Raw genomic sequence first — 72,089 nt, 5'->3', positions numbered from 1 at the left:
CTAGGGTATATACACATGCTCAAACCAAAAATCAATGTGGAACTGAAATGCTTTGAAAGATATAAAGTACAGAACCAATATAACTAACTCATCCTCCTTTTCATAGGAATTTTACTTTTTAATCTTTTACAATATATACAGTTTATATTCATGATCTTATTTTACATAAAGGTAACTTCTAAATGTTATTTTTGTCCTTGAAATTGAGAAATTTATTTCCTTGATTTCTAGGACCAATACTTCCAACAAATTTAGCAAGCACAAAACAGTTCCAATTCTCGGTAGTCAAGGCAAAATAAAAAGTATCTAAACTTGCAAATTAAGAAAGTACCAGGTCATGGTCCTATAATTTATATAAAGCATTACATCTTCAATAATAAAACATTAAAGCCTACTATTTTTCATCTTTCTTCACTAAAGAGCCTAAAATGCACAAGGTACGATGAGTGGCGTGGAAGAAAATAGCTCCCTGGCTACTAAAACAATACAAAGGTAAAGGCATTATATAATAGGAACCATTGCCCCTCTTACAACTTATTTGAGGGAAAACAAGGTAATAAAGGAATTTTATATTGAAAACTATCCTTGTTTCCTGTTTTATGCCATAAATTTAGAAGTTATAAAATGTCTGGAAGGGTTATATTGAAATTTTGCTCTAATAATTTTAACTCTTTAACCCCTCGTTTTTGGAGGGTAAGCTTTGTTACTGTAGTAAGCTTGCCACTTGTGACCTAGGTCACAGGTCCTAGGAACAGCCTTGCAGCTTTCAAAGGTAAGGCTGCATACATGTACCCTACTCAGACCTTCACTGGGTGGGAGGCACATGCACTGGACCACTTTTTTTACCCCACATTTCCTTTCCCTTTGATCATCAAATATAGGGAAGGCAAGTTATTTCCATTCCTTCCGTCCCTTTCCTTTTCTATTCTATTTTCTCTCAAACTACCAACACCAGCCTAATATAAAAACAACAAATATATAATTTGAAAATACAATCTACCTTTCAAATGCACGCCCTTTCTCAGATAAAGAATGACCAAGCACTGATCCTGGCACCAGGGGTCCACTTTGGGTTTTACCAAGTTTCACTGATTGTGATTTAATCTTGCTTGTTCCGATATCATTCTCTAAAGTAGAAGATGTTGTTGCTTCAGCCACTGATCCATTTCTCTTCTCACTCTGTGGTATGTCGTTACTACCTACTTGTACTGCAAACTCATCTTGTTGCAAGTTATTTGAATTCTTTTTGTCAATAGAAAACTGGAAATCACTTGTACCCTGTCATGACAAACAACAAAGATTTTAAAAATCATTTTTGAGATATAGAAAGTTTAGAACAGTTGACCAAACCTTGTAAGAGCTGAAGAATTTGTTTTCATCTTCTTCCCTCATCTCTGCAATATCATCATCGTCCTGCATCTGGTAAAATTGAAGACATTTGTTCAGGTCAAGAGAAAAACTAGTCAAGTAAAAACAATCTAAAAGAAATTAGCATACCAATGCAGCTTGAGCTTTTAAGTCATCAATATCGAAGTTCCATGCACTAACTCCCCGATGATATTCACTCTAGAAATTAAAATAAATAAGTGGATTAGATTTCAATGGTTATAAAAGTAACAAGGCTATTTTTCCTTGATATACGTGTTCTAGGATTTTAACTGAGAAACTTCAAAAGCCAAGCTTCCGAAATAAATGGCTATCTTTCAATCTCAATTGCAAATGCCTTTTTCAGGACTGGGACCAATTGCATAAATTCCTCTCGTTTGTAAAGACTAAAGAGGTGTAATAAACTAGAAACTGGAGATTTTCCAAGGAAACAATGCACAAGCAGGAAAAACGTAATTTTATGACAGAATTGTTTATTTATAATAAAGCTTTTTATAGAAATGTTTTTCAAAAAAGTACTTATTAACAAAGAAAATTTCGTAGCAAGGCAAATAAGCAGGAAATCTTGGTTATTGTACATAAGTGTTGAAATGGTCACCTCAGTATTTTAGTTTGCAAATTGATAAAAATAAATGTTCAATTTTGGATTTATAATGAGCAATTTAAATAGTGATGCAAGGCTACTTTTAGCTTTTGATTGAAAATTTCTCAAAAAATAACTAGTAAAGTTTAATTGAGATATAGATAAAAGATGAAAAATGAGGATAGATTGAAAGACATGGCTGATTAAGAAGATTGAGCATATATATAAAGATAAGAGAAGGACAATTTAAAAAGGTTGATAGAGAAATTCATAAGTCAACTGCCGGAGTGGCGTGAAAGATGGATATCCAAAGTAAGAAAGTGAGGAGAATGAGTGCCACTCTCCAAATTGTGTGTTCTAACTTACAGTACAAGAGTAAATCGAAAAATGTTGAAGCAAGATCAACCAGAGTTATACCATTTTAAGTATGTAATGCACTGTACCAATCAACCAAACTTGAATATGCTATCAAGGTTTCAAGCAGAAAAGGAAACCAGTATCAAGGAAAGGGGAGCGGGGTAAACTTGGATAACATCAGTCATTCTTGAAAATGCTCTTATGGCTCATTGACTATATATCTCATCACGTGACAAATAAAATTTAATATCAGCCTTACTTGAGATATAGCTTCTTGTTCTGCAGAAGGCATTTTCTTCAGTGCTAGCTGAGCTGCATCTTTAAGCTGCAAGGTTATTGCGTTGTCAAGCACAGGAAAAGAAACTGGTTAAGTGAATTTATATAACAGACATGCAGTGAAGTACACATGACGTCAAACCTGGAGGGATTTGACACGGTTCCACAGTGGTGGTAAATCAGCAAATAATTTCTTAACAGAAAGTTCCGGAGGCTTAGCTTGTCTGAAGAAGGAGTGTTTAAGCAACTTCTCCACAGATGGCCTCTTTGTTTGATCTTTAACCAGGCACATAGCAACCATTTCCTTAAAAGACTGGGCACAACTGGAAATACTTTAATTAGACTGCTACTACTCCAACTATAATAATAATGATTATTATTCTTATTATCAGTAGTGAAAGCACAAGGATGGCATTTCCATGTGTCCACGTATCTATTACGCTAAATTTGATATATTTTAACAATTCATCTAATTATACATTGACAAGAAAATTAAATTGTTCAATATTTTTTTTATTGTGTCTGTTTAGCAGAAACATAGTCACTATCATGTTTGTGTGTTCGCATTTAATAATCCTTGATGGTAAATGCATTTAATACCGAAGTATTGGTCTAGGCAGAAAGAACACCCATACCTTGGAGAACTTTCTGTCACGATCATAATCAAGCCCTGGAGGTGCATTCTGAATTGTCATCAAAAGAACCTACACAAAAAACTAACTGTGAATCCCTATTTCATCCGCACACCACAACAAATCACAAAAACCTACAACCCAAAGAACATAACCATTCTGAACACGCTGCAGCAAATAAATACCACTTTGACAAACCTTCATGGGAGGATACTTGGAGAAAGGTGCGTGACCATGAGCCAACTCCAACGCCGTGATTCCAAAAGACCAAATATCCGCTCTGTCAAACCCAACACAATTCAAACAAACAAGAAACCAAATTTCTGTCACAATTAATCCAAACCACCAAACAAAACTTAGGTAAAGTTACTAAAGTACTTCCTATGTTTCTTCAATCAGAATTAGAATTGGATTTTATTTAGTAAATACGCATGATACGGTCCACACTAAAGGTCAACATAAATTAACAAGCTAACAAGACTAAACTCCAATTCCAATCAAACAACACTAAAAATCTCCACGTTTTATCCAAAAGAAAAAGAGCACTAACTGACTTGAAATTATATCCGGTTCCAGGCTGCAGCACCTCCGGCGCCATCCTGCGAAAAAACATGAACACTAAAACATGAAAATCATATAACGGAGCGCAAAAAGAGGAACAGCAAAACCGTAACCGAAGCGAGTGAAGCACCAGCAGGGAGTTCCGACGAAGGTGTTCCTGGAGCGCTGGCGGTCGCCGGTGTCGAACATGCAAGCGGAAACTCCAAAGTCGGCGAGCTTGACCTGGCCGTTGGAATCGAGGAGAATATTCCCAGCCTTAACATCGCGGTGAATGTGTCCATGTCGGTGGAGGTACTCGAGCGCCTTGAGAGTCTCCTTGAGGATAGATCCGATGGCTGCCTCTTCGAATCCTTCGGGATACGCCGCCTTCATGAGGTGCAAGCAGGAGCCCTGCGCCATAAATCCCATGACCACCCACAGACTGCGGTCCACGACGAAGGAGCAGAAAGCCCTGACAACGTTGGGATGCTCGATGAGGCTCATGGTCTGCGCCTCCCTCCTTATGTCGTCGAGATTGCTGTTGCATCGATCCAGATCCAGACACTTGACGGCGACCTCCTCGTTGTAGGGAAGGTAGATTGCGCGGTAGACGGTGGCGCTGGCGCCGTAACCAACTTCTTCTAGAAGCTTGTAATCGGCAGGATTGGCGGAGTAGCTTCTGCTCCCCATTTGAAAGTGAATTAAGTGAAGAAAGACCTAAATTGACCCTCAGCTCTCTCAGTTGACCCACATCAATTGAATTGAAAAGAGTAGAAGAGAGTATGGAGTATGGTGGTGCGTGCGGTAATAATAAGAATATGAATAAGAATAATAAGAATAAGAAGTAGAAGATTAATAGAGTGGTGAAGAAGAGGAGTAGAGGCTTAGGAGTAGAGAGGAATGACGGTGAGGGGTGGGCACACCAACAAAACAACAACGCCCATTTCTAACGCCTGACATGTTCCTTCTTCCTCGTCCTCTCTCTCCTCTCCGCTTCCGACTCTTCCAATGGGACCCTCCACTCTTTTTTCACTTTCTACTGCCCTTAACTTTTCCCAATCATTCTTCTCTATTTTTTTTTTTTCATTTACTTTACCATACTTTTTTAATTATATTTTTCATGCCATTGCATTTGAGTCTGACTAAACTTGTATTTATGATCGTGGAAATATGCATGCAATAAATTTTTAAAAAAAATCATAGATTTTTTTAGAAAGATATATTTTTTTATTCAATTTATCTAAAGTTGAAATGGTGAAGTCAGAAAAAAAAAATGTATATTGACATTGTTAAATAAAAGCATATTATATCGTTTACCCGGACAAATTGACTTTTATCGTATTCATTGTAAAAGTTAATATACGTTATCTTTTGTCGTTCATATCGATGCAAGTGGATAATTTTTTTTTTCTTTTATGGTTGATAATTTGTTTTAAAATTAAGTAAAATATAATAAATTATATATTCACGGTTAAAAAAAATTATTTTTTCATTAAGAAAGAAAATGTGTATTGCTTTCAATTTTATTCGTTAGGTTATTTTAGAAAATAATATATGAACTAAGGAATATGAATAGTTGTGTTATTTATGTTAAAATATCTTCATTGCTTTTTTTTGTATAGTACCTATATTATTATATAAAAAGATTTACTTTTTTTATGTTCACATTTTTTTAATTTTACTTTTAGTTAATTTTTATACATAACTACTGTTTTGTTTTAATGTTTTTTTAAATTAAATAAATAAAAATTAGTTATAATTATTTGTAATTATAATTTTATTATTTTTTGTTATTATAGAAGTTGAACACATGCGCACTATTGTAAATAAAATATTTAAGAAAAAAATGTTATTATTTCTTTTGAGTTTTAGTACAAAATTGAAAATGTAAGCAAATAAAAGAAAAAAGATTGTCAATTAATATTCTTGAGATATTAATTAACTTTCTTGTGTATTAAGTTGACTGTGATAAATTATATTTTAAACTTTTAAATTTGAAATTTAAAATGAGTGAAAAAAAAACACAAAGGAAATAATACATTATATACATAATTTTTTTAAAGAAAATAAATGAAAAAAATATAACATTTAATCATGAAACACAATGTATCTTACTCTATGTGACTAATGAAAAAATTGATAGGTCTAATTTTTTTTCATATTATTTTGTTAATCAACTTTATAAATTAAGAATATGATAATTTCCAACATTTTAGAGTGTATAAAATAATGTTTAAAATATGTCCATATTGTTTGTTATAATGTGCAGAGTTTATTTTCGGTTTAATTAGTCGAATGGTTTTCAATTTCGTTTAGACGTGTCAGTTTGGTACTTGTTCTTAAAAAAAATATAAATTGCGCCACAATTTTTGAAGAAGTACCACAATTAGGTCATTTTAGAAAAAAAAAATATTAACACCATGTGCCACGTAGCAATCTCTCATTTTTTTGTCACATGTCAAATCCCTAGTGTGACATGTGGCACACTGTTAGTGTCACGTGACAAAGTATTGTCACATGTTAGTGTCATTATCAAATGTCATTGTCTTGGTATTTTTTTATTAAAAGTTATGTTATAACATATTACAATATTTTTTTATTGTTAACCCATGTTCGGTTATTTATGACTTTTATAACTAGTAATTTTAATGTAAATATCAATACTTATTTTTGTAAGTCATTTTTAATGACAAATATCAATATAATATTCATATAAATAATAAAATTCATTTTAAGAGAAAGACAATATTTTTTCTATTTTTGAAAAACAAAAGAATTGAGACTAATTTGGATCAAGAGGACATGATATGTGAAGACTAAATTGAATCAAATATACATATGTGGAGACTAAATTAAGACAATGGCACTTTAAAGTGACACTGACACGTGACAGTACCTTATCATGTGTGACACCAGAGATCTAACACGTGACAACAAACAGAAATTAAAAAATAAATAACTTAAAAAAAAATGAGACTGGCACGTAGTACACGGTTAACATCGTTAATAATTTCTTTTTTGAAAAAACTTAATTCATATATTTGTTGTGTTAAAAAGTTATAGCCATATCAGAAACGTCTAACAAGTTAAATTTTATAAATATTTATATATTAAGAGATAAACTATTTACTTTGAATTAAGTAATAGTAGTTAATCAAAGACCTTCTAAAAGAAAATTTTTATTTCCATCCGACAAAATTCAAAAATATGTTTACAAAAAAAATCACAACTTAGTTATTATTACATTAAATTGATTAATAATAAAAAAAATGTAAATATAAATACTAAAGAAACTATTTCTAATTAGGACAAAGTAATATTACATTTTGTATCAGAAAAATTAAGAAAAATAATTCTGATAAATTTAAAATTCATTGAAATAAAACAATTTATTTGGATGAGAAAATAAAATAAAAATTACAAATTTAAAGAAGTATTTCAAATAACTAAAACACTAAAATTTGAAATTTACTCTAAAAAAATTGGAATAAATTAAAATTACACAATTAGTCACCTATTTCTTTATTAGATGTGTCAAATTGACCAATAATCTATGAACTGAGTCCCAACATTGACTCAGATAAATTAGCAGTTTTACTCTTTTTACATATTATATTATATAAATATACGTATCGGAAAAAAAAGTAATTTTAATATTTAAATTTTACTAATATATTTTGTAAATTTTAATTGTAAAATGCATATTTTAAAAATAAATTTATTTCAAAAGAGAAATTTAAGTATTTTATCCAAAAATAAATAAATTGAAATGATAGATATTTTAATTACTCTATCTAGACAAAATATTTAAAAAATCAAGAGAATTTGATTAAAAATAATTCAAATATTTATGTATTCCAACTTATTGAAATTGTCGAAATCTTTAATTCAAATACACTAAATATTCGTTTGAGTTTGCATTTTGATCTTGAACGTTTAACGCGGACTTAATTAAGATGCAAACTTATGAAATTTTAATATTCATATTACAATATGAAATACTATGAGTTATATAATTACATTATGAAATAGTATTAGTGTTGAAAATTTGTAGGAATTATGAAAACATGAGATATAAAATATATGATAGATATAAGAGATGTAAGGCCCATTTAAAATCTTTTAACTTTTCTGCCCTAAAGTTAGTGGACTGCCCTTGTAAGTGGGCCTAAGGCCGGCCCAACGTATAAAATCCTTAGGTCTGCCCTAATTCCACTCTCACAGAAACGCAGCAGCCATCAACCCTTTCTCCCTCTCACAAAGAGCTCTGCTAGGGTTAGGTTTTTCGCCATCTTCAAACTAGCTCGAAGCTGTGCTCTACTCCATGTAAGTACTATGCTAGCCTTTTTCCGTCTCCATTGTTCGTTTCGTTCATTTCACAGCTAGGGTTCCAAGTAACCCATGTCGTGCTTCTGTTTCGCTGCCTTTTCAGTTCTTTGTCCGCTCCTTGAGTTGTTGAGCTCGTGCGTTCTGTCTCGAGGGCGTATTGGGTCGTTTTGCTAGCTTAATCAGGTAAGGGAAGCTAGAACTCTTTTGTCTAGTGAAATGATAGTGGTTTTGGTGGTGCTCTATGATGTTTTTGTGCTTATATGTGGTTGTAATTGTATGGCATGATTTGTGTGGTGTTTGAGCATGAACTGTGTTGATAGCAGCGAGGAACAGTGGCGAAGTCTGTTAAACTCGCCTAAGCGAGCCTACCTCGCCTAGGCGAGATTAATAGGGACTCGCAAGTGTATTTCTCCACGAAGGGTCGCCCAGGCGACCTACTGCACTTTTGGGCGAGCGAGTGTCTCGCTTAGGCGAGGAGGGTCTCGCCTAAGCGAGAACGCGCGCAAGGTTCTAATTCTGGAGGTCGAGCTCTCGCCTAGGCGAAGGGAGCTCGCTTGAGCGAGAGTCCTCCTCGCCTGGGCGAGACCCTTCTGCCTGAGCGAGATGCTGGGCGAGAAGGTTGTGGGAATTGATATTTTCTTTGGTTTCAAAAGTGGACAACATGCTTGTATGAGTATTCTTTTAAATTTATGAACTGGATGGCCTTTGTGAATGAGGTGATGTATGAGTTATGATTTGTGGGCTTTAACGTGATGTGAGCATGATGATTGTATGAGATGATTCATGAAATTGAAATGATGAGTTGGTATGAGTTCAACATGAGATATGAAAGGGTTGGCATCAATGTGACATGGTAATGGTATGAGACAGAGCTCCATATTCTGGGCTTGAGAATAACGAGTTGGTAAGGTTTGGTTGGGAATACGTAAGACGTGAACAATGAGAAATTGTATGAGATGTATATGTAAAAGTATATTGTGTGTAAGCATGCCGAATCTGTTTGATTGATTTAGAAAGCTTGGTCCGTGTCAGTGCGTAAGTCCTTGGGATCTCTAGGTGAGATTCCCAGGGTCGTGCTTCAGTGGTCGGGACGTAATCCCATGACCCCTGTTAGTGGGTGTCCATGATGGTGCCCCATCTGTATAACTAGGTAAGGATTCAAGGTAAGGTTGCATCCTGACACCCTGAGGAGCCAGTTAGTCTCACCTAGAGCGGACTGACTCCTGTGGTGAGGGTAGTAGGAGGCCTGAAATCCATTAAGGGCTAACCTTGTGGTGAGGGAGATTTGATTCATCGTAACACTTGTAACATATGGCTCAGGATCGAGCAGCTCAGGGTCGAGCAGAGGTATCCACCACAAGTGCAAGCATCCACTGAATCCAACTAAGTTATACGTATCCGGATGAGTCGAGTCGAGTCATAGTGTATTGATTGAAGAGTCTTAACATGCTTGGTTGTTATATGGATATGAGATGATGAAATATAATTGACGGTATGATGAATATGTTGATTGGTTCTAGCTTACCCTTTTCTTCTTGGTTGCCTTGTATGTCGTGTTCTATCTTTGCGATGATCATCAATTTATTGATGGGAGCAGATGCGAGGGATCATCGTGGTCATCAGGGAGGAGGCGACTCTACCGCTTAGTGTTCTTGAGATATCTTGAAGGCTATGGCCTATGTATTCGTTAGTCTTTATGTGCTAGTATCCCAGTAGACTTTTATGATACTCTTTTATCTCTTGTGGCATCGTGGTGTGCCTTATCTTGTAAGGTCTTACGTTTAAACTCTAGAACTGCACTGTTATATTATAATTATGTGACGCTTCCTTTAATTACGCTCTTTAATTAATTGGGGTGTTACAAGAGATATGTACAAGAGAAACTTATTATTTATTTTATTCGTATATGTAACAAAATATAAAATCAAATGACTTTTACGATATTTTTTTTTTATGAAAATAAAGTCATAAAATTATTGATCCGAGAATTTCCCTTTTTCAAATGTAAATTCTCAAACGAATGTTTATTCTACTAACTAATTGAATAATTCATTTATTAAATGATTTTAAAATCGTTTAAAGTAAAATAAATTGTTTAGAAAAAAAATTGAAATTTAAAAATTTTAAGGAATATTTCAAATAATTAAATACTATAATTTAAAACTCACCCAAAAAATTCGAAACTTCACAACTAGTCTCTCCGTTTTCATTCAGGTTATACAACGTATACGTACTAAAAAAATGAAATTGTTAAATATTATTTAAATATTTAAATTTGACCGATATAAATTTTTTTATTTTGATTTTTAAAATACATATTTTTAAAACGATTTTTTATCTTAAAAAGAGAAATTTAATTATTTTATTTAAAGAAAAAATTAATATAAAAAATATTTTAATTACACTATCAAAATTAAATATTTAAAAGAATTAATAATTAAAATTAATTTAAATATTATATATTCTAAAATTTTGAAATTATTGGAATCCTTCATTCAGACATAATATAAAACAAGATATAAAACAAAATATTTGATTAGTGTGAGTTAATTATCTCATTTCTATAATATATTTGTGAAGTATAATCTATATCTACTTGAAAATATTCTTATGCTAACACAATACATTATTTTGATATGTTGTATTTGGTAGATTATTCCATGTGAAGTGGAATATAATATTTTCATAATTTAATTTTAATTTTAGCGATAACTCTTATTTTTATTGTTTCTTTAGCATTTAAAATATTCTTGCGAAGTGAAAACACAGTGTAAAGACTCCATGATAAGTTTTTCCGTATACTTTTTGAACTCCAAGTAGCAAATATTGTTCCAAATCAAGAAGGAGTGTATATGCAATCGAGAGACCGATACTCAAATTAGGATATGTGTGAAATGGTAATAAATCGACTTTTATCTGCTTGGACTTGTGTCAGGTGCATAATCACCTTGGTTGACTTACTTAATGCTTTGCTAATTGTTTAAACTCAACCTTTTATAACTACAATTTATTCTTGATCGGTTACGGATCTCTAACAAATATTTTGGGATATCAAAGTTTTAATTGAATTACTCTTTTTGTTTATTTTTTCGTTAAAAAATATCAATTTGATTCTTTAATTTTTTTTTTTTAGTTTCAATTTAATCTGATTTTTATAAATTGATGCATGGTCATTTTGGTTAAATTTCTTGAAATGGAATAAGAATTTTTCATCAAAGTTGACACTAGCAAACCATCATTTATTCACTGTTTCAATTATGATGAAAAACCTTTGATCTGATTCAAAACATTTAACAAAAAATGACAAAATTGTATCATTTTTTTTAAATTATGACTAAATTCAGAATAAAAAACATTGGCATACCAATTTGATATTTTTGAATGAAAATAGGATCAAAAAGAGTAATTCCAATTTTTTTATATCAACTAGTAAAAACATAATATTTACTTTTTGTATAATAAAAAAATTAAATTATAATTATTGTTATTATTATAATTATAAAATTAAATATAATTTTTTTTATAGTTTTATAATAATTAATTTCCATTTATAATGGTTAGTTTTAAAAAAATAGTCAAATAAAAAATGGTTAAATTAAGAAAATGACCACTTAAAAGATAATATTAATAAAATAATTTATTTTATTTAAAAAAAATATTTAAAATATAAAATTGAAAAATAAATATGAACAACAAAAAGAAAATTCTTTATATATAATTTTTAAAAAAATATCAAATTAAAAAATATACTTAAAATTAGAATGATATGAGACATGTACTTATAATAGTTTCAGGTCAAGTTAATCTTGGTTATATAAGTTAAGATGATATATATATATATATATATATATATATATATATATATATATATATATATATATATATATATATATAATACATAAAATATATAATGTTATAGTAAGAACAAATTAAAATATAAATAACATTTTCGAGAATTTTAAAAATATGTAAAAAAAAAAAACTATTCTCTATTTATTTCTTTTTGTAAAAATAGTTAATTTTATCTTTAAGATTAATATTAAAGATTAACCTTAAAGACACATTTTATATTTAAGACATATCTAATTTATATATATATATATATATATATATATATATATATATATATATATATATATATATATATATATATATATATATATATATATATATATATATAACTCTTACCATTTTAGATGTTAAAATGTCTTTATATATCAACATTCATTTAAGTTTGCATTTTGATATTGAGAATTTGATACGGATTTATGGAATTTTAAGAGTCATATTAAAATATGAAATATTATGAGTGTTGAAAATTTGTAAAAATTGTGAAAATATGAGAGATAACATACATATGACAAATATAAGAAATATATTACAACTGTATGAACTTGTTATTTTATTTTATTCATATTATTTTTCTTTATTATATATATATATATATATATATATATATATATATATATATATATATATATATAAATAGAATATAAAGTCAAATGAATAGCTTTATATGAATTTTTACGAAAATAAAGTCACAAGATTATTTATTTGAATTTTTTTTTCGAATGCGGATTTAGTCCGAATACAGACTTAAATACGAACTTAAACGAATGTTTACTGTATATATAAAATTTTGTCGAATTTATTGATTTCGATAAATGTTCAGCAAAGTTTCACCTAGTCCATTTGAGATAAGTCATTATTTTTTATGTTTGATAACCCCAATATAATTTACCAAATAAACAAGTTTAAAATATATTAATAAGAAATAAATTCTGTTTAACATAAAAGCAAAATCCTTAATGTAATTAATTTAATTTTTTAACAAATTGGTAAAAAATCAACAATGAAATTACATATTTAAAAGTAAATTAATTAATATTTAATATTTTTCTTAAAAGAAAAGGTACTTTACATTATAGTACATACGTTTCATTTAGGTTTAAAGATGTACTTTATATACATTTTCTATTAATTGAAATTGAAACACTCACTCTAAGACAATGATTAATTATAGTGCATCCAAAATCTATATTTTTACATTATATCACAGAATCATGACACATCCACACCCCTTTTACCTTTTTACTTATAAAATGAATATTTTAATATAATATAATATTTTATTAAATAAAATAAATGTAAAGTAGACAGTTGTAATAATTAGGGTGTTATTATTTTTTTCTCTATATATAGAAAATGAGACATTCGTAAAAATTTGTTGATAAATAGTGTGATGATTATGCCCAAAAACTTTTTATAATTAAATATTTGTTGATAAATATTATAATTAACATTTTAAAATTTTAAAAGAATATCGTTTAGTAAACAAATTGATAAATGAAATGTCCAATACTTTTAAAATTGTACGCAAAATTGTATATTTAATTAACATCTCTCAAATTTATATTTATTAATTTCAATATATATAAGAAAAACTTATTAAATGAAGTACTTTAAGTAATCAAAATCAATTTTTTTGACAATATTGTGAACGCGCATGTGAAATTATTTTATGACGTGAGTAACAATATATAGAGAATTATTGTAATTGTAACTGTAATTCTTCTATACATCTAGTTATACAATAATATATATATATATATATATATATATATATATATATATATATATATATATATATATATATAAACAAATATGAAATACTTTTAAATTTTCTTAAACATATACTTTATTCACTCAATAATATTTTCAATATTATATATGAAATCTTTGCATAATCAATATCAAAACTTCTTTCCTATTATTATTCATACCTGTTTTTTTGTCATTTGAAAAGAAAAGTGAAAATGTGTTTTTGAAGTGGATAGGACTTTTCTTAAGATATGGTTCAATACATAAAACTTTTTTAAGAACTTTGTTTAAGTTTTTGTAACAAATATTTTGAAATTGGGTTATTTATTTATTTATTTTTATAATTTTCTGTATGCATTTTATAAATATTAATCGTATGACAGATACCTATGAAATATAGCATAAAGAAGTTGTGTTTAGATTTGTTTTTTTATGGAACGATGAAGTAAAAGGAAATTATAAGAAAAGGAAGAGGCAAAGTAGCTTTTGATTTTGCTGAATGAGTAAAACCATATATTTTAATTTTAGGAACTTTTCGTGAAAGTATTTTGACTGTGACGTTTTATTAAAGGATGAAGTATTGAGTATAGATCCATTTAAACACACGAGTCCAATTTTGGTGGTTTACTTAGATGGACTCAAATAATCAAATCATTTATAAAAAGAGGTATAGAGTGTAGAAGTTGAAGATTATATTCGAGACTTTTATCATTTGTTTATTTATTTCTCTTAATTGGAAGGAAGGAAAATAAAATCATTGTATATATTATTTAGTATGAGATGAAGTATCTATAACTTATAGATTTTTTTTTCCATGTTTCATAATTTTAATTTTAATTTTTATAATATAATTATTTATTAAATTTTTAAAAATTAACAGTTATTTTTATATGTTTTCTGTAAAACGATTTATCTTTTTCTTTATTAACAATTTTTTTTCTCATATTTTGTCTATTCATTTTACTTTATTTTTAATAAATGTAAATTTATTTTACATATTAACTTAATAAAATTATAATATCATCACCTACTAATATAAGACCTGAGCCTACTTTCTCATTTATAGCCAATGTGGGACTTAGACTTACACTTGGATTCCTAACAATCTCCCCCTCAAGATTCCCAAAGCGGAAGCATTCCCAACCACGAGTACTCTTTTTCTGCACCGCCGTTCTTCTTAACGGAACACGCTTACCTGAAATCCTTACCAGGAAGACTTTCAATACAAGGACCATACTACATTCGTCTGAGCCGGTTTTAACCATCGGCTTTGATACCACTTGTTAGGTCTATAGAGAGATTTCACTGGAGAAAACAAACACCAATGAGACCCGAGTCCAACCACATAAGGGATTGACACCACTCTCAACCCAAAACCTTAAAACGATGAGTTTACAAGTCTTTAGTCTTATATAACAATCAAATTTTGAAGAGTATAATTCATACTGTTATGATTTATTTATATCTTATAATTTATATATTAGTAAGTTTTATGGGATGACTTTGGGTGAATGACATTGATTAAACATTATTCATGAATTATTATATACTCAAATCATATGATTTTGCTGTTACATGAGAGTAATGAGATTGTCAATTTTTTTTTTTTATGTGACGCATCTTACAAATTTTGAGTAAAAAATAAAGGTATTAGGTCAGTCAGTAGATTAGGTTTGTGGTGTCACGTGGTCCAAGTCCTTTGTATGAGGATCAAAATAGTTGCTCTCAATGCTAATGTAGTAGCTCCATATTGTCACTTATTTAGGTTTTAACTTTAATGAAATGGAAGAAGTATATAAGTATATTCCAGTTTTTATCAACTTGGGTGTGCTTTCATTACTGTTGGTTGATGGAATATGTTTTTGTTTCTGGTGATATTTATTTTCTTGAATTTTAATTATGACAAACTCCTGAAATTTTGGTAAAATAGATATGTCTTAAAAAATGTAAAATAAATGTTTAAAACAATATATAAAATAGTAGTTTTGTTTAATATACAAGATAGAATGTGTACAGTGTCAGAACCAGACTTGTTTTCTTCGTGAGTTTAACATTGGAGTCACTACAAATTCAATCTAGTTCAAATCATCATATAGTTAAAATTATTATAACTGGATTTAATATAGTATATGTTTTAAACGTCAAAATTTCATCATGGTTTTACTTTGAAAAACATCACGAAAGATTATGAGAGCAAAATTTATATAAATTGATTTTGATGTTAGAAACTGAGTTTATAAGACTATCGAGGTTTTTAAGATATATTTTTTAAAGTATGTCGTCTTCTTCTTTAATTGGAAAGTTTAAAAAGAAGTAAAACATTTATAATTAACAATTTCATATTCTATTATAGGTTCCACTGTTAGTAATTTTGGGTCATGCATATATATGATACATAATTAAATGTGTTAGAACCATTATTTATAAAGCCAAATAATAAAGTGATATGACTAAATTAAAGATTTGGTTAAAGGCATATGTCATCAAAATAAATATTGTATAGAGATTAGTTAGTAATTTCTAATATGATGAGGGGCCAAATTAGAAATACTAAAACTTAAGTAATTCAGTTTATAAATGGTCGTGTCCCCTCCTGAGAGCACACACAGAGTCATAATGTACTTTTCCTGTTGCTTTCTCTCTATCCCCATCAAGAGAGAAAACCAAAGGAAAATCAAGGTGCTCTACAAGAGGAAGATGAAGATCACTGCGCATATAGGAGTGTTCTAGTATTATCGTTATCAACGTGCTCTACAGGAGGAAGATCACTGCGCATATAGGAGTGCTCTAATATTATCGTTATGGCCAATTCAGGTACGCTTCCGTTTACTATTTACAACATGATTATCAGTATGGGTATGAGATATTGTTTATGAGTTTATGATTGATTATTAGAATCAATATTAGGATCATATTGTGCGTTTATGCTTACATGTGGTATTAGACCCACCTATACTTGATTCATATTTGTCTTTGATTAATTTAATTAATTTCTATTCAGAACCTTAAATCCCTAATTCTGAAACCCTTAATTCCAATTTTGTTTTTGGGATAAAAACCCCAAATTGAGAATCCTAAGGTTTGAAGTAAATTATTTTAATTAATTTTAAATTTTGGGTTCAAGACATTTGAACGTAAGGATTTATATTTTAGAATATAAATAATTTTATTTATTTATTTTATATATTTTTTGGTTGTTTAATATATAAAATAAATATATTTGGTTTTGGCATAAATAAAACCCCAAATTGAGAATCCTAGGGTTTCTTAAAACCCTAATTGAAGTAAATTATTTTAATTAATTCTGAATTTTGGGTTCAAGACATTTGAACATAAGGATTTATATTTTAGAATATAAATAATTTTATTTATTTTATATATCTTTGGTTGTTTAATATATAAAATAAATATATTTGGTTTTGGAATAAATATATAATCAAATTTTGGTTTTGTTTAATATTTTAAATGAATTAATTGAATCAAGAAGTCACCAAAATGACCTCTCTTGAGTAGATAGTTCGTGAAAAATGTTAAATGTTGGTGTTTATGTACGTTCATGCGAGTATTGATCGGCCCAAAGGAAGATTAATATTTGGCTGGATTGCATACACACTTGTGATGATAAACATGTGATAATTATAAGGATTTGTTTTGTCGATGATAAATTAATCCAAAGATTAGTTTGTTGTTGGACGTGCTTTATTATCAGTGTTTGATCATTACAACCAGATACCTCTAGCAGGTTAATATTACTGTCCAAAGACTTGATATTAATGGTGCATTGGGTGTTTTGGGATGGGTTAAACCATTATTTGAATATTTTTATAATGATTTATTTTATTATGTGAGCATAATAAGTTATTCCTCTAGCTTTATATATATAGCTTCATAGTTGCTTCTGTATCTGCCAATGAGAATTCTGTTCCGATCCTCAATGGAACAAATTTTAAGGACTGGAAGGAGAATATTGAAATTATTCTTGGCTGCATGGATCTGGATTTTGCGTTAAGGACTGAGGAACCCCCTACTCCTACGGCGAAGAGTACTCCTGAAGAGAGAAGGGATCATGAGAAGTGGGATCGCTCAAACCGCATGAGCATAATGATCATTAGGCGCGACATCCCAGAGGTGTTTAGGGGCACTGTTTCTAAAGACGTTACTACTGCCAAAGAATTCCTTGCTGAGATTGAGAAACGCTTTGCAAAAAGCGATAAGGCGGAGACAAATACTCTTCTTCAGAACTTGATCTCCATGAAATATCAAGGCAAAGGAAATATCAGGGAATATATTATGAGCATGTCTAATATTGTCTTCAAACTCAAGGCACTAAAGTTTGAAATCTCAAAAGACTTACTCATTCATTTGATGTTGACTTCTCTTCTTGCACAGTTTAATCAGTTTAAAGTATCTTATAACTGTCAAAAGGATAAATGGTCTCTTAATGAGATCATTTCATATTGTGTGCAAGAAGAGGAAAGACAAAAGCAAGACAAGACAGAAAGTGCTCATTTTGCAAGCACCTCAAAGGCTAAGGGCAAAAGAAAGAGATCGAAGGATCCCAAAGAAGTTGCTAAGGGTCCAGAACAAAAGAAACAATCTCAGGAAAGCAAATGTTTCTTTTGCAATAAGATTGGACACGTAAAGAAGAAATGTGACAAATATCATGCTTGGCATGCAAAGAAAGGGTTGCCTAAACTATCGGAAGCCAATTGATTCTAAAAGATGGATATATGTTGGAGATGGCAAATCGGTGGAGGTGGAGGCTATTAGGCATTTTAGGTTATTATTATGTACTGTTTTTTTTTTGATTTGAAAGACACTTTTGTTGTACCGTCATTTAGACGGAATTTAATTTTAGTTTCTTATTTGGACAAATCCGGTTATTCTTGTTCATTTAGAAATAGTAAATTTAGTTTGTCTTTTAATTCAAATATCGTTGGAACTGGTTCACTCTTTGCTTATGATAATCTATATTTGCTTGATATTGTGACCACCTATAATGAAACCCTCAATACAAAATCTCATGGTACTAAACGTAAAATTGACAATACTCAATCAGGAGCATTATGGCACAAGCGCTTAGGTCACATCTCTAAAAATAGAGTTGAACGACTTATGTCAAATGGAATCTTAGAGTCCATTGACTTCACAAACTTTGATGTTTGTGTTGAATGCATTAAGGGCAAACAGACCAAAGCGAAGAGATTAGGTGCATATAGAGCTTCAGACGTCTTAGAGTTGATTCATACGAATATTTGTGGGTCATTTCCTATACCTTCTTGGAATGGTCAACAATACTTTATATCATTCATAGACGATTACTCAAGATATGCATACTTATTTCTTATTCATGAAAAGTCACAGTCTTTGGATGTGTTCAAATATTTTAAAGTTGAAGTTGAAAATCAACTCAACAAAAGAATTAAGTCTGTTAGATCTGACCGTGGTGGTGAGTACTATGGCAGATATGATGAATCAGGTGAATAGCGTCCAGGACCTTTTGCCAGGTACCTAGAGGAGTGTGAAATTGTCCCACAGTACACCATGTTGGGATCACCCAGTATGAATGGTGTAGTTGAGAGACGATCTATATGGTGCAACCAAAAAATTTTGTGTCGGGAGACCCAAAAAATATGGTTTGCAAATTGATTAAATCCATTTATGGACTAAAACAAGCATCCCGTCAATGGTACCATAAATTTCATCAAGTAATTATCTCATTTGGCTTCGAGATGAATCTTGTTGATGATTGTGTGTATCACAAGTTTAAGGGGAGCAAGTTTATTTTCCTGATCTTGTATGTTGATGACATTCTGCTTGCCACTAATGATATAAGCATATTGCACGAAACTAAGAAATTTCTGTCAAAGAATTTTGAAATGAAAGATCTTGGTGATGCCTCCTTTGTATTAGGAATTCAGATACACCAAGATCGATCTCGGGGTATTCTAGGATTATCACAAAGGAGCTATATCGATAAAGTTCTTAAAATTTTTAACATGCATGAATGTAAATCTGGGGATACTCCAATTGCTAAGGGAGACAAGTTCAATCTCAATCAGTGCCCAAAGGGAAATTTGGAAATTGAGGAAATGCAAAAGATTCCTTATGCGTCAGCTGTAGGGAGTTTGATGTATGCCCAAGTATGTACGCGTCCAAACATAACATACATAGTTGGGGTTCTAGGCAGATACTTAAGCAATCCAGAAATGGACCATTGGAAAGCAGCAAAGAGGGTTATGAGATATTTAAAGAGAACAAGAGGCTATATGCTCACATACAGGAGGTCAGACCAGTTGGAGATCACTGGGTTTTCTGACTCAGATTTTGCAGGATGTCAAGATAGCTTAAAATCTACTTCAGGTTATATTTTTATGTTGGCAGGTGGCGTGGTTTCTTGGCCCAGTGTCAAGCAAACCCTTACAGCTTCATCCACCATGGAAACAGAATTTGTAGCATGCTATGAGACATCTAATCACGGGATGTGGATGAGAAGTTTTGTCACAAGGCTGAAAATTGTGGAAAGCATTGAAAGACAACTTAAGTTATATTGTGACAATAAATTAGCTGTATTAATAGGAGCTCGACTAAGTCGAAGCACATCGACATTAAGTTCCTAGTTGTTAAAGAAAAAGTACAGAGTGGACAAATTTCCATAGAACATTTAGGGACAAACTCCATGATTGCAGATCCTCTAACTAAAGGACTTCCACCCAAGGTCTTTCATGAGCATGTTACTCACATGGGTGTTTTACAGTTTGAGGAATATGAGGTTTAGTGGGAGATAGTCATTTTTTATATGTTTTATGTTCTATGTTTAATTTCTTGTATGCATACATTAAACTTTCAGACATATTTGGTTATTTATATATGTGGTTTTAATTTTACACTTTGTACATTAATTTTTTATATTGATCTCATTAAGTTAAAGTTTGGACCAGTTGAAAATAAATGTGTATATACAGATCACCTTCACATAATTTTTCATGCTACACATTTCATGATGAATCCATGTCATTTGATTGTGTCAGGATTAGTGATCATTATTGGTTTTAGTTGCGATTGATGCAATGAAAAACTGGTTTGGTTCTACATACGGATATAATCAATGGACGGGACTTTTGGAGTATGCTCGAGTAATATAATGACAATTTTGAGCTCATAAAGTCTAACACATTTATAAGGTTGTAAGTACATATATATTTGTGACCAGTGGGAGATTGTTAGTAATTTTGGGTCATGCATATATATGATACATAATTAAATGTGTTAGGGCCATTATTTATAAAGCCAAATAATAAAGTGATCTGACTAAATTAAAGATTTGGCTAAAGGCATATGTCATGAAAATAAATATTGTGTAGAGACCAGTTAGTAATTTCTAATATGATGAGGGGTCAAATTAGAAATACTAAAACTTAAGTAATTCAGTTTATAAATGGTCGTGGTTCCCTTCTGAGAGCACACATAGAGTCATAACGTACTTTTCCTGTTCTTTTCCCTCTATCCCCATCAAGAGAGAAAACCAAAGGAAAATCAAGGTGCTCTACAGGAGGAAGATCATTGCGCATATATGAGTGCTATAATATTATCGTTATCAAGGTGCTCTACAGGAGGAAGATCATTGCGCATATAGAAGTGCTCTAATATTATCGTTATGGCCAATTCAGGTACGCTTCCGTTTACTATTTACAACATGATTATCAATATGGGTATGACATATTGTTTATGAGTTTATGATTGATTATTAGAATTAATATTAGGATCATATTCTGCGTTTATGCAACCAAATAATATCACTTTCAACTAAAAAAACTTAAGATAATAAATTTATAAATTGGTTTATATGATATTCAATTTTCTCATATTTACTTAATAAGAGATCTGAATTCATCGAAATTCTCAATAATAACAAATCATTTTTCACTATTTCTTATAAATGATATATGTGAGAATCTAGAAAACGGTTAGTATCGATGGTTTTTAAAAGATGACACTAGAACATTTTATTAATAAAATGTTAAAGTTATAAATTAAATTTATATTAATTGAATTTCATTTTTTTATTAAATCTCTAAACCTCCCCACTATCTCATCTCTAGATTTCTAACTACATAACTACATTTTTAATCATTTTGAAGATTTAAAATCATAGGATTGCAATCTTTACGCATCTACACGATCAGATTAAAGAATATAATAAGTTTACTTTTTATTTTTTTTAAAGTTATTTTAGCTCTTTGAGTTGCTTGTGAAGGGTTACTCAATGCATGTGACTCAATTATGATCAAAGTGAATTTTTGTTAGTCTATGATCATAATTATGTGCTTATATTATAATTTGGAGTTTATAATTAGGTCATATTGTGAGAAATAAAGCTCTAAGGAGCAACTATGATTTTGAAGGTTGTTTAACTAAGATAAGGGAAGCTGATCTTAATTCTTGCACTTTGATTTAAATTGACTGAATTGATTGTTTGGTACCCTTTGATTTGATTTTTTTAATTAGTATGTTGCACTTGATTGATTTGGTTTTATGTGTGAAAATTGGTTGAATGAGTAACTTGTGATTTCATATTAATTTGATCTCTAAGTTGTGAAATTGGAGTTGAATTGTGGGGTGGTATCTTTCGCTTCTAATGAGTCAATTGAAATTGTCTTTGACTTGAATAAAAGATAAGATCACTCATTAAAGTTAAACATATCATCTGTTATGCATATTTGTATGGTTGAGTTATGCAGACTCATTGGGTAGCCAAACTTCCGCTTAACTAGTGTTAAATATTCGAGTTTGACAGAGTTAGGAAGGAATTGGAGGTTGGGTGAGTCTGCACTCGTTGGGTGCATTTATCTTTATTTTGTTTTAGTGTTTGACTCATTGGGTGAGCCATTTAGTCACTGAATGAGTTTGTCAAATTGTTATTTTGGAAATATGATTTGAATGCTGGAGAATCTATTGTGGAATTATATTACTCTAAGGAAGTGTGATGGTTTAAGAGAAATAAAAGTATATGAATGGGATGAAATGATTGGTATTATGATTTGTATGCATGATATGAATGTGGTGCTTCTAAGAGGAGTGCCATATTGTGAATATAGTGTTATGCATTAAGTAGGAATTCTCATTGTGAAATCCTTCTACCTTTACTAGACTCATACTCATATAGTGGATGAGTCTAACTGGTGAAAGTTTAGGGAAGTTCCTATAATGAAAATTGGACGATCCCTTTTCTAGTGAAACTATAAGTGAATTTATCATGTCATAAGAGATTGAGACCATATAAATCAAGATCAGTCGTGACATTTCTTTCATGATCTCATGACAAATCCATGATTTCTAGATTTCGATTCAATGTATAATTTTGGAATTGAGTCAAATTTATCATTACTTTACCCTTTCCTTTTCTGGTTGGTTGTTATGTTTCTTTTGCTATGATCATTGTTATGGCATGAGCAAATGAGCTTGTAGGTAGAAGTGAGACAAAGGATTCGATTCCAGTCATCGGGAGTATTCAAGTCACTTCTTAGATCTTGCCTTCTGTATAAAAGTTTCCGCTCCAAATTTTGACTCCATGTATAAATCCAGAGTTGAGTCTAGAATAAGTATGTCTATAAGTATATAAAATGTGTTGTTTGTGTATATGGAGATTTGATTTATTTGAATGTTAGTGGAATTATATAATATAATTATGACATATGGGGTGTTCAAAATTATCATTAGTTTACACTTATTTTTTCGATAGATTATTATGTTCTATTTTTGATATATAATCTTGTTAAGGCATGAACCAATGAGCTTGAAAATGGAAGTAAGACTAGAAAAGAAAGTGTTGGTCCAAGTAAAAATCTGAAATAAAAATCAATATATATATATATATAATTAAAAATATTTCAATTATTTATTTATATACTAAATATGTTCATTATACAAACAAAATTAGTAGAAACATATACTTCCCACACACAAGTTACACAAAATTCATAATTATATATATTAATGTACTTTATCATTTCATATTTATTAATGATATTTATCATTTACTACAATTCAATCTTTATCTACGCATAGTTTAATTAATCTATTTTATTAACTAATAAATTAAAATTTAAAGTAAATTGTGCAAGTAAAAACTTAATATATATATATTATTTTTCTTAATATCTATAATGTGTTAACTCCAAAGATAAATTTCTTTTATTTTTTGAGTTGTTACAATTGGAAAACATAGAGCACCTGCTCGTGCAAAATAGCCCTTGATGAACGAATTTTATGAAGTGATACAATGGAGTGAGTCTGAAATAAATTTAGAAGAACATCAGAAACTTTGACTCACAAATGGCAGTGGCATGCCATTGTAATGCTCCTCAACCATCAAAATCAATCGCACTGTGATGATATACTACAAATAATAGGATTTTAGTAACATTATTGAATGAATTATGTGAATATTCTACTGGAACTGCTCAAGGAATGTGCCAAGAGGAAATGGTGAGAACCTTTGCCATTACTTTTTCACCATGCATACTCCCAATATAAATAAAAGGTATTTGTGACTCAAGTTTTAGACAAAAATGCAGTGTTTGATAAAATTTAGAAGAAAATAAAAGTCTGTTCATAAAAAAAAAACTTTTAAGCTCTTTTTTCATTTTATTGTCCAATAAGTGTTTCTCTTGTTTGGTTGATTGTAAAATGAGATGACTATAGTGGTCAATTTTAAAAAGTTTGATTGGTCATCATTTGTTAATTTTTGAATTTAAACTTTCTATATATTTATTTTGACAATTGTTCATGTGCAGTAACTTGCAGACTTTCATTATCAAATACTATTTCTTAGGTTCAATAGCTTATTCATGTTTCAGACTTTCAACAAATAGTTAGTACTTTATTCTATTTTTTATAAAATATTTTAATTATCATCAAGTATTTGAAAATATTGATGAAAAATAATTTTTATATAACAAAAGAAAATCAGACGAATATTTACTTAAAAATCTTAATAAAATTGGAGAAAAATCTACTGACTTTAAGATTTTTGTATTAAATATGGTCGAAGTTTTCTTTATTGGTCATCATAGGTTCTCCTAACATTAATAATATAAACATCATGATGCAAGTTTTGGCATTTATTTTAACTCAACTTTATCACTGCAGTGAATGAACTTGGACATTGAACTTATCCCACTTGTAAACACAACAGAACTAAAAACTTCTTATCCTCTACTTTTTTATATGTGCATTATAATAAGAAGTGAAAGTAAAAATCAGTTATTTTGATTCAAGAAATAAGACCAAAAGAAAATCTTAGTGGGGTCCTCCAAGCCCATACTAATGAAAGAAATACAAATATTTAAATTTATTTTGTTATTATTAATCTAAATCACATTAATTATATTTAATGAATTAGTTTCAAATTGTAAAGCACACTTTTATTTTATGATTTTGGACTCGGTTTAAAATTTAAAGGCTTGACTAATTCACTTGGTTTTTTTTTTTTCAGAAACTTTTTTAGTTTTTCACTCTTCTGTTTTCTTTCAACTATTTCCTCCCAGACATCGTTCTTCTTCTTACTTCTAACTCAGTTACTACCACCCCTTGCAATAGAGACTGAAACTTAAATCTTTGCGAAGTTCTCCTCGAAACAAACCAAACATTTCATTCCTTGGTGTTAGTAGAATTCCAAACTTCCATCTTTTTTTTTTTCAGTTTTGAAGCTTTGATTCCGTGTTGTTACTTGTTAATGGTCTCTTTTTCATAAATGTGCTCATGTTTTTCAGCTTCTTAATCTGTTTTGGGGTTGTGGTATTCCTCTCCACCTAGGACTCTCTCCTCATCAAGAAAAGTAGCAGTTTCGAGGTAAGGGAAACTCATCCTAACTGTTCGAGTTGTCGCTCAGACGATGAGCTTCATTTTTTAGCGAAAAGCAATCTTGCTCAGGCGAGAATGTGTCGTTTAAGTGGGAACTCGCAAAACCTCACAATGTCCATTGTTCGACCTTTCGTCCAGGCGAGAATGCCTAGCTTGAGCGAGAGAACTTTTGCGCTTAAGCGAGAGAACTTGTGTCGCTTAAGCGAGAGAACTTTTGTCACTTAAGCGAAGACTTCTAACTTGAGCGAGATTGGTACATGTAAGTGTTTAATTACTGAATTTCCTCTATGATTGGTTGTTTTACTCCTTAAAAGTGTGATGTATGAAGTTGTGCATGCATGTATGATGTGGTGTATTGGGACTATATTTAATATGATTAGCATGAGATGAAAATGTTCTGAGATAACATGTTGACTTGGTGTGGGAATTTCCTGGAGAAATCCCCTTCGATGATAAAGTAGTGTATGTAGTGACTTAAGGATTCAAGTAAGATTGTATCTTGACACTCTAATGAATCAGCAGAGTTACATATTATAGACTAGTTCATGTGGTGAGAGTATCATGATGTCCTAGTCTTTAGTAGGATAATGACCTTAGATGACTATAGACTCACCTTGTGTGTGGTAGGGTGAAACCCATTGGCATGACTCTGCAGAGCAGTAGAGGCCACCACAAGTGCAAGCAACCAGTGATTCCGATTTCATTACATGTATCTGGATAATCGAGTTAGAGGGTCTGTCATGGTTTGTTGTCACATGTTGCTTGTGTTTAATAATTTGCCTGATTATTTATCTGTTAAAATTATTTTTCTTTAGCTTACCCTTTCTTGTTTATGTTATGTTTTCTTGTGGTGTTTTTCTTTTTGCTTTTTGCAATGATCATCAATGTTGGTAGATCGGATATGGAGAACCCTTGTGATCACCAAGATGATGGAGATGATGCGATTTAGTTTAGGCATGTTTGATCCTGCTCATTGTTGAGCCTCTTTTGAAGAATTGCTTTCTTTGTATTTTCTTTGCTCCGTGGAGTAATCTTTTGCCAAAAGGTTTTACGTTTTAAGACTATTTATGGCATTATTCTCTACGTTTTAAGACTATTTATGGCATTATTCTCTGTCTTAATATTTCTGTTTCAATATATTTTGGATAACTTTAATGATTAATTGTCATATATTTTATGTCGCATGCTCTATTTTATTATAATATGTGATGTTTTATTTATTAGAAATTTATATTAAATGGGATATCACACAAATTGTATTTAATTAGGTAAATTTAGATGACACATCTTTTTAGGGGTTAAGGATCGAATTTTAAGTCTAATTTAATTGTAAGGTGAAGTTTGTACAAAAATGAATTTTAAGTTTTTAAGTCAATTCTGCAAAACCAACTTATAAGATATGAATACTTATATATTATAAATTGATTTTATTATTAATTGATATGAAACTTCCGACATTAAGTTTTATAAAATAAAAAACCGGTATTAATTTTTACGGTGTTTATAAGTGGTTCAAACTATAGTTAGGGATTACAATAAGGCAGGGCAGGGACGAGTTTCACTATCCCATAATCCCCGTAGAAAAAATTTATCCTCATCCCCATACCCAAACTCAACGGGTATCAAACTTTTGTCTCATTTCCATCCCCACCGGGTAACGAGTATAATCTCATACCCATACCCGTACCAATTTTCTTACTACTTTAATATTAATTTTAATTAATTTTTATAAAATAATAAAAAATCACGGTAAAGTATACACAATATTATCAAATATTCAATATTAGGACAATGATTGTTTCTTCGATATCAAATACTTTGAAATAAATTATAATTGTTTACATTTTAGATTAGAATACCAAATAAAATTCAAACCAACATATTTATTAAATTTGCAAACTTTAATGAAACCTAGTTGATAAAATTTAAAAATATTTTTAAAAAATATAAAAGAAAAACAAATATTCAAATTAAAATATATTTTAAATGTTTGTTTTCTTCAATTTTTTAAATTCTAATGAATATTTTTTTATACACTAATAAAAATTATAATACATCCTTGATCAAAATGACACAAAGAACAAATAATAAACATAATAGTAAAATTTTAACATATATCTTGTATCTTTTGAACTCCAATATATGTTGGATGATGATAAAAAAATATTCATGGCAATTACATTAAATTTTTATATTGTAGTAAATAAAATTTATTTATATAATTATAGTGAAAAAATTACAATATGATTAATGGGTTAGAAAATAAAAAATAATTAGATAAAATATATCGAAATAGTATTATGATGAAAATAAACAACAAATAAAAATATTAAAAAATTAACAAATGCGTGTCTTATAAATAATTTGAGAGACTATTCAAAGAAATTGCAGAAAGAAAAACAAATGTATAATTAATGATATGATAAGATGAAAAATACCTTAGAGATCTAAGCAAACTTTCCTAATATCAACATATATACTCAATAATTGAGAAATAATAAAAATTGTTTTTGAGCAAAACAAAAGAGTTTTTCAAATGAAACAAAAATTAATAACAATAAGTAAATAATATTCTTTTTATTACTTAGTAAATGAAAGGTTTATGCTATTAAACACTTAAATTGAGAGTATTAAACATTGTCATGTGAAAGAAAAATATACAATAAATAAAAATATTAAAAAATAATAGAAATTTCAAATATGAGACATAAAAAAAAATTTAATTGACATACATGATTTTAACATATATATATATATATATATATATATATATATATATATATATATATATATATATATATATATATATAGGGTTACTCAATTAATTGTGAATATTTTAATAATTTAAACGGAAACAGAGATATGGTGGGGATATGTACATCCATATACCCATCCTCATACCGAATTGAAAAAATCGAGAATTTCTCATGTTCGTACCTATCGTCAATACGGAGATTTTCTGTCAAAACGAGAATGAGTTCGGACAAACATACGAAACGAGTTTATTTGTCATCTCTAACTATAGTTATAGTTAAGACATTAGTGAGTATGAAATTATTAGATATCATAATCTCCATTTTATTATCAATCTTATTCAAATTAATCAATAAGAAGGAGTTTTAAAAAAAAAAATCAATAAGAGTAACAGAATTAAAAAACAAAAGAACCTATATATGATCTGTAGCATTTGCATGACACCCATCAAACTTGTTATGAAAAAAATGAATGTATGAATACTTTCATTATCTATCTTTAATGAAGCTCTGTTGCTTGTTCCTCTGTCGTAAGACACAGCATTTTTACCTAAGGTACATTGCACATTTCCAATTCACAGCTAAAATATATTCATATAAATTAATTGTGTTTATTTGAGAGCAACAAGTTGTGAAAAAACAAAAGGAATGCAAAAGACGCAAGTTGTGAGGCCAAATAATTGATTCTCTTATTTATTTAGGAATAGCAAAAAGTCCAAGATTGTAACATGTAATTTGTAGAACAAGACACGGATTGAAAGGAAATGTTATTTTTCTAAGTTACATAATTTTTTTGTGTTCGCTTATTTCGTAATTGTCTATGCACTACCAGACATGGAACAGACACCACCATGCATATATTTATATTTCTACACAAATCAACAATGAAAGGGTCCCGTGATGATTCAGAGTGTTCACTCAAAATAATTATTATCACGGGTTACGGTAGATTCACTGTTTTTTTTTTTCTTTTTTTTCTTTGGTTTTTTTTAATGTTTTTTTGTGGCACCTAATGCTTTTGGCTGTGAAAGTGAATTTGGTGAAATCAATGACCACTAATTTTATGTTGCCGTCTGAAATGAAAAAATAAAATAAAGTAAACGAGGATAGTTTTGAAATGGAATGTACTTGGAGACCATTTCTTGTATTTTTGTATTTTTGTATTCTACTACTTTTAAAATTTAAACTATTGATATTTGTTCTGCAAAATCATTGTGACGAACAATGCTTCTTAGAGCTTCGATGCTGTTTAAGAAGATTGTTGGAGTGTAGTAGTAAATAATCTGTATATCAAGAGAAAAGTTTCAGTTTCTTTTAGTTGGACTATTCTAACCTTTTTTCTTAGTATTTATAATATTGTTTTTAAATAAATAGTGATTTAATATAAAAAATATTTGTATGTTTTATTTTCAATATAATAAAAATAAAAATTTATACCTTTTTTAATTTTATTAATAATTGAAGTAATTAAATATACATTTGATTTATATTTATTTATTACATAAAACCATTATCGTCAATATACAATATTCAACCTTAATCGTTAAAACTTAAATTGTATTTAATAACTATAGATGAAAATTGTTAATAACTTTTAATTATTTTAACTATGTGCAACATTTAAATAAAATTAATTGAACTAATACTTTTATATTTAAAGTTATTTTTTTATTATGTAAAAAATGAAATATATCAATGACTATGTTTTACCGAATATACTATTTGCAATATTTTCTTTTATTTAATTTATATAAACTGAGAGTCATGATTCGAAATAAAATTCAATACTTTATTTATAATTTAAATATTGTATTTTTGTATCTTTTTCTCTTGTTATCCTAGAATCATTATATCAGACATGAAATTGAATAACAAGCAAGGTGAAATCTTAGATTTCAAAATCTCTCTTGATTTATTTTATTAACTTTTAATTTAGTCTCTAAAATATTTTGTATGTTTTAATATTAGTGTTTATATGATTTTTTTCATTTATTATTTTATTCTCAAATTTTGATGTTGTGATGTATAGTTATTTTAATCTGCAAGAAAGAAATACAAGGCAAATCATAGTAACAGTTAACAGTAAGGTGGATATATTTTGAATCCATGCACACAAGTTATTGCTATTATACATTAAGAAGTTGATACACGAACAAATGTTTTGACCTATTTGCCAGCAAAACAGAAATGAAGAAAATTGAGTCTCTTGCAAAACGATTATTTAATATTAATAATAAAAAAGTTACAATGGAATAATTATTATCTTAATTCAAAATAAATAAGTAGCTTATTTTTATGCTTACGTGTTAGTAATTATATTATATAAAATAAATGTTTACTTTTATATAACCAAGCTTTAAAATAAAAATAAATTTTAATATATCATAATAAATGAATATTATATTTAAAATTATAATGAATAATTAAATTAAGATATAAAATTATTTTGATATAAGTGGTCTATTTATGGATAAAGAAGTTAATTAGATTGAGATGGGATATGAGGAATTTATCTTGCACCTTGCACTTCCACATTTTCTAAAATTTCAATTATATTTTTATTGTAATTATAGTTTTGGATTATGCAATCTGAATGCAAAATTACATTTGGAGTTGTATAATCTAGAATGCCTTATAAAATTCAAAACTTACCTTCTACGTCTTTTACTCGTGAGGAAAGGAAGGAAGAAGGAAGAAAAGAAAGAAAAATTTAACTTTTTAACTTGTTTATGGGTACAATAAGAAAACATCGGAGTGCAGGAAGAAATTTCCTCTTATGCCCACATATCTTATAGATAAGGCCACCAGTCCAAAGTTTTGCTTTATGCACCTTTATAATCCCAAATTTCACTTTCATAAATTTTAACCTTTATAATAGGGAATAGTAAGTTTTTTAAAAATTTTAGAACAGAATTTTTTAAATAAAATTTTTAAAATATAAAAAATATATTCTGAAATAACTTATTTCAGAACCTATAAAATATCTTTCATAAGCATTTTGAAGCAAACTTTTCAACAAATATATATTTTACTTTTTTTTTATCTATTTTCTTCTTGCTCAAAGAGGACAGTAGAAAAAAAAATACAGTAATAACAATGATTGTAACAGTAGCGACTGTATACAAAAAAAAAAAGTAAAAAATATATATATATATTTGAATCGGTTTATTATTAATACAGGGTACAATTAGTAATGATGGGTGCCGGAAGAAAAGACCATGTACATATGACAACTTTTCCCTATTCTTTTCATTTGAATCTGTGAAAACAATTTTTTACATCTTAATTTATTAAAGAAATAAAGTCTGAAGGTACCATTTTTCTCTGCTCAAAATAGAGATACAATTGGAAACTTAAATTTAATAAATAAAGTAATTAATTGTAATATTCGCATATTAATTAGATTCCATGATCAAGCAAAAGCCATCATTTTAAATATGAAAATATATCACCATTACAACAATACAAAATTAAAACTACAAAGTATTAAAGACTTTAATTTTGGAGTTATGTTTGCATGCAGATCATATTTAATTTATAAAACAAAAATGTTGTAAATCTGCATTAACTAATTAAATTATTATTATTATTATTATTATTATTATTATTATTATTATTAATATGTGCATACTGATTATACACATATAAAAATCAAAATTTTTAATATTATTATGTCATTTAAAGTTGATAATAAAGATAATTTATACATTCATACTTTTTTGTATACACCTTATGTTTAATTAATATTTATTATAGACTGAAAAGTCATAAATTCAAATGTTCGCGTGGTTCTTTTATAATAGTATCAAAATTCTGCTTTTTTTTATTATAAATTGAGAGATTAAAGTAATAGTGTTTTCGTCCTTATTCATTGAAATGCAATTACCATCATCTACCTATTTGATTTGGAGTCTTATAATTGTTTGTTCTAGTTACTCGCTTTTCAACAGAATTTGCTTTAAATTGAAAAGCCCTTTCAGTGCAGGGTTTCTAATCTGGTGATTTTTCCAGTTAAATTTTTATTTTAGATTTTATTTTATTTTCCATTTTTCCTCCATGATTTGCATTGATATACAAAATCAAAACAGTTTTTTTCTTTATTTGATTGGTGAGAATGAGAAAGAATAATAAAGGTCTTTATTTGATAGGTCAGAAAGAAAATAAAAAGAATAATTATGGATAAGTATAAAATAACTTATCATTATTTTTTTTAACGTTATTCTATTTTGTTTGGTTTGGTATTGGTTCTGAATACTTTTCTTTATTTGATCCTTAGATGGAGAAAGGTGGTAGAAGAATTCTTTCACAAAAAAACTAAAAAAGAAGAAGTCTTATTCATACATCTAATTTTGTTTATATATGAATATTTGTTTAAATTTCCTCATATTAAAACCTCTATTTTTTTAATTCACATAACTTGTCCACTCAACAAATTTCCATCACAAACAAAATTTTCCAAATGCTTATCTCAATCAATCATTTACCATACTCTAATTATTGAAGTACATAATCTGACATCAGAACCTTGATTTTTTGAGTCCCTTGTCTAAATATGAACAAAACACAACACTGATAACTTAGTTTTTCCTTTTGTTGTTAAGCAATTAATCTTATTCTTGTTCTTGTTCTTAACAGTGCTATTATTACAACACCCAACAATGTTAATAATCTAATTGTAATGAATGCAGTTGGATTTTGTAGGGTTTCAAAAAGACAGAAAATCAGCGTGGAAATCAGGTTTTGGCAAAAGCGTACGAATCAGGCACATGGCGACCACACTCCAGACACCAACTAAGGTAGAATGTTGTGTTACGTGTCAGTGTCGTGTCTCATTTGATCTTCCCATGAGCCACTAGATTCAAATTCAAGTATCCACTATAGAACTAGTGGTGATGGTGATCAAAAACACAAAAGAAAAAACCTTCACCTTTCTTTTCTGTTCAAATAGATGCCACCTATAGCCATAGCCACTCACACATGATAATATGCATTGATGCAGAAACACTTTCACTTTCAAATTATCTAACTTACCCTTTCTCTCTGCATATGAACAATTACATTCACACACAGAATTTGTGCACGATGTGATGTGTGATGTGTGAGTGTAGCATCTTCCAAACAAACCAAGTGCTCATATTCAACGGTTCTAATGATGCAACAAAATCATCATCATCAGCACCATTTCGCAGAAAGTTTTGCCATATTTTCATCACCCAATTCATCACACTTCAATTATTATCCTATGAGCTGAAATCAGCAGCACACATGACAGATAAAGTTTGAGACCAGATTTGATTTGAAAGATATAAACTTTTGATTACCCACATCTTTTAATTGCTCCAAAATAGCTTATATTATTAATATTAGTTATATTATTAGGAAAAGAGAAGAAAAAAAGAAAAAAGGGTATTGATCCAAGTTTATCAGAATTCTATCATTTTCAAACTGGATGCTGATATATGACAGGCCAACCCATCCACTAAGGGATGCAATCAATGTAGTGTTTCAATGGCTCACCTTAGTCTCTCCTTATGGGAAGAGAATCTTTGCCACTAGCTACAAATGTTATCAGAACCTCATGCGAGGGTAAACATGGAAAAGGGTGGGTCAATAGTAACGTTAACTAGTCAAACCAAACTAAGAGAAAACAAAAAAAGAAGAAACTTTTGGCGATTCCATCTTCACTGTTGCCATGGCAAATGCATCCAATTCATTACATTTGTGGGTGTGCCTGTTATGTGTTTGTATATATATATAATATATATTCTGATTCTGAACGCATATATATGTGGTTGGGCCTTGTCATTTTTCGAAATGCTATATATTTGCCGTTGTTGTGACGAATCTGTGAAAAGTAAATTTTCTGTAGTCAAAACTGTTTTTCCTCGAGAATTTAAGAGTAGTATAGATTATGGGTTCTTCTTGAAGAACAAAAACCGTCAACTTTGTATCACTTTGTATTCAAATTATGGAACAACACCCTACAAAAGAAAAACAGGTAAAGAGTATAATCCTCCTTGATTAAGAAAATACTGCGATTTTTTATTATTTGGTCATTTTTTATTTTTATTTCAGCTTTTATTTAGATTATTCAAGGTTTGCTTTTTAATTGATTGTATTTATCAAATTTTATATCAGTTTAAAACTATTTAGTACTTTATTAGTATACATCAAAGTTGATGTAACGTATATTTTATATTTTTTAATATTATTACTATTATTTTTATTGTTATTAATGTTGACACAATCAAATTTATATAATTCAAGATGATTCTATTAGAAATTATTTTTAACAAGTAATTAATGATGTAACAATTGATATAAGCCATTATAATAACATGATATTTTTTTATGGGTGTACATTTCTCATATATATATATATATATATATATATATATATATATATATATATATATATATATATATATTTTTTTTTGCTGGAGTTCAACACAAATGAGCTAGATTGTTAAATAGATAATACTTCCTTTTAACAACTCTTATTTGAGATCAAGGAGTGTTTAACACATTGCCTCCTTATTTTAGACACAAAATCTTGTTTTGTATGCATTGTGAATGCTTCTTATTCAATTGAAGTAATAATTGTTTGTATCAGAAAAAAAATCTGTTTTGATACAAAAACTTTGCTCATAAAGGAACAAAAAAATTAACAGGACACAAGGTACGATATGGAATTATTGTATGAACAAATTGTAGTGAAGCGAATTTGTTATCTGCTGTATGATTGGTGGACACAATGTTGATTTTCGGTTGAATGAATAGTATTTTTGTAGTCTTTTAAATCCGATATTTATGGATGATATTTTAGACACCAGATGCCAACCACAGCATCCGTGGGTCAACAAGCTTAATGTGTGAAAGTTAAATTTAGATATCACAGCAAAAAAGGTTCCAAGCAAATATATAAACACAAAATTCAATAAATACCAACATTTAACACTGAGATAAATTACTATAATTTTTTTTTCCACTTTCTTACCTGGGAGATTGAACATATTTACTAAGAGAATAATAGTCTTTATTAATACTCTGATAATGTTACCGTTTGTCGCATTCCAGTCATTAGTTGTTAACACTTCTTCTATATATGTACCCCACATCAATCCATACAGTAGCTGTGCCTTTGGGAAAAGAAAGCATCTTAATATCTTTCATGTCCATCCAATTGGTGAGGAAAAGGCAAAGGAGAAAGAACAATTAAACTAAGGTAAGGAAGATGTTAACAGTATATTATAATTCCACTTTTCAATATCTCTGCCCATACATCACAACTAATAAACATAGTATTAATACCAACCAGGCATTATCAGTTTTGGTATGCTTGTCTGATGTTCAAAGTTTGTGTTACATAGGTCAGGTGACACAACTGTTACTACAGTTAGAGAAGATGGAAGAAGAGAAGAAACTAGAGATAGTTGAAAGAGATGAAGACTTGGAGGATCAGGTAGCTGCAGCTGAAGTTCAGTCTCAGCCATGGAGAGAACAGATAACCCTGAGAGGAGTGTTTGTGAGCATGATGATTGGAATCATATATAGCATAATAGTCATGAAACTCAACCTCACAACTGGCATGGTTCCTAACCTGAATGTTTCTGCTGCACTCCTTGCCTTTGTGTTTGTCCGAACCTGGACCAAGGTTTTGAGCAAGGCTGGTATTGTAGCCAAACCCTTCAGCCGCCAGGAAAACACTATCATACAGACTTGTGCAGTTGCATGTTATAGCATTGCTGTTGGAGGTTAGAGTTTTCTCTTCTATCTTTCTGAAAATATGTGTCCTCTTCATAAATATTTCTTGCTGAATTTACACTCTCTCTGTACTTTTGCTTGAAGTTTGATCTTTGTATATATTGACAGGAGGATTTGCTTCTTATCTGTTGGGATTAAACAGAAAGACTTATGAGTTGTCTGGAGTAGGAAACGAGGGTAACAGTCCAAACGCTATCAAAGAACCTGGATTTGGTTGGATGACTGCCTTCCTTTTTGTGGTGTGTTTTGTAGGTCTCTTTGTCTTGATTCCACTCAGAAAGGTATTACTTCTATATCTTCCTTTATGTGATTTACATATGATTGGATGCATGTATTTAAAACTTTTCACAAACACTCATCAACAAATCAGACTATGTTTTTGTTTTTGTGATATACTTGTTGGCTGACTTGGGGACAGTGATGAAGTTGAGTAAGTTGCATGTGTAATGAATGCTCTCACTTGAGTAAGAAAATACTTCTTACAATACTTCTTTCTGCTGCAGATCATGATAGTTGACCTCAACTTGACTTATCCCAGTGGTTTGGCCACAGCTGTTCTCATCAATGGTTTTCATACTCAGGGAGACAAAATGGCCAAGTATCCTACACTTCTCTACTATTCATAAGCTTTCATTTGTTGCTATTTGCATATATAAGTTCTACTGTTCAAATATTTTTTTTTACAACTTTTCTTTTCCGGTTGATAATACACTATACGGAAAAGAAGAAAAGCTTCCTGTTAATAACTAACAATCTTCATAAAATATTGCAGGAAGCAAGTACGGTGTTTCACAAAGTATTTTTCTATCAGTTTCTTATGGGGTTTATTCAAGTGGTTCTTCTCAGGGATAGAGGACTGTGGATTCGAACAGTTCCCCACCTTTGGATTACAAGCTTGGAAGCAAACGTATGAGTTTTTAGTTTTTAGTATGCTAAGTGCTTCTAAACTTCTAAATGAAATGTTACATCCCATATGTTTCTGATCACACTCTGGATTTAATTTGCAGATTCTATTTCGATTTTAGTATGACTTTTGTTGGAGCAGGAATGATTTGCTCTCACCTTGTGAACGTATCTTTGCTCCTTGGAGCTGTGATCTCCTATGGACTCATATATCCACTCACTGATAGACGAAGAGGAGATTGGTTCCCGGACAATTTAGAAGAAAGTAACATGAAGGGTTTATATGGTTACAAGGTTTTTCTATCAATCGCACTAATCCTCGGTGATGGCATATACAACTTCACCAAGATTCTAATTTGCACAGTCCTAAACGTCCATGAGAGAATAAAGAACAAGAACAATAAAAATGGTAAGATCCGTCAAATTCACACACTTGTGTTTTATTTATTTTCCAATTATGATGATGAAGATTATTATATCTAATGATGAGATCATATTCTTACTGCAACAGTGACTTCTCTGTTATTTTTCAATTATGATGATGATAACAGTAATAATAATATATATTATATGTAATGTTGAGGAGGTTGTATTCTTACTGCAACAGTGACTGCTGATAGAAAGGAGAAACCCAGTGAAGACATTAAAGAAGCTGAGACATTTCTGACGGAGAGCATTCCCATGCGGATTGGAATAGTTGGATACGTCGTTTTAACAATCATTTCCATAATTATTTTGCCTCGCATGTTTCCTCAGCTGAAATGGTACTATGTTGTGGTTGCTTACATATTCGCTCCTTCTCTGGCATTCTGCAATGCTTTTGGAGCAGGTCTGACGGACATAAACATGGCATATAATTATGGGAAAGTTGCACTCTTTACGCTGGCAGCACTCACTGGAAAAGAAAATGGTGTGGTGGCTGGACTAGTAGGTTGCGGTCTGGTTAAATCCGTGGTCTCAGTGTCCTGTATTCTGATGCAAGATTTCAAAACTGCTCATTACACACGTACCTCACCCAGAGCCATGTTCGTATGCCAAGTAATCGGCATTGCAATGGGGTGTGTGGCGGCTCCTCTCAGCTTCTTCCTATACTACAAGGCATTCGATGTGGGAAATCCGCAAGGAGAATTCAAAGCTCCGTATGCTTTAATTTACAGAAACATGGCAATCATTGGTGTCCAAGGTTTCTCAGCATTGCCCCAGCATTGCTTGCAGCTTTGCTTTGGGTTCTTCGCTTTTGCCATTGGAGCAAACATGATCAGAGACTTTTCACCAAAAAAGATTGGTAAATGGATGCCATTACCAATGGTCATGGCCGTACCATTTCTGGTTGGAGCATACTTCGCTATCGACATGTTCATAGGTAGCGTGGTTGTGTTTGCGTGGCACAAGCTGGACTCCGTGAAGGCAGAGTCCATGGTTCCAGCAGCTGCTTCTGGACTCATTTGTGGGGAAGGACTATGGACTTTACCTGCTGCTATTCTAGCTCTTGCAAGAATCCATCCTCCAATCTGCATGAAATTCGTTCCCTCCTAAAGTTTGACCCACAACAGGACCAGCTGTTAATTAAATGCTATAGGAATTAGCTACCGTACCCTTCTTTTTTGGTGAACACGTGTACACTCTGGATTCACATCATCCATATGCATTGCAGAAGAGTGTTAGTGTAACCGCATACAGTTTGTAACATCCAAATTTTCTGACAAAAATAAGGTCAGTTTTTTTAGCGCAGCTCTTGCAGGTACATCCCATCCCAGCAAAAAAACTAAAGAAACCCATGTAGTCTTGAGTAATACATGGTTTTTCAGCCTTGCCAGGAAATGGACTAAAGAAAGTATAACCAACGAAGTGTAAAATCGCGCGGAGGATCAAACAACGAAAATAAGGCTTGAACCGGAATAGAAATTCATAGAAATGAGAGTGTAAACAACATTAATTCATATTTCAGTTCCTAAAACTCTGCAACTCTTGTGAAATGTATATTTGTAAAAGTTAGAAACAATCTCGTTAACGAGTAAACCAAGATTTTTCAATTGTATTGAAATTATTTCATACATAACTCTATTATACACAAGTTCGCGAGAAGTGCAAAACGCGGGAATTAGTTCTTGCTAAATTGGAATATTAAATTGATGGTACACATAAAACTTATATTCATCCTGTTATTATACCAGCCAGAACATCGCTTTTGCCTCGCACATAAATTGTGTAAACTAGACGAAGTGCATCCAGCCAGCCATCCAATGATTCCCAAGAGTCCGCAACCTTGATAATGCAAGTAAAAATGAAGATTAGAGCTGCATTTTCAAAATCTAAAGAGATGCTCGTGTTTCCAGATTGAGATGAAATCACATTTCAAAGATTTCATCTCAAATATGAAATCAACCCTTGTATAATTAATTAAATTTGGATTTAGGATATCCATTTTTAAAGAACAATGGTGATCAGTGGTGGATAGGTTACTTGGGAAACACAAAAACACATGAATGGACTTTGCCTTTCTCTGCAAATGCACGGAAAAACTATTCGATGCATGGAGGTTATGCCCCCCCTAGTGACTACTTCATTATGAAAGAGGTCATTTGGCTTTGTCACTCAAATGCCTGTGTCATAACTAAATGTTGTCTTCAATCATTTAGTGCAATTGATTAAACAATACTTGATAACCCCAGAGGAAACGAGCAATTAATGATTGCGATATGGACAAACTAAGATCAACAAACTGTTGCTTACCAAGTAAAACGATCCATGACTTGTATCTATGCAGAGCCCTGCACCAGGTGGTAAGGTCAGATCAGCACATGCTGATACAGAAATTATATCTGCTATATCTACTTTGATAGTCTTCTTATCCCCGTTCACTGCATCTACTGATCTGCCTGAGAGGCTTTGAGGTACTTGTTTATGATCTCCTCTAGGTACCTGAATGAAGGAATACAAATTATTTAATCAAAATTAGCAGTTGTAAGACTAGAACCTATAAGGTATGAATAATTTTTAAACTAACTAAAAAAATTCAATTTGTCAGCCGCATCTTACCTGCTGAAGCTTTTCATGATCCAAAAGGAACTCTGACCGTTTCCAGTCATTATGGGGTGCAATCATTGACCCCACAGGAGGTGCATTTAAATATCCAACTTTAAGGTGTGGTAATGGTAGCTGTGGAAAATGAGTTCTGTCAAAGTTAGTATTTAAATGAATGGTTCCATCAACTAACACTGACATTAAGTAATGAAACAATAATAACGGATGGTATATATCAATCCAAGGAGGATAAGTTAACTTCTAAAGAAAATAATATAAGTTGTCTCACTTCAAGTACTACTTGAGGAGATGAGACATGTGAACCAATAATCCAATAAACCACATGGTTTCTTAGTTGAAACAAAATTCAGAAAGCTAGAAAGAGCAATATTTTTTAAGTCGTTTAAATGATAAATTATGTAGCATATTGCAATGTTCATCCAGATGATTAAGGATAAATTGTACTCACCATAGAGCGCACCAACCGCAAGGCACTACTATAAACCTGTTAGATACACCAAAATAATGAGTAAAAACAATACATAAGCAGATTGCATGATTAAAATAGGAGAAAAAAAACTAACAGGATCCAAGGGTAAATAGTGGCTTCTTACTGAATAATTTGGTTTCAGTGCATGAGCAGCAGCAATATATATTGCAGACTGGCTGTACAATTCATTTGGTGAAACTTCTTGAGCATTCACTGATCCCCCAGTTCTTAAAGTGTCCTCTGCTAATCCATACTGTGAAGGCATTAAGCTAGTCAAATATTAACTCTTAATACTATTACATACATGTCAATACAAAACACCAAAGTATAATATGCCATTAAATATGTGTAAAATGAAGAAGCAATATGACCAGAACAGTTCCAAGATTGTAAATTGCCCGATGGAAATCAAATTGCAACTGTATGGCTGCACGAAACTGCATCAAAGAATATGGAAAAGTCAAAAGTGGAAGAGTAAATGTGCTATATTCAGAGGACATGGCAGATGTAAAAAATTGTTTGTCACTTCTATCTAATTCCCTCCAAAAAATGTTACCTTGCTGATTGCAGTTCTCACAATCTTTTGCTTTTCTCGGGCTGGAACAATGGCACTGAGTTCCTAAATTGGAAATCAATTTTTGAAGCAAAGACAATACAAACAAATTAACTGAGAATTTCCAATAAAGATAATTGTGAATTTTATAATTTTATTAAGTACATTTTTTGCAAAATAACTCTCAGGGCATAGGGAAATATATTCTGAAAAAGAGAAGAGAGTTGGCTATGATTAAAAGAAAAACATTCTGACACAGATTAACGATTGAACTGTGCCCATGGATGCTTAATTACAGCATTGAATGAGCCCGAAGAGCTACTATAGCACTTTTAAGTTTAGGTGATTAATTATAATACTTGAAAAGATATCTAAGACTGCACATTTCATGAGATTTATTCACCAGAACCAAAGTGCATTTGGTATAAAGAAAGTTTCAGATGAAGTGAAAAGATCCAAGTCTCGAGAGAAATGAAAATGTGGTTTTAAAAAGCATTTATGTAGCTTCTCCTAAAATTCTATTTTAATTACTTGCAAGATACATACATATCAATAGGGGAGACACAAACATGCAGCTAGAAGCATGAAACATTGCAAATACACTATTATTTTTAATTGCCGTTTGTACGTAGTGAAATGCTGGTACACAGGAAAATTAAATATACCTGAAGAGCAAGTCCCCAATTATTGAGTGCCTGAAATAGATTCCGTGAAAGTTAGTAACAAGGGATAATTGTGAAGAAAATCGAAAGTGTAGGAACAGAAAGTGTACAGAATAAAGCAAATATAACAAAGGAAACAAGAAAGGCTGTTTCAAAAAAATTATAAGAAATTGTAAGAAAAACTTTAATTGAGAAGGACCTGGGGACTGTTCCAGTTAAGTTGAACCGCTTTTTCATAGTTCTTTGTTGCCTGGGGAAAATATTAAAAAAATTAGATATGTTATGATAGTCCTCTCTCTATCAACCAAACCTTGACAGCTATAACCAAAATGTGGATAGTTCTTCCATTCAAGTTCAGTATGAAATTCAGTTCTTTGCCAAGAACCATCCAAAATGTGCATGAAAATCATTTATAAAAGGAAGCATTCATTTTTACTGACCTGCTTCCACAGCTCTTCAGCTTCCTTTGTGCGGCCACGCATCTTTGCCCGATCAGAAATTGCTATAGCCCAATTGTAGAAAGCCTGAATACAATCAAATGTAGAGGAAAATGAAAAGTAAGGGCTTGGACTTTTGTCCAAAAACACAGACATACTTAGGCAAATAGGAACAATTTTGAGCTTTCCTATTATAGAAATAGACTTTTGACAAAGGTACTAATTGTGTATCATCAAAATATGGACAGCATTTTCCTACAGATAGATGGGCTACCAATACTGCAGGGCGGGTGAGATAGCACAGGTTACTACTCCCATCAGGTATGAATACTGATATTTGGTGAAGCATGCCTAGTTATGTAAAATGTAGCTCATACTAATACTAATACAATGGAAGTGTGGGATTACATGACCAGGAAATTCCAAAAGTGTTACATATGAACAACAAATTTCTTTAATTAACAAGGGTGATACTGATAAAAGATCTAGAAGTTCCGAAGACATGCCACAGAATTTTGAGGGTCTGAAACACTCAATGCTAAAAGGACTTAATTTCCTCTCACAAATGAAAAGATGATCCGTCTCTCAACCACCCCTCTTATTTATAAACAACATGCCTTGTTCAAACTATTTCAGCTCAGTAACCTAACCAATGGACTTACTAAGTATCAACTAACGGGTAACTAATGAAACGAACATATACCAGTTTTCCAGTTGTTTAATTTTAAAGCACTGTGACCAACCCAACCAGACCACTGCAGGCAGCCCAAAATGAACTTACACTTCTGCATCAAACCAAAAATATGAGTGCTCCTGTAGTCCTCTCTAGTGGTCTATTTTCTTCTTCATTATTAGTCATGAAACAGAGATTCTCCCCTGTGAATTGCATGACAACTTTTTCCTTGGTACTCACTGTCCTTAGTGGATTGGGTTTGGCCCTTTAAACTCAGAATTTTATTTCTCCTGCTGTGTCAGTCACTCTTCCTTCATTGTCATTGTCCTCCTCATCGTAAAAACATGATCCAGTGGTTTTGATGATGATGGCTGGGATAATACGTTATACTTTGTTTCTGCACTATTTGTTGTCATACTAACTGTGTTTCTTTGGAATTGACAGGCAGTGCCTTTCTCCACTGTTGTCTCATTAATAGAGCAACATCAACCACCTTACAAGCATCCCAATCAAACTGAGAAGAAAACCAAACACATGAGAGACACACCTCCATCTTTGACAGTGACCCATCTAAATCCATGCAAGAACACAAAGCTGGTGGCATTTGTAGCAATTCCTTGACTGTACAGCCTGAGATACAAACACCTGTAGGCATGGCAGACCGGTACTTCACATATTCACCCATTATGGTCAACCCTTCATGTCCCCAACTATCTCTTTCTCCGGTGACCTGAAAACTCTTCACCTTTTGGAGCTTGTGACTCACTGGTGAAATTTGATTTACCTTAAACCAATCTCTGCATCTTCACCTTCAATTTTTCAAATTCTGCCTCATTACGATGTTGTTTCCTATCTTTTGCACTTTCTAAATTTTATTGTTTCTTCATTTACATGAATCAGTCCTTGATTCCTTTGCTTCCAATCCTCCAATGAGATCAGTTCTGATTTCATCTTTGTTTCTGCTTCCACCATCTCAGTGACTGCTCTATCCTTCAAGACTTGCTCTTCCCCTCTATTTTATTGCTCCTAAGATTTCACCTCCATCTTTCAAGACTTCAACATCCCCTCTGTTTTCTTCCTTCCAAAGTCTTTTACCTTCTCATCTTATTTTTGCACCAACAATTGTCATTCTTCCTTGAGACTGAAAGCCTAAAACTTGCTATTCTCTATCGTTATTTCTTCAAAAACATCAAAAAACTGTTTCTTCATTCTTGCCAAACTTGTAGAGTCCCTAGGTCCTCCCATATACACTACCCATAGCTCCAAGATCAGAACTCTGGTAGTTCTATGGTTAAAGAAACCTAGCATCTTTATTACAAAAAATAGGGAAGAAATCCCCAGTCTATAGAATAGGACACACACACTGCATTTGGGTATTTGTACCTTCCTACATAACCATATGAGCCTAATTTACTCTCACAAATGACACTATGATCCCTCTCTCAACCTCCCCTCTTATTTATAGACAGCATATCTGCTTTAACCTATTGTAACACACAAACCTAACTAACTCAACAATGTAACTAACTAACTACTGGGTATCAATCACTGACTCACTACATTATATAATTCGTCAATACATTAGTTAGTTAGAGCATAGTCAATATGTTTATTAACTATTAGTTAGAGCAATTGGTAGCATATTTAAAAAATGTGTAAAGTAAATAAGTTTATATGTTGAATACCTGAACCAGGAATGAGAGAGAATGTTTCATCAGTCTTATACATAATAAACAAATGTTCACAAAACTAAATTGCTTATGTGGTGGTTATATGTTTCTATTGCACCTTCTGGTCTTTAATATGAGGCACATTTTATAAGAAACTCATATTGTCCTTTTATAAGGCATTTCATAACTTCTATACAACATCAGAGTTATTTTCCTTGTTTGTCTCTATTAAATATTATGAGTCTGTGTTTTATATAAATGAATAATGAGAAAAGAATAAAATAATAAAAATAATAATATACACAATAACATTTACAGCTTCCACATATGCGTGTGTATGCCCATTTCAAAGGTTTTTAAGTGGTATTTATTAGCATTTGCATACCAAGTCTGATTTGAGGTTTGGACTCGTTAAGACGATTTTTTTTGCCATGCCCAAGTATTTCTAGTGTTCAACTGACCTACACTTGTATCCAGGATGTAGTGTGGGACAAAGAAGGACAATATTACATACATCATGTAGTGTGGGACAAAGGAGAGTGGCCTCATCATACTTCTTACAAGCCTCCTCCAGCAAAGCATCTTTGGAGGGTGAAGTGGAATCTGGACTAACATTATCTGCACTTTCCTGCACACCAGAAAGGATTCAATAGACAGATTATGTAAAGTTTGGACCAAGTATAGCATAACTACAATTCAAACCAGTAGAAATAGAACTTGGACAGTTTATGTAAGAAAGGATAAGAAGGAAACTGAAATTTAGTAAGCATGCATTATTCGTGTTTGCATAGAAATTGTCCCTAGGTAATAGCTATGGATCCAAACTACTGCTTTTGCGCATTATTTCAGTTTTTATTTAGTTAATTAGTCATATATAGAAAGATCAATTCAATGAAGCACAGTTAGTGTGTGATGTGATGCATATTATGTACAGAGATTAAGGGTGGTTATTGGGTAGTTTTCGTACTAATTGCTGAATGCAGGAGGAAACTTCTTTTGTGGGGAGACCCTGCATTGCCTATATCCTGTTCTGTAATTCTGGCCTAAAAACTAGATTGTTCCAAATAATAAAGAATAATAAATACATAATTCATGGTGCTTACTCTTAAGTTTAACATAAGCCAATAGAACTTTGTTTGCAGTGGATGTCCAAGGAATTTCATTTGCTAAAATAATGTTGCAATTCCATTTCATCAGAAAATGAAAAATATTTATTCCAGTTACAATAATGCAAAATATAAGTAGCCATTAAAATTCCATCATACTAATGGAATATCATGCCAGAATAACTTATACAGGTCAACAAATTGAAATTGTACAACCCAAGTATTTTAAACAAAAACAGAAGGGAAAAAAAAAAGGCCAATAAGCAAAAAATATACAAAAATAACATGAAAAACCAGTGACTCGACTAACATCGGACCTGTAGTACTAATGCCCAATTGTACAATGCATCATAATCTTCAGGGTTCCTCTCAATTGCAGTAGCATACCTAGAAAATCCAATTAAGAAGTCATAAGTTTGAATAAATATGAACAATTGCAGCCCCTACCAAGGAGCACCTACTATTGGCAAAAGATTACAAAGCAGATTGCAGTTTTGCACCAAGTGTTCGGCGTGGGTAATTCCTAGTAGCAAATAGAAGCAGCCATGTTACCTCCTGGCAGCAAATGTAAGAATCCTCTGTCGGGACCGGCCTTCATCATCAACACCTACAACGCTATTTATCAACTCCATAGCAGCGGTGTTCTGCTCTGCGTGCTGTTGCTGTCGTTCTGGACTGAAATTTTTTAAACACTACAGTAAGCTGCAGTTCAAGTATGCACAAAAAGAAGACAAACCACCCCAGAAGCCACACCCTCAAATCTATATCACTTTGATTTACCATAGCTGAACAAAAAGAAATTCGCTAATAGAAGCTAACATTAGAACCATTGCTTTTATTTTACACGCCAACGATCTACGATACAAGATACAATTTCTGTGTTGTACCATTCCGTAACTAAGATAAAGATTGCATCAAGAAGTAAGCCGGGCGTATTGTCATTTCACTCATTTCACGTGTACGTTTCCTAATCCAATGAGGCGAAAGAGCAGTAACCTGTAAGGTGAGTTAGCATCTTCTTTCTCCGGTTCGGAATCGTTTTTCAATCCATTCAGTAATTCTCTCATGGTGAACGTTCGGCTTCCTTCGTCTTTCCGGAGCTGCGGAGTGGGAGAAGGATTGGCGTTCGCCTCATTGGAACGGACCGTCGTCGTTCTCCTGAGATCTGAGTCTTTTACCGCGGGATCAGCTTTTGATTCCGATTTCAGCCCCAATTGTGCATGCACTTGTTCGGTCCGCACAGTTTCTGTTTTGGGCTGCGGATTTGGTACAGGTCCGGGTGCCGATCCCGATTCCGGTACCAATTGTGCTTCTGGTCCGTGACGGTTTCGCGACTCCGGTTCGGGCATTTCGCAATGTTAGGGTTTTAGAGAGAGAGTGAAATGGAAGATTGAGGAGAAAAGAGAGTTTTGCTCCGATCCGAGTCGAGAGATGGAGACTGGAAGACTGAAGGGAGGAGACAGCGTATACTTGGTATAATTCTCTTTTGCCTTTCTTTATCTCTGGTATATGAAAACAAAGAAGAACTAAAATAAAAATATGTAAAAAAAAAAGTAATTTATTTAATTGTATCCGTGTTTAAAGTAATTAGTGTAAATGATTGATTAATAAGGTTTGAACTTAAAGTTTATTAATAGTATAGATAATGATGGTAATAGTGAGATTTAAATTTAGATTCTCATTGCATTAGTTAAAGAGTGTAAAGTAATTTTTTATTTTTTTTGAAATATGTCAAAATTGTGTTATTTGTTGTTTTCAATGTATTTTTACATGATTTTTTAGTAAAACAATACATGTTTGTAAAGAAAAAATCACTAATGTGACGTCCTAAAAGCATTAACTAATCAATTAGACTCTTGAACAGGTGCATTTAAACCTTATTAGCTTTTTAATATCGGTTACTATGTGAGGATAATATAATATTGTATCGGGAGATTTTGAGAGAAGAGAACAGTTTAACCTATTCGATTCAATTTACATAAGTTTTAAACAAAGGTGGAATATTTGAGACTTTAAAAAGATATTAATGGAAGAGATTAAATATTATTAAAAGAAAATATTACAATTGATTGTGTTAAATAAATATTCAAAGCCTAAGTAAATCATTTTCCTATATCAAATTCATATAAGTTTTCTTAAATGAAAATTTGGCATATGAAATTAAACTTAAAAAAAAAAGAATATGAAGGGTAAATATTTCTAAATTTAAATGCACGACATAAATTTTATTTTCCTAATTTAACCACTAAAAATCATTTGTTTATCCTATTTGTTACATATAAACATCTTTTTTAATTTTATATAAACTAATTTAAGAATAAATTGAGATTAAATTAACAAAAAAAAACTCAATCATTTTTTTTTAAATCTCAATCATTTATAAACTTTATTTTTAATAACCAATGTTGGATTACCATTTTATATATCCTCCATTCTTTCAATGAAGTCACGTAATTCACACCTTAAATTAAACCCATCACACAAAATATACATTCTTTTAGAAGGAAAAGTCATTCGAACAATCAACATGACACTTTATATCACAACTTCAATAATGTTTAAGTCACTTACATGCTGCTTGATGGTTATTAAAAGTATAAGAAACAAGAAATCTATTTGAATAAAAAAAACTAATAAAATTTTACAAACTAATAAAAAAAAAATCTATTTTTTTACTCAAAGTAAACTTGTATTTAGTTCCATTACTTTTCTAACACCCAAACCATATAAATGAAGAAAGTAAAGTTCAATAATATATCTGAAATCAATTATTATAATAATCAATATAGTTCAACAATTCATTCAATAATCAAACTCAATTTAGATTAACATCACCAGTAAACCTCCTGATATTTATAATATATATAAAATGAAATTGTTAAATCTTTCAACTCAACTCAACAACATTTTAATTATGATAGCTTAATCATCAATCCAAAAACTTAAGAGTTGTGTGTATTTTACTCCTCAAAACTTAACATAGTTCAAAAACATCCAATATCAAATATCAACTTAAGATTTTTCAAAACATTTCAAAGATTCCCTCAATAATAACATAAATTATAAATTTGAACTTTCTTACATCATATTATTGTGTTCTATGTAAGGCCACAAATTTCCTTTGTTAATTTCTGTCATAAATACAAGAGGTTGCCCCTTATCTGTTGGGTCTAGGGCAGGCCCATGGGGAGTTCAAGTCTCTAAACCAACTTAACACTCTCAATCACATCTCATTCTAAAAAACATATGTTTTCACGTTCTCATTACTTCCCAACAGAAAGCTCTGCTAGGTTTGGTCTCCTCCTGGACAAGTTAGCTATAAGCTCAATTCCACTCCATGTAAGTCAAATCTCGAGCTCATGCTTCTCTTTCTCTGGGCATATTTTTGTGATTACATTTAGGGTTTCGTAGTAATCTCGTTCCTATTCTACTTCACTTTGTTTTCAGCTCTTTGGCCTACCCTTGGGACTGTGGTGCTCACTGTGTGTGTCGGAGCTTTCCACTAGCTTATTTTCCAAGTAAGGGAAGCTAGGGTTTTACATTATTTCTATTTTATACTATTAATGTTTTGTGAAATATGAGAAAAGTTGGGGGAAAACGTTAATTTTTGGTATATTTTTGAGTTAGGGGTTCAAATATTCATAAAACTGTGATATTTGACGTTATTTCTCGTATTCTGGATGCGTCGCGCAGTCGCTGGGCGAGTTGACTTGGTTGCTGGGCGACTGTGTATTTTTCTAATATGCGCAGTTTTAGTAAAATTGACTTTCCCGACTCATTAACCGTTGGATTGAGCTCAAATTTGGACATTTGGTTCATAACATGCTATTTTGTGGTTTGATCGGTTAGATAGTCGATTAGATGTCTGTAGCTTGAGAAATGTGTCACGCATTATTGCAGTGATTTTGGTTTTGTGATAATAAATTTTCTTAGAAATTTTGGTGTAAAAATTATGGTTGTGTGTTGTGCTTGATTGTATGGAATTGCAGGTACTTAAATGTTGGCACTCATTTATTTGGGATGAATACTATTTTGTGATATATGTATGTCTTGGTATGCATTTATAAAGTATGAGATGAATGAATTTGCATGAGTGATGTGATTCATGGATTGTGAATGATGAACTTGGATAAATCTTGGCATGGGATTTCAATGAAATGGTTGGTTATATATGTGGTCATGAATTTGGTATGAGCAATAATGTTACATTGATGGCATGGTATTGGTATGAGGTGAAGTTCTATATCCCCGAATTGGGAAAAATGGGATGGTATGAAATCAACATGGAATATGAATGAGGATGGGTTACAAAGGATGGCGTGAGGTGTTAAATGCATGATCAATATTATTTGTTTGTTTGGAAAGTGATTGGTATGTTGTCAGTACGTAAATCCACGAGTCTCTAGGTGAGACTTCCTGGTGGTGCTTCAGTGGTCGGGACGTAATTCCATGGCCCCTGTTAGTGGGAGTCCACGGTGGTGCCCCATCTATATAATTTGGTAAGGATTCAAGATAATGTTGCATCCTGACACTCTAAGAAGTCAGTTAATCTCACTTAGAGCGGACTGACTCTTATGGTGAGAGTATCAGGAGGCCTGAAACTCATTAAGGGCTAACCTTGTGTGTGGGGAATTGAAATATTATAACACTTGTAACACTTAGCTCGGGGGTGAGCAGGGTAATCCACCACAAGTGCAAGCATCCGCTGAATCCGACCTGATTATATGTAATCCGGATGAGTCGAGTCTCAGTCTAGTGTATTGCTTGAGAAGTCATAACATGATTGGTTGATGAATACTGTTTTGGATTGTGTAATAGCATGTGACTGCTTGATAAACTGTTTCTACTCTAGCTTACCCTGTTTGCTTGTTTGGTTGTCTTGTATGTGGTTCTTCTCCTTTTACGATAATCATTTATTGATGTGAGCAGATGCGAGAAACACCCGTGGTCTAACATGGAGGTGACGGTTCCGCTGCTTAGCCATCTGGGCTGGATTCTACTACTTTGGGCTTTCTTTTTGGGGCTATATAGCCCATGTACTAGTTTTCTTTTAATTTCCTATTTTGATTATTGATGAACATTGTATCTGGTTTAGTTGTGGCATAGTTGTGTGTCTGGTTATTGTATGGAGTAGTGTTTAAACTCCAAGTCTGTATTTCTGTATTATCCTGTGTGACACTTTCTTTAATCATGATTATAAATTAAATGGGATGTTACATCATATTATCGTGTTTTAGAAGATGACTTCAACGATAATAAAAAGTATGAAAGAAGTTAGTTATAACTTTCTTTCAAAAATCAAATGTAGCATTTTTATATTAAGCTAAATAAATTCATTTTCAAGTACTATATTTTACATGAAAATAATAAATCATACACATGCAATCAAATCCAAATAGTTAGAATGACAATCTACTCCAATCATAAATATTCATTTTATTAATATTTTTTATCACCTCTAAATTTGATTTCAAAAAATTGATACTTTTTCACATAGACAATTATAAAAATATAATTATAAAAAAAATGTAAATATTTACAAAACACAAACACTTTAATATATAAAAATAATATCTAAAATTAGTTAATTTTTTAATATATATATATATATATACTAATAAAAATAAATTTATTATGCACATATGTGTTCATTGTCTATAATAAAAAAAATGAAAATTATCATTATCATTATAAATATAAAGTTAAATATAAATTTTTTATTTTATTTAATTATAAATAAATAAATATATTTATTTTGTGAGTAATTTTTTAATTTAAAAAGTGATTCAATTTTTAAGAAAGTAAAGACTTTAAAATCTAAAGAAACATGATAATTTACAATGATATGATAAAATAATTATTTTAATTTAAAATAAATTATTTATTGAATAAAATTAAAATTAAATATAAACATAACAAAATATTTTATATATATATATATATATATATATATATATAAATAAACATAACTTAACTTTTAATATTCAGTACTTTAGACCGGTTTATGTAAAACTCGTAAAAGCAAATTCTTGTAAATTAAGACAAGAAAAGATAAACATTACTTTTTCAACTAAAAACAAAATTGCGGGGATTGTTCAAAATTTAGTTTTAAAATATAGAAGAAAAAAAATCCAATACAGTAAAGCTAGTTTTCAAAGTTTTGAATATACAATTCTAAACTTCAGAGGAGAGATTTTTTTATCATTTTAATAGATTTGTCAAACACAAACTATATTATTTATCTGAAATATTAGTTTATAATAACATCATTGAAAAACATATTTGTTATTAGGGGTTATTTTTAAGGATTATGATATACCGCTAAAAATGTTTAATGTTTGTAAGTCCCTTTTTCTGTTCCAAAAAGGGTTGGGTCTGGCCTTTCGTAGGCCCAAGGTCAGCTCCTTTGTAGGATCCCAATACTCTGTCAGCCCCTCACAATCTCACTTTACCTTTGTTTGAGAAAAATAGTTTTCTTCTCATCTCTTTACGAAAGCAGAAGCTCTGCTAGGCATAGAGAAATTCCATCTTCGAGCTAGCTCAGCTGTTCTCCTCTAGTAAATTACTCCTCGGATCTGTAGTGGCCTTTTTCCTTCTCCTTTTCTAGTTGGGTATTTTGTTGCGTTTAAGGTTCACTTTCTTACTCTAGTTTGGGTCCTGGGGTTTTGTTTCAGTTCACCATCCTAGTCTGTGGAGCTATTGTGCCTAAGTCGTGCTCTTTAAGTTGTTGTTCCTTTTCTTGCATAAAAAAGGTAAGGGAAGCTAGGCCTTTTCTTTTCAAAATTTTAAGTACTTGGTATATTTCTGCTCTATTTCATGCTTGGGATGGTTTAAAAGTGTTGTGCTTGTATATGAATGAACTGTTTGGTGGGTGTTGTCTGTTTGTGGTGCTGCATGTGTGAAATAGTGGGGGAGAATTGGTATTCTCGCCTAAACGAGCTCGTCTCGCCTAGGCGAGAATAGCAGAAGGTCGCCCTGGTGCTACTCGAGCATCTCGTTCAGGCGACCAAAGCTTGTTTTGAGCGACGCATTGTCTCGCTCAGGCGAGAATGGCTCGCCCAAGCGAGTACTCGAGGAAAGCTAGTGTGCTCTGCTTGCGTCCTCTTCCAGGCGAGGGGTTTTTATTTTTGGGCGAATGACGATCTCGCCCAGGCGAGTTGGTCTCGCCCAAGCGAGGGCTCGCAGAGTGCCACTGTTACAGACCTTGCCCAGGCGAGAATGCCTAGCCTAAGCGAGACAGTTGTTGTAGCTTAGGCGAGGGCTTCTAGCCTAGGCGAGAATGGTGCAGATTTGTGTTGTATACTCTGGTTTACTTTGTGTGTGTGGCTATTTATCTCGAACGTACATGATTATGGTGAAATTGCATGAGTTGCATGAGTTGTATGCACTAAAATTTGTATGTTAACATGAGGAAAACATGGGATTCTGTTTGGTTGGTTGAGAACGTGCATGAGAATTAAATGTTGAGATAACCAGTGGTGGTTATGGTATGAGGATCATGAAATTTGTATGTGATAAGTGTAATTCCATGAGTCTCGTGGGGAGATCTCATGGTGGTGCGTAGTGCATATATTAAGATATGGATTCAAGTAAGGACCGCATCCCGAAACTCGAATGGGTTAGTGAGTCTCAAGTAGAGCAAACTGACCCAAGTGGTGAGAGTGGCGAGAGGCCTTAGTCTTTGGCAGGATAATGGTCTTAGATGCTTAAAGGTTAACCTTGTGTGTGGTAGGGTGAAACCCATTGGCAATGGCTCTGCAGAGCAGTAGAGGCCACCACAAGTGCAAACGTCCCGTGAATCCGATCTTAGTATATGTATCCGGATAATTGAGTCATAGTGTCCTGCGTGTCTATTATACCATGATTCTTTGTGCTCACTGTGTTGCATGCTTGAACTGTTTAAGTATTCGTCTGTTATACTATGTTAACTTTAAATTACACTAGCTTACCCTTTCTTTTCGTGTGTGTTCTTGTCTTGATTCTTTTCCTTTTGCAATGATCACCTTATGGTGGGAGCAGATGGGAAGAAGTCTAGAGGTGGATCTGATGGTGGTAGCGGGGCTGCGTAGTTGGGACCAGTTATCTGTAGCAAAGCAGTTTTTATGGCTATGATGCCCTTCTTTTTTGTAACTCCTTACTCTAGGAGGGACCCCTTTTGCAAACTTTTAAACTTCCTTTGTGTTTGTCTATGGCATGGTGGTATGCCTAAGTTACTTTCGAAGTATACTCTTGGATGACTGTAACAGTTACCTTTCTTATATTCTCATCTGATTGCTTCTCATTATTATAATCATGTGATATTTTATTGAGTAAATTATTCTATTTAAATGGTATATCACAATGTTTGTAATAATTATTTTGACTGCCACAAGGGTTAATACCTTTAAACTCAGTTTATATTTTATTTTAATTTATTAATTTGTCTTATCCTTAAAAAAGTATATTGTGGTTGGCACATTTTAAAGTATCATGATACTTTGCTAATCTCATAATACCTTTTTCTGTTACAATTTCTCCATGGAAGTGAGTGTAATTGTTTCTACTCCTTCATGAATGCTACTACTGCTTCGGTCATTGCCTTATTTAGATTGACATTCTGATATTTTGTATGTAGTACTTTTGTTCACACAGATTTTTCGCATAGTTTTTTTTTTTTCTGAAATCATTTTTTATTTTCGACTTATTATTTAATCTTTGAAACATAACTCATTTTCCCTCCACTCTGAAAAATTCTCAAACCTCCTTCCGATCTTGAAAAATTCTCAAACATATGAAGTTTCAATTTTGGAACCCATGCCCATTGCTTTGCACCCACAAAGCATTCTTTTCTTAAGCATGATTGAAGCTGGCATTTTTAGTCTCCACTCTTTTCTCCTCTCGAACCTCATAGCACTCGCGGAACCCTCCCACAGAAGAACCTCATAGAAGAAGCGCGAAAGCTACGGAAGAATCCCTTTCAAATTTGGAAACCTAAAAGGTTAACTTTTTCTACATTTTCGCTTATAGGGTTTTTGTGTTCACCCATTGTTTTGTCTTCTCTTCTTGTGTAGATTTAATGGTTATAAGAAATTGGTCATTGTGTAGATGTAATGGTTTTAAGAAGCTATATTGGTTGTGATTTGTGTGATTTTAAGCATTTTCATTGCTTCTAGTTCTATTGGTGTTTGGTCATTTTGTGATTTTTGTAACTTTGATGCATGATCGGCTGATGTTACGAGCAAAGTTGCAATCCTTCAACGATAAGTGACATTCATGTTCTGCCTTGGATGTCTTATGTGTTAGGTGTCCCATACTTGTAAGATTTTAATAACATTGCTCATAAGGAGTTCCATTATTTCAATAGATACAAAATAATAACTTTTCTTCTCCTTCTTAATTTATCATAAAAATTGTTAAAATATGATATATTTTGTGACGATTTTTAATTATCAAATATTATTAAATAATACTAAAATTTGAAACGATTATTATTATTATTATTATTATTATTATTATTATTATTATTATTATTATTATTATTATTATTATTATTATTATTATGTCTGACAACAATATCAACATTTAAAATATCTCTTACAATTTGACATATGTAATTTTTATGGTTATTTTAATTGTCGAAAATTTAATTTTTATGGTTTTTAACCACTAAAATCTATAATTTTAACTTTCATAGATATATTTTTTAGCGCAATAAAGTTTTATTAAATTTTAACATTGTTTTCTTTATTTTGGAAAAAATAGAAAAAGTTTTTCATTTTTATTTATAATTATATATATATATATATATATATATATATATATATATATATTTTGTACAGTATGTCCCATCAGCCAAGGTTAGAAAAACTCGTACATAAAAGACTATCAATCGAACGGCCTGGTAAATAAACTGCGTAGGACCATCGTTTAATCGGCTCTACAAACTAACCCCATAACATCATTAAAAGACTATCGGTCGAACGGCTATACAAACAAGTCACAAGTCAACCACGTTCAGGCCCATCGGTCCATCGGTAACACCTAAACGAGTGATACTAATCCCCAATAGCACATCGGTCGATCGGACAAGCACGAGCGGCACCTAAACTTAATAAATGACAATCGGTGGATCAACCATCGGTGGATCCATCTCTTTAGACTCACGTAGTCCTTTACATGCGTCCGTCGGTCGATCAGCCATACACGAAAAAAAGCCAAAACTAATCCAGTCAAACGGTCGTCGGTTGCACGGTCGAACAACCAGTCAATCGGGTTAATTAACACTAAACAAGTTAGTAATTTTGATTAGAGGATCATTGGGCCGTGATTAAGGAACCCTAATCACAGGCCCACACCGGAAACTATAAATAGGGCCCAAAGGTAGGTTGGTGAGGATCTTGAATTCGCATTTATTACGGTAGTTAAATTGATACACCGATCGCTTCATTACTGACTTAAGCATCGGAGCCCTATAGACAGGTACCCCGATCGTCATCCCAGCCGATCGAGCAAAGGAGTGGATTTTCTTGGAGAAGAAGTTATGACTGTAGTGAGAAGTGGAGTAAGCTTAAAAAGGTTCTTTGGTAGGCTCTTGGTCCCTACACCCGAAAAACACACACACACACACACACACACACACACACATATATATATATATATATATATATATATATATATATATATATATATATATATATATATATATATATATATATATATATATATAAAATCATCCACACAAATATTAAACATGTCATTGAAGAGTTATAGTTGGATTGATTGAACAGAGACAGACGTGTGTAGAAAAGAAAAAAAGAAAAGAGATTCTAACGTGTTTAAAATGTGTCACTTACTATCATAGTTCTGCATTAATGCAAGAAAAAAAAAGATGAGTAGAATCTTGATTCGAAATATTTTAAGTTGGGTAACATGAAAGAAGATGAAAAGAGAGGAAAAAAATTAGAAAAATAACCATACAGAGAATAAATATATTGATGATTCACAAGACTATAGTAAAAAGGAAAATAAAAACTGAACTACATCAACAAACTGCACAAGAGAGTAATAGAATATAAATGTAACATAGCCAATAAATACAATTAAAAAATTCAATATTTTAGTAAAGAATTGTGAGCATGGACTACTTTAGGATGTTTTAAAAGGATTAAATTAGAGTGAGAAAATCAAATATTATATTTTTTATGATAAGTTTAAATATAAAAAATATTAAAATTATATGATATGATTTTTGAGGGATTTTTTGAATTTTTTATAATTTTTATATTTTAATTAAATATAGAAAATAATAATTTAAAGATTAAATCCAGCATTATTGGATATTAAAATATTAGTTATGGAGAAGTATTATAGAATGTAGAGGATCTTGTTTAATTCTTCTTATATAAAGGATATGTTTATAATACAAATAGAATACATATGAATTTTGTTATAAAATTGAGTGGGGAGTTACCATTTATAAGAACATCAATTTGATTTTATAGAATCATATCTATGACTTATTATTCATTTTCTTATATTTATTGAGTGCAACATTAATATTTTTCCTTAAATTGAATATCAGAATCATCATTCCATAGTTTTGCATTATTATATATTTTAGGTAGAGGTGGCAATAAGGGTCAGCCCAACCCATTTAGGCTTGTCCCGCACTTGACCTGTAAAATACAGATCGGGTTGACCCACCCCGCGTTAAAGATGCAGCCTGAAAAATTTGACCTGTCCTGTGTAAGTTTTGGCTCGCGGGCTAGCTTGAATTTTTTTTTTTTAAATCTTATGATAAAATTTTCAATGTATAATAAATTGGAAAACTTTAACAAGTTCACAAAACAAAAACTTTAGGGAGTTGAATGATAAATTGATAATTTTAACATTTTCACCATATTCAGATTCGTACTTTGACATACACGATGTATTCTTCAAATTTTAGCACATTCAAAAATACATAATACTTGTATTTTTCACTCATAAGAACGTTCATGAAAAAGTCCAGAATGTAAGTAACCAATATACACAAGTGTAAGTTTTTTTTTATGCAAGTCACAGGTCAACACATGCAGGATGTGGGTTATGCGAGTTGCGCTTTTACGGATTAAGGGACTCAATATCTCAACCGGCCATGCGTTTTCTTAGTGGACCTACAGACCGACCCGCCGGACCAAACCAACATTGTCACCCCTAAACTTTAGAAATACAAATACTAAATTCATGAATTTATAAATACAAAAATAAGGATAACTTTAAAAATATAAAAAAAAATACTTCATAATTCTCTATACACAGTAATTGTTGCCAACATTTTACAATTTCTAGTTGTTCGATACAATTTAGAATTTCATTTCATATTTGTTTATCTAAGAAATTACTATATTCTAATCCTTTTTCTTTTTTAATTTCAATAAAATATAAAAGAACCTCATGAGATAAAAAACAAACATATGGAAAGAAATAAAAGCGACTGCGATAACTTAATCTTTTATCTGCCAACATACATAATATTAAAAAACATAAATAAAAAAAAGAAAGCAACCGAGAAATATCTATTTGAATTAAAAATTGGACGGTTAATATGAAAACATCAACACAATATAGATATTGACGAAAAACTTAAAGTAAATGAAATAATAGAGAGTACTTTAATATAAAATATGTTGTTAGTGTTTGAAAAAATAAGATTTTTATAATAAGTTTCTAATATATACATCTTATTTTTGAAAAATTTATGTCATATTTATTTTCTTTTATTAAAGGTATTTCCAGACTTTATTTCGGCCCAAAATATCACGAAAACCACAAAGAGCACAAACAAAAGTGCATTTCTTCTTGTAACCCCATATTTTCTTCTTACACCCTCGTGTTTATGAAAATCTCATAAATATCCTCCATTAGAGTTGTTAAAAATGGGTCACTCGGTCCATCATGGGTTAACCACTTAGTGAGTCAACTCAACCCGACTCACTTATTATTAAGCTCAATAAATTTGAGTTTGACCCAACCCACTACGGATTGGTGGGTTAAAAGGGTTGACTTGGTTAATTAAAAAATTTACAATATTTTTTCTTCAATCTAACATTCTTTTTAATATGTAACCAAAATTTAAAAAATTCAAACTTATTTTAAAAAAATATATATTTGTTATCATTTTAGAAATAAAAAATCATTCATCCCAAAAACTAAATCATAATTCTAAATAAAATCTAAATATTCAAAAAACTCAATCTAACATATTTGTCTTAAAGCTTAAATTTCAATACAATCCAGAATTGGAAATTGGAGGAGAAGATAAAAAATCCTAGATTACACCTTGTTACCCCAGGAAAAAGAAAATACCAATGGGAAACAAAGGTAAACAGTGAACATGAACTGGACCTCTCTCTTCTAAAATTTCGAAAAAGAAAAGAAAAGTTTGCTTGTGCTTTGGACTAGATTGTTAAGTTAAGAGTGAGATACGTTTTTTTTTTCTATGTTCGGGTTGGTGAACCAACCTAACTCACCATGGGCTAAACCCGGGTGAGCTAGGTTCTTGGTGAGTCGGAACCATTTTTGGTTCGTACTGAAATTCGTAACTTTTTTTAACCAAACCGGACTCGAATCCATGGTGGGTCGAGTTAGCTCACGGATTTTAATCCATTTTGACAACTCTAATCTTCATATACTTGTTACACCTCCATATAGTCATTGCAACTCCTTGCATCCCTACAACGCCTACACCTCCATTGTTTGTCTGAAGGTTGTAAATAAGAAGGTTATGCACCATACCCATGCTCCATGCTTCACCTTTGATCTCCTTTCTTCTTGCACGAGATTCCACACCTTCTAATTTTGCATCACATTTTACAAGATTTTCCTAATTGAAGAAATAGTGGATGATGAAAAACTTGAAAATGGAGTTTATGAGAATTAGGTATGTCAAAAAAATTCGTACCCATGAGCACAGATAAAATCGGTAAGAAACGAATATTAAAAATGGATACCCATTACCTACGAATAAGTACTTTTGATACCCGCATGTTAACGGGACAGGTACAAGTATATGTACCCGTGGATATCCGTACCCGCTAAACTTTAATTCACAAAAATACCATTATATATATATATATAGTAAAAAATATTATGACCTAATTTTTTCTAAGCTGCACGTCTTGTCTTATCTTGTCTTTTGTCTTCATTCTTTCAGTTTCAAGTATTGGTACGTTGTCTTATTCCAAGTAGTCTCCTTGACATTTTTCTTTCCTTTCTTTTAAATTTGACATATGCATTAAATCCTATATAGACAATGACATTTATAGTATATTTATTGTCGAATTATTGGACGAAATGTTTTTTTAGGTGAAGAGAGTAAGGCTCTCAGAAGTTGGTAAATTTGATGATTTTTCGTCGAGTTATTAATAAGGAGGCTCATGACAGATCCATCTACAATAAAATTTTTAATGCCAAAATCAACAAAAGCACAAGGAATTAAGTATAAGAGTGACAATGAGAATTAAGTAAGTACTCCTTGTGAGATGAATTTATATTTATAGATTTTTGAAACCTTAAATAAAGGTAGCAATATAATCAAAATAAATATGAGATATAGATAGTTATTAAATACCTACGATTAAGATATCATCATTCGATTATAATCAATTTATTTGAATAACAATTGGTTAAATATATTTTATTTGGTTACAAATATATATTTGAATATCTCAAAGTCAGGTGTGTACAAATATATTTAAGAGTTTCATAGAAAAAATCTCTTTAACAAAATTTTCAGACAAGTGTGTCCAATTATAAAAAATAATAATATAGATAAGAATCATTATTATGGCTGTGATCGAAAATATTTTTCTTAGAAAAGAATATGCACATGTAGAATAGACTCACACATAAAAAAAATTAGTATAAATTAAAATGTCACTTTGAATATAATAATATAAAAAAAAACCTCACAAATTCATTAACTAAAGATTTTTACTAAAGACAATGTTGTAGTTGTAATAGATGACTCATAATTCATTAACGTTCAATCCCAATAAAACCCCTCAAATAATCCCAACAACAACCGTTTATCCAAATCGATATCAACTTCAGGATCCAAAAAGTTACATGCTTAATACAAAGATATATTATTTGAAATATACTCTGTTTATTTCATTTTCCATTAGGCCCATGTGACTCTGATCCAAAAACCTATCACAAAGTCAACTTAAGAAAAAATAATTATACTCACTTTAAAAATATACGTAGAACTCAACTTTCATTTCTTATGACCTACATATTTTTTACTTTTATTTCTTATGACCTACATATTTTTTACTTTTATTTTGACCACCTTTAACAATTTCAAAATAAAGCATACCATCAATGTTTTAAAAAACGTAGACGTGATAATTTTGGAATCGAAATTATTTTATACAAAAAAAAAAAATAGTCATTTAAACACATGTTTCATTCATGTTTACCAAGAAACTAAAATCATCAACATTTAAAATGGAACTTTAGTTGTATTGTCAACATAAAAAGATCAAATTAATAATTAGTTAAACTAACATGTCTTTTAATTAATTGTAATACAAGTCAACAATCATTCATTATATCATAATTTCTGATCAATACCGGTATAAATATGTTTTAGAATGTATTTTCCATTTTTTTCCTCAGTCTGTTTCAATCTATTACCTTTCATTTTTATCTCTAAATTTAATTTTAATAATCCTCTTTTAAAAGTCATCAATAATTTGAAGTAATTCTATATCACTTTTATCACGAATATAAAATATGTATCATATTTGAAAAAAAATGTATAAAATTGATTGTATTTATACGTGACCGACTCTTGTGTCACGTTTAAAATGAGATGCAATCAAAATGTCTTTTTTAATAAATTACTAAAACAAAAATTTATACAAAGGACTTACATACACATATAATTGAAGTGTATAATTGAAGTTTACTTGTTTAGAATTGTTTATATTTTGTTTTTTTTATAAGTCGATCATCGGTTATTTGAATTAGAGTACTAAAATTGGATGAAAGTTTTTGCCTCTAATTGAATTAGAATCATAAAATTTCAATAGATGTGTGATGAACTAATGCACCAAAATTTATATCATAATTTATCAAATATTTAAAAACTTTTTAAATATTTGATTTTTTACTTTTTAATAGAAAAATAAATTTACTAAATATCTATATAAATTGTTATTTTTTACAACTTATGTGCGATTATTTTATATACCGAGAAAATAAGGATACAAATAGTGGAGCATCTTATATCCGAGATTAGAGGAGACGAAATCATACGATATTATTCACTTATTTTAAAGTTCTGGAAGCGTCTGGGTGTATAACGCCAAAATGATAATATTAACTGCACATGCATCAAAAGGCCACCTATATACACAGGACATAGACATATAACTTTATGTATTAAATGTTTTTTTTCAGGCTATATATATATATAGAGAGTTCAAGTTATAATTCTTTTTATTAATTTAATTCTTCATATTAACATAGTTGAAATAGTTAATATTTATGAATAATGTCTATGTATGCTATTTTATCTTACTTTTTTAAATTTTTATTTTATTTTATTATTTTTTAAAATTTTAAAAATGAAATTGTTCACATCAATGTCATATTATATCTTTTATTTTTTTTTCAGTTAATTCTGATTATTATTAAAATGAAATAATTTAATTTCTTCGAAAATCAAATCAAATTTAATTTTTATATAAATATTATATAAATATTTTTATTAAAATTAACATTTTTATTATTTATTTATAAAATTTAATTATAAATTATTATATTTAATTATAAATTAAATATAATTTTTCGATTCGATTATTAAATAAAATATAATTATTATAATATTATTAGAATATAATTGTTAAATATTTTTTTCTAATAATTATATTCTAAATATATTCTTATTTTAAAAATCATTGACATCTAAAAATGTTAAAAATATTTTAGAAAATAAAATACAATTATTATAATATTATTAGAATATAATTATAAAATATTTTCTTATAATAATTAAATTCTAAATATACTCTTATTCTAAAATTAATTACTTCTAAAAATATTAAAAATATTTTAAAAATATTAAATGTTCTAAATTTAAATGTCAATTTTAGGAATATTAGTTTAGATTCAATTATCAAATATAATATAATTATTATTATATTATTTAAATATAATTATTAAATGTTTTTTTTAATAATTATATTTAAAATATACTATTATTTCTAAAATTATTGATATCTAAAAATATTAAAAGTATTTTAGAAATTTTAATGTTCTAAAATTTAAATGTTAATTTTATAAATATTAGTTTAGATTCAGTTACTAAATAAAATATAATTATATAATTTTATTAGAATATAATTATTAAATATATTTTTTCTAATAATGATATTTTAAATATACTGATATTTATAAAATTATTGACATATAAAAATATTAGAAATATTAGAAATATTAAATGTTATAAATTTAATATTAGTATATTTAGAATATAATTATTAGAAGTAAATATTTAATAATTATATTCTAATTAATTAATAAATATTAATTTTAATAAAACATTAGTATAATAGAAATTAGATTTGATCTTGGAACCGACAAATTTGAGCTTTTATGTATTAGTTTTAGAAATATTAGTTTAGATTCAATTACAAATAAAATATAATTATATAATTTTATTAGAATATAATTATTAAATATTATTTTCTAATAATGATATTCTAAATATACTAATGTTTATAAAATTATTGACGTATAAAAATATTAGAAATATTAAAAATATTAAATGTTCTAAATTTAATATTAGTATATTTAGAATATAATTATTAGAAGTAAATATTTAATAATTATATTCTAAGAATTAAATTAAATTTATAATTAAATTTAATAATTTATAATTGAATTTAAAAATTAATTAATAAAAATTTTAATTTTAATAAAACATTAGTATAACATTAGTATAGAAATTAGATTTGATCTTAACGTGAAACTGACAAATTTGGACTTCTTTTGTATTTTATGGTATGTTTGACCACAAAATTGTAAAATAAGGTCCTTGTTTCTCTTTTTTGTTTTCTCAAAAATACAATTTCGTCCATAAAGACGACGCTTTTGTTGAAAAGTGAAGTTGTCGTCAGATAACCACTTCACTTTTCCTTTTTTTTTCTTCAAATTTTTCAGTTTTTATTTTTTTTAACGTTGCAGCTTTGTGTATTTTTTTTATATTTTTCACTTTTATTTAATTATTATATTTTAATTATTAATCAATGTTAAAATATATTAATGTTTATTTTTATTTCATTAATTTTTTTTACTATTTATTCTTCCAATAAATTTAAATTAAGAAATAATCAAAATTCAATAATTTTGTGAAATAAAAACCCTGAAAAATGAAGTCGTTATTTATGAGGATAACTTCACTTTTTCCTAACACTGTAAGGACGACATTACTTTAAAAAAAAAAACTAGAAACCGGCTGGGTGGAGGACGACTTCATCTGTAAAGTCGTCCTCCACCTTGACGACTTAATCCTATTTGGCAAAAAAAAATTAACAGACCATATTTACAAATGTGACTTCAAACAGACTCCGAAATACAAAAAAAAACCAACAAAATTGTTTCATTTTAAAAATAAATTTGAATTTGAATTGAATAAAAATAACGAATATAGTGAATATATTAAACAAAAAATGATACTACCATAAATTGACATGTGACATTGATATTGACACGTGACACAATATTAATTTGACACATGAACATATTTTAATTAGAAAATAATATTTTTTTAAATAAAAAAATAGCAAACTGACACCTAACTTGTATTATTCACATGAATTAGCAAAATGGACAAAAATTGACAAAAAATAAAACATAATTGAACGTGAAAAAGAATAATCAAATGGAACAATTATGACAAAAAAAATGGAGATAGTAAAACATATTTAATTCTTTTATTTTTCTCTTCGTTTAGTTTTCATCATTTTATCATATTTATCAATTTGAATGTACGTTGATATTTGTTGGTTGGTTTTAAATATAGTGTAATTCTTCCAAAAAAAAACATAGTTACGCAAAAGAGTTATACAAACCAAGCTCATATACAATAGGTTGATTTTTTTTTTTTAAGAAAATCTTTAATAACAACATTTTGGAGACTAGATTTTTTATTAATATTTTTTTTACTGTCCTCTCTACTTAGTATCAAAATACACAGGTGTTGATATATTATTTTTTTCTAATTTGAAGATACCACAAATATACTAAAATACTTTGAAGACACAGCGAAGCTCGGTAAAGAATAAAAATTCTAACATTTTGTTATATATATTCTTTCTTGTTGGTACATTTTATTCCACGGATTGTGATCATAGGATTCTCCTGAAAATTTGTCAGACCAATAGTTATAGGAATCCGATGGATCTAATATTAACTTCTGAAATAGAAAGCGACTGCAACAGTTATGCATATACAATTATGAAGTCATCGTTTTATTTTTTTCAAAAGCTGTTATATATTTTATCATTTTTTAAAATGATTAATGCATTATTTTTAAAATAAAAACAAGCTGGAGTACAAAAAAAAAATCCAAGTTTTGTTCTGTATGCAGGTTGCCAAGCCACAATAATTTTTGTAATTATTTTGATGTTTAAGATAAGATCGGTTGTTCATTATGTTTCCGAATAGAAAAAAGGATAAGATATATTCCATTAAAGATAATATACAATAAGAGTTTGATCCATTAATGAGTGTTTTAAAAATAATACTTCAAACAACTTTAAAACTCTAATTTTAAAATACTTAATGGTTTGGTCCGAATAAACCTGTTTTGTTTAGTAACTTGTATAATAATCCCACTCTTATAACGTGTCGCTATTGGTATTAATGTTAATTTAATCGTAATAACAAACTTAATCTAATTATTATATAGATACGGTGAAGTCAATACGTACGATAGCTATGTTAAGTATATGTGACGTATTTCATGGACGTAGGTGCTTGTGTTTCCCCTTCATCACATGATGTTTCATCACATGATGTTCTTACGCGCACAAACATTTTGTCTGTATACTCGTCCTTTTTCTTGTAATACACAAAAATCGAGAAGGAAATGTAATTTTGGAAATAGAAAACATAATAAAATGGTTAAAATAAAGTTGAATCGTCAATGATATCATGATGAAAGAATGTGGAACTATTCAATATTACTATTCTTTAGAAAAAGTGTGTGATTAATCTCCCAACAACTATTTATATAATTTACACCAACTTAGAAAAGATGAGCTCCACTTATACTTTCTTTGATAGGTGTGGAAAAAGAAATGAACAAAATGAACGTAAATAAGAATACACAAAACTCACGAGTTTTTTGTTTGTATTCGCACTTTCTATTTACATAAATTTACATAAATATATATTGCTACTTTTTCTTTCTCGAATGATCTTAAAATTTTGAATTTATCCTCTCCATTTAACAACTCGTGCCTATTATAGAGAGAAATCTATTTTTAAAAATATTATCTAAAAAAGTAGATAAAAACATAATAATGTATTAATTTCATTAAATTAAATTTAAAAAGATAAAACTCATCACGTGGCAATAAGGACGAGATGTCGATGCGGACAAAGGACGAGGAACGTGGAAGATTGAGGTGAAACAATTGTTAAATGAATGATGAAAAAGTATTATAAATAGAAGAAGTTATGCTCAAATTGGATTACTACAACAAACAAGAGCTTTCGTGGCACACTAGTTGCTACAACTCACGCGAAAAAAAAAACTTCTTCTTTTCAACACCACCACTGCAATCAATGGCGGACACGTACGTTTTGGCCACTCAGAAGCGCAACCGCTCTGACGAACCTGACGGCGGAGACTCCAAGAAGCTCATGCTGCATGCGGAGGCGGATCCAGCAGCGGCGCTGGCCAGTGCGCGGCATGAGTTCGGGGAGCACGGCGGAGTGAACATGTCGATCGAGGCGTCGGCGACTTTTACTGTGATGGAGCCCGAGACGATGCGCCGCATGTTCACCGGCGAGCTTGGCCCCGACCGCGACTTCTTCATCTACAGCCGCCACTTCAACCCGACGGTGCTAAACCTGAGCCGCCTTATGGCCGCACTGGAGGGCACAGAGGCGGCGTACTGCACCGCGAGTGGGATGTCGGCGATCAGTGTTGTGCTGATGCAGCTCTGCAGTCAGGGGGATCACGTGGTGGCCTCAAGAACTTTGTACGGTGGGACCCACGCGCTGCTCTCGCACTTTCTTCCACGCACGTGTGGGACAACAACAAGCTTCGTGGAGGTGACGGATCTTACTATGGTGGATGAGGCCATGGTGGAGGGGAAGACCAAAGTGCTTTACTTCGAGTCAATTTCAAACCCAACACTGACGGTGGCGAACATACCGGAGCTGTGCCGTATGGCTCGACGGAAGGGTGTGACGGTGGTGGTGGACAACACGTTCGCACCCATGGTGCTTTCACCGGCGCGTCTTGGTGCTGATGTGGTGGTTCACAGTATCTCCAAGTTCATCAGCGGTGGGGCCGACATAATCGCAGGTATCTTTGTCGTCTTACCATTCTCTCTTAGATTCTTCCTTATTCATCACTGAATGAATGAATTAATATTAAATAATTAATTAATGTTAGTTAGTTACTACATATTTAATAAAATTATTGTGGTAAGATACTTTTGTTTTTATTATACACTCACACATTTTTTTTTCTTCTTAAATTCAGTAAGCACACAACCCAAAAATATTTAATGAAAAAGAATATGTGCCACAATAAATTCTTTTTTCTTAGTTTGACTATTAAAATTAGATGTATATACTATGAATTAAAAACTAGTATTAAAACATAAAATATGACATTTCTTTTCTATGACAACAATTAATTATTTTAGTTTATATATTTAATATTTTATTCTGTTTCTTAAAGGAGGTAAAAGCTATGTATTCGAATTGAATGTGTGTGGAAGAAAGTGACGAAAAGATAGAGATCTATAAATACAATAAATGAGAAAAAGACATAAATTTACAGATGTATTAAATGAACAAATAAAGAAAATAATAGAAAAATAGAGAAAGAGACAGAAATTTAGAGTCATATTAAATGATTACTGAGAAAATAAAATAAGTTAAAAAAATTATGATAAAAGTTAGATGACAAAACAATTAGACATATAAACAAAAATATCCTTAAAAAAGATGTTTTGCATTTGTGGTATTATTAGTTTAATAATGGTATCTTTAGAGAATTTTCTTGAAATAAAATAATTATAAAACACTCCTTTTTATGGATCACGAATCCACAAAGGACAAGTCATTGAGTTTATCCTGATAATGATGTGTATCCATCTCACATGTTGAAATATCAGTACAAGTCCTAATAGCACATTCATAACAAAATAACAAAAATATTTTACTTTTTATATTAAGTAGGACCTGTAAACTTTGCTAAACAAAACTTTAATGTTTTTTTCAGGAATGTTTATAATTGAAGTGATCTGATTTGCTAGATTAATATTTAAATGTTATTATAATTAAGTAATTATGTATATTATGGTGAATTTTAAAAATTATTTTTAAATGACATAAAATAGTTATTTATTATTCTAAAATTATAATAACTCTGAGCAGGGTAGCTAGAATTATACAATAAGTGATAAAAGGAAAAATAAGGAAGATGAAGAAAGAAAAAGCAAAAGATGAAAATTGTGGTGTCTGATCTTGTTGTTTTCGAATTCAAAGGTGTTTTAAATAATTAATATAGTTAGGAAAGAAAAAGAGGATTCTGAAATATCCCTGCCACTCCATGAACTAATGAAAGTGTAACACGACAGTGTGAGAATAATTTGTCATTGTTCGGAGGCTCTTTTCCGACTGCGTTGGAAAGTTGGTAGTGGAGAGTAGTTAAACTTTATTTTCTGTACACCAAATGACTTTACTTTTTTTAAATTAATTTTTCATATAATAAAAAATATTTTCTGAATTCATAGTGCTTGCTTGATAGTTTTTTTGTCAACCAGAACTTATATAGTATGATTTTTTAAAATATAAAATTACGTACATTTATCGTATAATAGTTGATGATGTGTATTAATATAAAATACATATATACTTCCATACAACTATATTTATATTTTAAATTTCAAACATTTTAGTACAAAAAAAACGCGTAAACCTACTAAAGTCCTATTTAGATAAAATTTTCTGAATAGTTTTAGGAAAAAAAAAACATGAAACAGGTTTCTTTAATACTTATTTTTCATTAGAAATATTTTTGTTGATTACGTGCATAAGTTAATTTAACTTATGAGATGATTATAATTTATTTTATATCATTGATTTAATTTATAAAAACTTCTTGAGAAAATAAATTAAAAGAACATTATTTCACACAACCTCACCTGATTTCAAATTTTGGTTGATCTAAGATAATTGTTTTTAAGTTTCTTGATAAATTATTATTATTTGCAAATGCTGAATAGTATATTAAACAGAATATACTTTTTTGAACTGATGTGATGCTGCTGTACCCTTCACCAGTGACCTAAGAATCACGTGAATTTTGGCGACAACTTCTGCTACCTTCTTTTTGACGTGTTACACGTGTTACTTTGCTTTTAAAAGATTTGTTTTTAGCCAAGAGATAAAATCATAACACTTCATATATTTTTTGCTTCCATACAGAAGAAAAAACATACAAATTTAGTTATTATTATTTTTTCAAACTGATATATGCAGTCTCTTATTATAGCAAAACTCTATTCATGAAAGAATTAAATATATCCTAAACTTCTACAAATAATAAAAATAACAAAAAAAGTTAGATGTACAATGCATTTGGTGGCAGAAGCCATAAATAGAACACCTGCAACAATAAAAATTATGATTGAGAACTTGACAGGGGCTGTGTGCGGGCCTGCAAGCCTGGTGAACAAGATGATGGACCTGACACAAGGGGCCTTGATGCTTTTGGGCCCAACGATGAATGCAAAGGTGGCATTTGAACTTTCTGAGAGAATCCCGCACCTGGGCTTAAGGATGAAGGAGCACAGTCAGCGGGCTTTAATGTTTGCAAGGAGGCTGAAAAGCCTGGGCCTGAGGGTGATCTACCCGGGCCTGGAGGAGCACCCGCAGCACCAGTTACTGAAGTCGATGCACAATGCTGAGTATGGGTTCGGTGGGCTTATCTGTGTGGATATGGAGACTGAGGAGAGGGCTAACCGGTTGATGAACCACTTGCAGAACTATGGACAGTTCGGGTTCATGGCGGTGAGCTTGGGGTACTACGAGACTCTCATGTCTTGTTCTGGAAGCAGCACCAGCAGCGAGTTGAGCTCAGAGGAACAGAAGCTCGCTGGGATTTCACCTGGGCTTGTGAGAATGTCCATTGGGTACATTGGCACCTTGGAGCAGAAATGGGCCCAGCTCGAGAAGGCCCTAACTAGACTTAACGAGCCTCCATTGAAGAATTGAAGCCCATTAGCACCTCCATTTTCATGCTTTCAATAATTATAATGATATCAGTATGTCTAATGAGATCTGTATCAGCACTTCTTCGGTTCTCTCTAATGGACATCTCCATTCCTATTATATAGCGTAGTCTGTGTCTATCTTTTATCTTTTTGAAATAAACGAATTATATTTTCCAAAACATGGCTTTTTTTTTTCTCTGAAAAATATAAACTAGTTTTAGTTAGATATTTTTTCATTTATTTCAGCAATTTATTAAAAAATATATATCATATTAATTCATTTATCTTCTACATATTTTCAAGTTTTTATTATATCAGATTTGAATCAAATAAATAATTCTCACACAACTTTTAATGAAATTGGATTTTCTCAACTATATGCTTCTATGCAGCATGTAAGCCATTTTATGGTTTTTTCTTCTCATACATCAATACTAATAATATATATATATATATATATATATATATATATATATATATATATATATATAATTAAAATATTCTTCATTCTTTGTTACTGTATTTTTTGAGAAGGAAGGAAGGCTAGAAGTTCGTTTAGAAAAGCTTATTTTCGAATGCATGTGATCTCTGTAAAATTAGAAGGGTGAAATTAGACATTGTGGGGGTACAAGAAGAGAAAAGTGCATTTTATTCTTGACTCTGGATGCCTCTCTTCAGGCCCAAACTCACAATTCCACTTCTACAGTTCAAGAAAAAAAATAGGCTTTTACTTCCTGGAGTCTTTCTTCTTAAACCTCCAAGCATTTCTTCTGCACCTCCAATTTTTTTATAAATTCCCAAAATATCCTTTGACCATTTAAGGAAACCCATGAACATCACACCTCAAACTGACTTTCGGATGTCAACTTTCGAAAGTCAAAATATTCACCGGAAGTCGACTTCCGAAAGTCAAAATGTTCACCGGAAGTCGACTTCCAAAAGCCAAAATATATCACCGAAAGTCGACTTTCGGAAGGCAAAATGTTCAGCGGAAGTCGACTTCCGAAAGTCAAAAATTATCACCGGAAGTCAAAAAACATTACCAGAAGTCGACTTCCGGAAATCAAAAATTAATTATATTTTAAATATTTTTAATTCTTTTTAAATTTATGTTTTCTAAATTTTATTTTATTTTTTAAAACACATATTAAAAATATTAAAAATTATAAAATATATAAATTTAAAAGAAAAATGACTTTAGATTTTTTTTTCTGTTTTTAGTTAAAGTTTTACTATTTTAATTTAAATTATTTTTCAATTTTATTTATTTTTATTTATTTTTGATATTACTATATTTATTTTATTTATACATTTAATGTGTATAGTATTTTATATTTTCCAATTATATATTTTTTTATATTTTTAAATTTAAATTTATTTTAATATAATTTATTCAAAATTTAATAAAAATAAAAAAGAATTAAAAAATCATATTTAAAATAACACACATATATTTATATATATATATATATATATATATATATATATATATATATATATATATATATATATATATATATATATATATATATATATATATATATATATATGTATGTATGTAAATAATGAAATTTTAAATTTAAAAAAAACGAAAATATATATAGATATATATTTTCTTTTTTTTTTAATTTAAAGTTTTATTATTTTCAAATCAATTTAAATATTAAATAAAATTAAATGAAGCAGAATAATTTTTTTATTTTTTGTTTTTTTATTTAAAGTTTAATATTAGTTTAATTTTACTTATTTTATATTTATATTTATTTTTCAGTATATTAAATAAAAATAAAATTATATATATAGATATTAATATAATTTTATTTTTAAAATATATATTAAGAAATATGAAAACATAAAAAAAAATAAACAAATAATAAACTAAAAAACAATTAAAATTTAGAAAACATAAATTTTAAAAAGAATTAAAAATGTTTAAAATAGAATTAGTTTTTTTATTTCGGAAAGTCGACTTTCGGTGATACATTTTGACT

General features: G+C 30.3%; 4 protein-coding genes and 1 long non-coding RNA gene across 6 annotated transcripts in view; 3 read left to right on the top strand and 2 right to left on the bottom strand.

Moving 5' to 3' along the window:
* The window catches only part of LOC114191076 (serine/threonine-protein kinase BLUS1-like), an 8,154-nt gene extending 3,377 nt beyond the window's left edge, over positions 1–4,777 (bottom strand). The window contains exons 1-9 of the mRNA XM_028080238.1: positions 3,926–4,777; positions 3,789–3,833; positions 3,433–3,514; positions 3,238–3,306; positions 2,745–2,915; positions 2,586–2,651; positions 1,498–1,566; positions 1,351–1,419; positions 1,001–1,278 (exon numbers count right to left, since the gene is read on the bottom strand). Of these exons, the coding sequence (XP_027936039.1) occupies positions 1,001–1,278; positions 1,351–1,419; positions 1,498–1,566; positions 2,586–2,651; positions 2,745–2,915; positions 3,238–3,306; positions 3,433–3,514; positions 3,789–3,833; positions 3,926–4,464 (1,388 nt within the window). The 5' untranslated portion in view covers positions 4,465–4,777. The remainder of the gene's footprint in view (positions 1–1,000; positions 1,279–1,350; positions 1,420–1,497; positions 1,567–2,585; positions 2,652–2,744; positions 2,916–3,237; positions 3,307–3,432; positions 3,515–3,788; positions 3,834–3,925) is intronic.
* Positions 4,778–34,165: 29,388 nt separating this feature from the next.
* On the top strand, positions 34,166–38,720 carry LOC114190348 (metal-nicotianamine transporter YSL1-like). 2 transcript variants are annotated; one of them, XM_028079195.1, is made up of 8 exons: positions 34,166–34,320; positions 35,453–35,547; positions 35,693–36,076; positions 36,195–36,367; positions 36,590–36,684; positions 36,859–36,993; positions 37,094–37,398; positions 37,597–38,720. In XM_028079195.1, exons 3-8 carry the CDS (start codon positions 35,728–35,730, stop codon positions 38,523–38,525), a joined length of 1,986 nt encoding a protein of 661 aa, XP_027934996.1. In that variant the 5' UTR covers positions 34,166–34,320; positions 35,453–35,547; positions 35,693–35,727; the 3' UTR covers positions 38,526–38,720. The 2 variants fall into 2 exon arrangements, with proteins under 2 accessions (XP_027934996.1, XP_027934997.1); XM_028079196.1 differs by lacking the exons at positions 34,166–34,320; positions 35,453–35,547 and having other exon boundaries at positions 35,602–36,076.
* Positions 38,721–38,996: 276 nt separating this feature from the next.
* On the bottom strand, positions 38,997–47,101 carry LOC114190349 (protein HLB1). Its single transcript, XM_028079197.1, has 14 exons — positions 46,601–47,101; positions 46,157–46,279; positions 45,922–45,991; positions 45,013–45,126; positions 42,159–42,242; positions 41,918–41,968; positions 41,722–41,751; positions 41,060–41,122; positions 40,875–40,940; positions 40,628–40,756; positions 40,483–40,518; positions 40,029–40,148; positions 39,723–39,911; positions 38,997–39,254 (listed from the first exon to the last, which is right to left on the bottom strand). Exons 1-14 carry the CDS (start codon positions 46,951–46,953, stop codon positions 39,144–39,146), a joined length of 1,539 nt encoding a protein of 512 aa, XP_027934998.1. The 5' UTR covers positions 46,954–47,101; the 3' UTR covers positions 38,997–39,143.
* Positions 47,102–52,056: 4,955 nt separating this feature from the next.
* LOC114189809 lies at positions 52,057–53,864 on the top strand. The gene is made up of 3 exons (XR_003605736.1): positions 52,057–52,181; positions 52,279–52,356; positions 53,624–53,864. It is a non-coding gene; the product is annotated as an uncharacterized LOC114189809 (long non-coding RNA).
* Positions 53,865–66,321: 12,457 nt separating this feature from the next.
* On the top strand, positions 66,322–70,277 carry LOC114191725 (methionine gamma-lyase-like). Its single transcript, XM_028081085.1, has 2 exons — positions 66,322–67,175; positions 69,528–70,277. Exons 1-2 carry the CDS (start codon positions 66,428–66,430, stop codon positions 70,097–70,099), a joined length of 1,320 nt encoding a protein of 439 aa, XP_027936886.1. The 5' UTR covers positions 66,322–66,427; the 3' UTR covers positions 70,100–70,277.
* The last annotated feature ends 1,812 nt before the right edge of the window (positions 70,278–72,089 follow it).

Source organism: Vigna unguiculata, chromosome 7 (genome assembly GCF_004118075.2).
Source record: "Vigna unguiculata cultivar IT97K-499-35 chromosome 7, ASM411807v1, whole genome shotgun sequence".
Taxonomy (NCBI): Eukaryota; Viridiplantae; Streptophyta; class Magnoliopsida; order Fabales; family Fabaceae; genus Vigna; species Vigna unguiculata.
The sequence above is the reverse complement of the archived record's forward strand: the minus strand, read 5'-3'. Positions and strand labels throughout refer to the sequence as shown.

What these genes read in the sequence shown, in the direction of transcription:
- LOC114191725 (XM_028081085.1), top strand. Translation starts at nt 66,428, where the DNA reads ATGGCGGACACGTACGTTTTGGCCACTCAGAAGCGCAACCGCTCTGAC. An exon ending in TGGGGCCGACATAATCGCAG is followed by an intron (nt 67,176 to 69,527) that starts GTATCTTTGTCG and finishes AGAACTTGACAG; the next exon opens with GGGCTGTGTGCGGGCCTGCA.
- LOC114190349 (XM_028079197.1), bottom strand. Translation starts at nt 46,953, where the DNA reads ATGCCCGAACCGGAGTCGCGAAACCGTCACGGACCAGAAGCACAATTG. An exon ending in CTGAAGAGCTGTGGAAGCAG is followed by an intron (nt 41,969 to 42,158) that starts GTCAGTAAAAAT and finishes TATTTTCCCCAG; the next exon opens with GCAACAAAGAACTATGAAAA. An exon ending in ATTGGGGACTTGCTCTTCAG is followed by an intron (nt 41,123 to 41,721) that starts GTATATTTAATT and finishes TTTCCAATTTAG; the next exon opens with GAACTCAGTGCCATTGTTCC.
- LOC114190348 (XM_028079195.1), top strand. Translation starts at nt 35,728, where the DNA reads ATGGAAGAAGAGAAGAAACTAGAGATAGTTGAAAGAGATGAAGACTTG. An exon ending in TTACAAGCTTGGAAGCAAAC is followed by an intron (nt 36,994 to 37,093) that starts GTATGAGTTTTT and finishes TTTAATTTGCAG; the next exon opens with ATTCTATTTCGATTTTAGTA. An exon ending in GAACAAGAACAATAAAAATG is followed by an intron (nt 37,399 to 37,596) that starts GTAAGATCCGTC and finishes TTACTGCAACAG; the next exon opens with TGACTGCTGATAGAAAGGAG.